Source organism: Arachis hypogaea, chromosome 17 (assembly GCF_003086295.3).
Source record: "Arachis hypogaea cultivar Tifrunner chromosome 17, arahy.Tifrunner.gnm2.J5K5, whole genome shotgun sequence".
Classification (NCBI taxonomy): domain Eukaryota; kingdom Viridiplantae; phylum Streptophyta; class Magnoliopsida; order Fabales; family Fabaceae; genus Arachis; species Arachis hypogaea.
In genome coordinates, this window is record NC_092052.1 from 128038292 (window position 1) to 128110380 (window position 72089).

At 36.1% G+C, this 72089-nt stretch overlaps 5 protein-coding genes across 6 annotated transcripts in view; 3 read left to right on the forward strand and 2 right to left on the reverse strand.

The window, feature by feature from the left end:
* Positions 1-17847: 17847 nt before the first annotated feature.
* LOC112763933 (serine/threonine-protein phosphatase 7 long form homolog) lies at positions 17848-21221 on the forward strand. Its single transcript, XM_025809473.1, has 3 exons — positions 17848-18422; positions 18536-18623; positions 21126-21221. The coding sequence occupies exons 1-3, from the start codon at positions 17848-17850 to the stop codon at positions 21219-21221; spliced, it is 759 nt and encodes a 252-aa protein (XP_025665258.1).
* Positions 21222-25212: 3991 nt separating this feature from the next.
* LOC140180760 (uncharacterized) lies at positions 25213-26417 on the reverse strand. Its single transcript, XM_072222053.1, has 3 exons — positions 26331-26417; positions 25918-26157; positions 25213-25821 (listed from the first exon to the last, which is right to left on the reverse strand). Exons 1-3 carry the CDS (start codon positions 26415-26417, stop codon positions 25213-25215), a joined length of 936 nt encoding a protein of 311 aa, XP_072078154.1.
* Positions 26418-34340: 7923 nt separating this feature from the next.
* On the reverse strand, positions 34341-35693 carry LOC112763934 (uncharacterized). The gene has a single exon (XM_025809474.1). It carries the CDS (start codon positions 35691-35693, stop codon positions 34341-34343), a length of 1353 nt encoding a protein of 450 aa, XP_025665259.1.
* A 7190-nt stretch (positions 35694-42883) lies between these two features.
* On the forward strand, positions 42884-43948 carry LOC140180761 (uncharacterized). Its single transcript, XM_072222054.1, has one exon. It carries the CDS (start codon positions 42884-42886, stop codon positions 43946-43948), a length of 1065 nt encoding a protein of 354 aa, XP_072078155.1.
* A 27776-nt stretch (positions 43949-71724) lies between these two features.
* The window catches only part of LOC112766953 (uncharacterized), a 4943-nt gene continuing 4578 nt past the window's right edge, over positions 71725-72089 (forward strand). The window contains exon 1 of one of the 2 annotated variants that reach the window (XM_025812843.3): positions 71725-72089. This exon is cut by the window's right edge and continues 198 nt beyond it. The gene's annotated coding sequence lies outside the window, so the exon portion shown is untranslated. The other variant, XM_072223582.1, reaches the window with a different exon arrangement.

Consider the following 72089-nt stretch of genomic DNA (forward strand, 5'->3'; position numbering starts at 1 on the left):
GAATAAGAAAGTAAGTTTGGAGGTTATGCTTGGAGTTGAGCTGTGATTAGTGGTAATTAGCTTGGCAGAGGGAGAGGATAGTGATGGATGGAATTTTCGAGGGCAAAAATTTCTGTTAGGAGGGTAGAATGTAATACCTAGTCTAACCGAAATTAATTAAATAATAAGTTAAATAGGAGCGAATATGGTTGGAAGATTTGGCAATTGGAATTTGATAATTTAAATATGATATTTGGATTCAGTGAATTTTTTCGAGTCGGAAAATATAGTTTTCTGCGTAAAAGCGCGCAGTGAAATTTTGACCGGCAGTACCGGCTGAGATCTATCTGGTACTATAGCTGAGAAAATTGATTATGGGTAAATAAGATTAAGAAATGAGGAATTATAATTAGGGAAGGTAGAAATATTTAAAGTGCGATTTAGAGCGCTAATCTTAAAGGTTTTGGCCGAAAATTGGGCCAATGGGCAAAAATAAGTGAACCGGGCCTAAGTGGGCCCAAGACCCAACATATATAAACATTAGTTGTGAGCATTTCAGCTCATTTTACCTTAAAAGGAAGGGTTGGGGCGCTGATTTGAGAAGAGAGAAGAGAAGAGAGAAAACCTAACTCTCTTTGATCTTCAAACCACCATAACTTGAGCTACGGAGCTCCGATTGACGAGCCGTTTGCAGCCACGCGTCGCTCTTCTCATCCTCTACAATTCTATCTAAGTTTGGTGGTGAGTATTCCATTCATCTCTGCCCAGTTTTCGAAATTCCCCATTGTTACACGTTTTTAGGTAGTTAATGTTGAAATCTTGTGATTTTGGATATTTAGGGATACTCCAACATGGATTCTAAGTGGGTTCTATCCCTACTTCATATGGGCTGAGGTAAGAAGTGCTCAAACCCTTGTGATTTGTCATTTTTATGAGCCCTAGGTTGATGTATGTATGTGATATTGGTTATGTTAGTGTATTTGGTGATGTTGGTGCACAATTGGGAGATTGGTATTGCTTGAGGAGCTTTGGTAAGGCTTGGAGCTAAGGTTGGTGAAGAAGTCCAAAGAAGAAGCTCAATTGGTTTGGCTACAAGAGGTACGGTTTAAGTTTCATTTAAGTACCGTGTGTTGTGATGAGAATTCCTAGGCTAGATGCCCCTAGGATTAAGTTTGGATTGTGTAAATGGTTGGTGCTAATATGCATAGTTGATATGTAATGTGAATTAATGATTGGGTTGAGAATTGTGTGACCTTGTATGCTTGGTGTATTGAGAATTTGATGTACTGGGTAATGAGTATTGATTTGTGGTTTATGCATTTAAATTGTGAAAATTGGGCCGGAGGCCGTAAATTTTGGGCAGGAGGCCGAAAAGAGGTAAGAAAGGTAAGTCGATGTGTGCATTGTATGATGGCACAAGTGATTGGATGAATTTCAGATAATGAATATATGAATGATTAGGTTGGTTATTGAATAATAAGGTTTGAGAAGTTGAAGTGTGGAATTTGGTAATTTTGGATGAAATTATGTAGATGAGGTATGTTTGGTTCGGTTGAGATATATTATGTGATTATATATGTGATTATGACTATTGATGCCTTGATGGTATGATGATGCATTAGAGATATGTATGTTGTGATATATGCTTGGGGAATGATTAAGGTTGATCTGTGGGTGAAATCACGTGATAGTGAGTATGATATTGATTATGTATAATGATGGTTGATTGGAAATGGTATTATTGGAAATTGGGATGAGGAAGGATGTATGACATGATATTGTGTTTGTCCTTTAGCCATTTGATTGAGAAGTGTTAAAATGGTTGGATGTGGTTTTGGGAATTTTCGGTAAAGTGTCAATGTGTGAGTTGAGGATGGCTTGATGTGGATTTTGGTACATTTTGATTGATTTCAAAAAGGGTTGAAATTGGCATGTTTTGGTTGATTTTGAAAAGAGTTGAAAATGACTTGTTTTGAAAATGGCACCTTGTGGTTTTGTATGAAAACATGGTTTTTAGGCATACTTTGACGGGACATAACTTGGACTACGGATCTCTGTTTTGTGCTAAATTTGTTTAGAAATGAAATTGGATCCGGGATATCCATGCCGTTCGAAGAACGGGTGAAAAATGATTTAAAATGAGAAAGTTATGTCCGTCGGAAGATTGGGGGTTGAATCTGTAAATTCTGCAGCTTTTAACTTAGAAAATTTTTAGCAGAACGAACCTCCGCGCGTAGGCGCACTTGGCGCGTACGCGCCGTTCTTCAAGAAAGCACCATCCACGCGTGCGCGTAGTGTGCGTGGGCGCGTCGATGCGCTGCACCAAATGCCCAGCCATTTTCCCGAGAGTTGTGCCAGTTTTGTGCCTGGGGCACAAATGTATCCGCGCGTACGCGTCGTTTGGCAAATTTTCAATCCACGCGTCCGCGTGCATGACGCATATGCGTCAATGAGTTTTGTGGCCATCCACGTGTGCGCGTGGAGTACGCGTACGCGTGGCCCTGTTTTCATGCCAAAGTTGATTTTTGAGTTTTAAAAGCCAAATCTCACACTTCTAAGCCTCCGATCTCACCTCTTATGTATTAAATCATTATGATATGCCTAGCAATGAGAAAGGGCTAGGGGATGTGGTAACTTGCGAGTGAAGCAAGGGGAAAAGTTATGATCAATGATGATCAAAGATGATTATATGAGATATGGAGGATGACGGTGGAAGTACCGTGTATGCCATGAGCCGGAGGGCTATATTTATTGATAAATGGCCGGTTCTTGATTGGACCATGAGCCGGATGGCTGAGTTATTGCCGGGTTACGGCAAAGCCATTATTGTTTATAGCTGAGTATAAATGCATATATGATTAATGAATGAATATGTTAAATGGATAATAATGAAAAAATATTGAAATGTGATGTGCGACCCCGGGTAGTAGGCAGTGGCGTTGTCCACTTGCTCCGGGTATGAGACGGGAAAGGAAGATTATGATAAACGAGTTTAATCATGGAGTTTTGAATAAATGTGTATTTGTGATACCTGGGTAGTAGCAAGGGTCGTGGTTCGTCCCGCTTGCTCCGGGTCATTGTCTGAGAATTGATAATAATGAAGGGTGATTATGAATAAATGTTTATTTGTGATACTTGGGTAGTAGTAAGGGTTGTGGTTCGTCCCACTTGCTCCAAGTTAATGTTTGAGATTTGGTAATAATGAATGTTGATAATATGAATTGAGATTGAATGAATATATGTTTGAGATACCTGGGCAGTAGCAAGGGTTGTGGTTCGTCCCACTTGCTCCGGGCCAATGCTTGAGATACCTGGGTAGTAGCAAGGGTTGTGGTTCGTCCCACTTGCTCCAGGTTAGAGATTGTGACGCCTGGGTAGTAGCAGCAGTAGTGGTGAATCCACTCGCTCCAGGTTGAGCTTTTAAACACCCGCCTGGGTAGTAGCCGTAGTAGTGGTTATTCCACTGGCTCTGGGTTGAGCGGGTAGTAGCAAGGGGGTTGTAGCTCAAACCTACTTGCTCCGCAATGGGTGTTTCTGTCCAATGGTTAGCTACCAGGACATGTCGGGTTGGCTATATAACCGAAAGATTATATCATCAGCCACAGGGTAGGTATTCATCATTTGCATATGTTTGAATTGTTTGGGTTTGCCATTTGTCTTGGATTTCTACATCATATATACCATGTTACCTGACTATATGCTACTTGTTCTACTTGTACCATGTTTGTGTATTACTTGCCTGTATTGCTTGTGTTTGTACAACTGAGAGGCCCCTCATGCTGGTGTCGGTGGGTGTGAGGGCTGTTCTTGATGGGATGGATTGATGATGCGATTGCATGATGATGATGATTATTGAATGAGATAAGTGGGGCTCCCTGGGTAGACGCAGTGATGTGGTTTCACTAACTCCAGGCGAGGGTATGATGTATTGATATAGAACTGCTGAGGCAGAACAACTGGTGATGGTTTTGCTTATGATTCTGAGTCTGATTCGTGGAAGAGTCAGCGAGTTGGGAAACATGTGAAACATGAATTGAATTTAGCACTCCCTTATGACAGTTGCCTATTCATGGATTAGCGAGAACCTAGGATGAATAATTGGTGAAGAAGTTTAGGATGCTTAGTGAGTTTTTATTGCAGTACATTGAATTTATTTGGCACTTTTACCGTACTGGGAACCCATGGGCCCGGGGTTCTCATTCTGTATATATCTCTTGTTTTTCAGATACAGGTCCAGGTGCTCAGAAGTGAGTTGTGGGTCGTCTGAGAGACGACGAATTTCTTTATTTCCTCTACTTTGTGTTTTGATTAGAATCTCTCCACCTTTGTTTTGGAAAGTTTATATTAGGTATTGAACTCTTTGAATTTGCCTATAGAGGCTCTCATGTTTCCTTCGAGAGAGATTAGGATATACTATTGTCAACTACTTTCATACTGTACCCTAGCCGACCTAAACTTCGCGGGTCGCGACTAGTGGCTATTTACTTATGTTATATATATCTATCTATTATCTATCTCTTAATCTCCTCTACGCCTTGTCCGTATATCGTTTTCGGCTTCACAGTTTATCTTTCGTTGTCGAAACGTGAGAGATACGTCTTCGCGATTTTATTTTCTACTCTTTTCAGGCTTCTCGATTAATACTCCTTTCGAAATTACCTATATTTATTTATTAAAAATCCACCTGAGAGTCGTACCACCGTAATATCATTGACTTATGACTCGAGCATAAGGATTTGAATATTAGGGTGTTACAACGTGGACTGTAAGTGACACGTGTCACTTCATGATTTGGCCACGTGTAATGGTATGATGATGTGGTGACTAGTGACACGTGGCATGCTGACATGGATGGTTGTGCCACGTATCACAATGTTATTTGGCCACGTGTCTGTTTGTGCCACGTGTCGCAACAGTATTCGTCCACGTGTCGTCTATTATGTCATCGTTGTATATGCACCAAATTAGTCCCTCACTTTGCATTAAGTGACTCATTTTAGTCCCTGAAATTGAATGCCGTGCATCAAACTAGTCCCATCACCAATTTTTTTTCATTTTTTTAAATTTAAAATTTTAATATCTTGGATGCACTAATTTCATTTCTATTTTTTCATATATCGTTTAAATACAAGTGCTTTCATAAAAATTTTTAAGATTTTAGTTTTAATTATATAATTTTTTTAATAATTTAATATTGATAAATTTTTTAATATATAAGTATGTTATTATAAAAAAAATAATTATATGATTAATTAGACACATTTTTTTCATAAAAAAAATTTGTTTTTAACAAGAAATTAATAATTAAAATAAACATTTTTTTCTTATGAAATACACGTTTTCGTTATGTGTAAATGAGCTAGATTGAAGGCACTTCAAGCACCCTAACTACCATCTTTGACCTCTGCAGTCTAGACGAAAGAGGTCGGAGATGGTAATGAAGGAAGCTTGAAATGCCTTCACGTCAACTCCAAGACGGCAGTTATTAGGGGTATCCGCAAAAAAAAATATTTTATAAAAGTACTGAAAGATGTCGGAGATGGTAGTAAAGGTGCTTGAAAAGCTTTCACATCAACTCCAGGTTGGCGGTTAGGGTATTTGTAAGAGAAAAAATATTTTATAAAAAAACTTTTATTTGAAGAACATGTGAAAAAATAGAATTGAAATTAATGCATTCAAAAATAATGAGAATTTTGAATTTATAGAAAAAAAATGAGAAAAAACTGGTGAAAGGACTAGTTTGGTGCATGACATTCAATTTCAGGGACTAAAATGAGTCACTTAATGCAAAGTGAGGGACTAATTTGGTGCATATAAGACGATGATATAATGGATGACACGTGGACGAATACTATTGCGACACGTGGCACAACCATCCACGTCAGCATGACACGTGTCACTAGTCACCACATCATCATACCATTACACGTGGTCAAATCATGAAGTGACACGTGTCACTTACAGTCCACGTCATCATGCCATGTCATCACGTCGTTAATGGAAAATGGGTTAGGGACTAATATGGTGCACTTTTTTCAATCTCAGAGACGTAATTAGTGCAATTAGAATCTCAGAGACGATTTTAGTGCACGACGCCAATCTCATGGACCATTTTAAGGTTTAACTCTACAAAATACTAGCTAAAATAATTTTTTTTTTAATTTCTTAGATATAATTTAACTTTACTTACCTAGAATATTTTATTAAAACAAATCATGAATACCAAATTAAATAATAAATTTTAAAGTAATTAATTTTAATTAAAGAAACGAACTCCTAAGGTTTAAGGGATATATGTTTAGTATTATTAGTAAAAATTATAAAAAAAAGTAGTGATGTATATTGTTTAGTGTTATTAGTAAGAGTTTAGGATTTAGTGACGTGTATTAACTTTTTTTAAAAAAATAGTTTGCAAACCGTATAAAACAGTTTAAAATGCTAAACATCCATCAGAACTTGTTAATTAATTAATTTTAAAACCCTAAACATTGATCAGAACTTGTTAATTAATTAATTTGAAAATCTTAAACGTCCATCATAACTTCTTGCTTATTATTTTAGTGGCGTAAGACTAGAAATTTAGAATTTTAAAGAAACCATATTTTTCTTTGTGTTGTGATAAGATAGCCTAGGTGGATGCCCATTTTTCTACAAAATTTAGGTTTTTAAGGAGAATCTTATTTAATGTAGTTTGAAAAACTACTATCATATACGCTTATAAATAGAGGCTTTTTCCTCTGAGAAAAACACACAACAATAACAAATCTTCTCTCTCTCTTTTATATTACTAATACAATTCTCTCTCTTTCTTTATTTTACAAGTATTTTTGAATATTCTTCTCTTCACTCTTTACATATAATATTAGTAAATATATTAATCATCTTTATTATATTGAGATAGTAATTGTGGTACTAGAGTCTTCTACTTATATTTCTTTATTTTATATTTATTTTACGACACGTTATCAGCACGAGACTCTGGTAAAAAAATTTTCAATTATGTTGAAGCTCTCTCATCTTGAATTCAATGCTCTTGATATATCTGGAAACAACTATTTATCATGGATACTAGATACTGAAATTCATCTTGATTCAATGGATCTTGGAGATACCATTAAGGCTGAAAATAATGCATCCCAGAAGGATAAAGCCAAAGCCATGATTTTTCTTCATCGTCATCTTGACGAAGGATTGAAAAATGAATATCTCACATTAAAAGATCCTGCAGATCTTTGGAAAGACCTTGAAGAAAGGTACAATCATCAAAAAACGGTGATACTTCCTCAAGTCCGGTACGAATGGACGCACTTGCGTCTACAGGATTTTAAATTCATAAATGAATATAATTCTGCAATGTTTGAAATCACCTCACGAATGAAATTATGTGGGAAAAAGATAACTGATTATGATATGTTGGAGAAAACTTTCTCAACCTTCCATGCCTCGAATGTGCTCCTACAGTAGCAGTATCGAGAAAAAGAGTTTAAAAAATATTCTGAGTTAATTTCTTGCCTTCTTGTTGCTAAACGTAACAATAAGTTGCTTTTAAAGAATCATGAAGCGCGCCCAGCTGGCGCCGCCCCATTTTCTGAAGTAAATGTGGCAAATTACCCCAGAAAAGGTAAATGGCAAGGTTTTAGTAACAAGAAAAATTATGGAAGGAAAAGGAATTATATTCAAAAGAGAGGATCTCACCAGAAGTGGGATAAAGAAAGAAATTCTGGGCAAAATAAATCAACAGAGAATAAGTATTTTCGTTGTGGTGGAAAGGGCCATTGGTCACGTACCTGTTGTACCCCAAGGCACCTAGTCGATCTTTACCAGGCATCTTTGAAAAAGGATGACAAAGAAAAGGAAACAAATTTGTTTCAAATGATGCTGAAAATTCCACCACTCATTATGATGTATCTGATTTCTTTGAAGATCCTGAAAGAAATATTGGTCATTTGATCAATGATGGAATAGTTTAATATGTGAGATTGTTAAGTATCCATGTAAATAAATAATGTAAAGAACTTATTGTTAAGTTTTATTTTCTATGTATTTAAGTTTCAAATGTGATGTATATAAATAATGAAATATTAATGTTTATGAATTTTGAAATCATTAAATGTGTCAAGTTTTAAAATAAAATTTTAGTATATGACATTGTTTTTATGTATATTGTTTCTTAAAAAAATAATTCCGATCAAGTATTCAATTTAACTGTGCATACTACTCATTTTGTTATTATTATTTGTCTTTGAAGAAAATGGCAAGGATATATAATGAAGATGTATGCCTTGCGAATAGTGCAAATTCGCACACTATTATCAAAAGTGATATATATTTTACCCATCTGGTGCCAAAAAAGAATGTGTTAATACTATTCTTGGCTCAGGCAATGTGATAGAAGGCTCCAGAAGAGCTATAATTTTGTTTCCTGGAGGACAAAATTTATAATAAATAATGCACTATTATCTACCAAGTCCCTGAGGAACTTGCTGAGTTTCAAAGATATTCGCCAAAATGGATATCATATTGAGACTATGAATGAGGGAAATCATGAGTATTTATGTATCACAACTCATGATTCAAATAAGAAAGTTATATTAGAAAAATTACCCTCACTTTCATCTCGGTTCTATTATACCAAGATTAGTGTAATTGAATCACATGGCACTGTAAACCAGAAGTTTACTAGCCCAAATGAATTCATAACTTGGCATGACCGATTGGGTCATCCGGGAACAACCATAATGCGGAGAATTATTGAAAAGTCCCATGGACATTCACTAAAGAACCAGAAGATTCTTAAATCTAATGAATTTTGTTGTGCTGCATGTTCTCAAGGGAAGTTAATTTTAAGGCCATCACCAGTAAATATTGGATTTGAGTCCCCTGAATTCCTAGAAAGGATTCAAGGTGATATATGTGGACCTATTCATCCACCATGTAGATCTTTTAGATATTTTATGGTCCTAATAGACGCATCTTCGAGATGGTCACATGTGTGCTTATTGTCTTCTCGCAACCTGGCGTTTGCGAGATTGCTGGCTCAAATTATTCGATTAAAAGCACAATTTTCAGAAAATCCAATCAAAGTAATTCGTTTTAATAATGCTGGTGAATTTACTTCCCAAGCTTTTGATGCTTATTGTATGACCAATGGAATAAGTGTTGAATATCCAGTAGCTTATGTTCACACACAAAATGGGTTAGCAGAATCACTTATTAAACGCCTCCTATTAATTGCTAGACCCTTGCTTATGAGAACAAATCTCCCAACCTCGGTTTGGGGGCATGCTATTTTACACGCCGCAGCACTTATTCGTTTGAGGCCAACGAGCTACCATCAATTCTCCCCTGTGCAATTAACTTTTGGCCAGCAGTCAAATGTTTCCCATTTAAGAATATTTGGATGTGCGATATATGTTCCTATTGCACCACCTAATCGCATCAAAATGGGACCCCAGAGAAAATTGGGGATATATGTTGGATATGATTCTCACTCTATAGTGAGGTATCTTGAGATACAAACTGGAGATGTATTTAATTTTGATGAATCAAAGTTTCCAACATTAGGGGGAGAGAATAAGCTTCCTGAAAAGGAACTTAATTGTAATGCATCATCGTTGATGCATTTAGATCCTCGATCAGGACAATGTGAACTAGAAGTTCAAAAGATTCTACATTTGCAAAGAATAGCAAATGAATTGCCTGATACATTTTCCGATACAAAGAGGATAACCAAATCTTATATACCAGCGAAAAATGCCCCAATTCGAATCGACGTCCCAGTAGGACAAGTAGCCACTGAAGCAAATTCACGCCAGAAGCGTGACAGGCCTGTCGGTTCCAAAGACAAAAATCATCGAAAGAGAAAAGAGGTTAATACTATTCCTGTTGAAAAAGACATAGTAAAGACACCTGCAGTTGTCCAAAATTTTGATATAGTTTTAACGCCAGAAAAGACGTTCAGGTACCTGAAAATTGTGAAAATAACGAGATCTCGATAAATTATGTCTTTACAGGAGAGAAATGAGACTGAAATAAGACAATTGTCAATGAAATATTTGCATATAATGTGGCATTAAATATCATGCATGAAAGTAAGGATCTTGAGCCAAGATCAGTCGAAGAATGTCGACAAAGAAATGATTGGCCAAAATAGAAAGAAGCCACGAAGGCTGAGTTAGACTCACTTGCAAAACGTGAAGTCTTTGGACCTGTAGTCCGTACACCAGAAGATGTAAAACCTGTTGGATACCGATGGGTATTTGTGAGAAAACGAAATGAGAAAAATGAAGTTGTGCGCTACAAAGCCCGACTTGTGGCACAAGATTTTTCACAAAGGTCCGGTATAGATTATGAAGAAACGTGTTCTTCTGTAGTGGATGCGATAACATTGCGTTATTTGGTCAGTTTATTTGCATATTATAAATTGCATATGCATTTAATGGATGTGGTAACAAGCTATTTATACGGCTCATTAGATCGGGATATCTATATGAAAGTCCCTGAAGGACTAAAGATGTCTAAGTCATCCAATGAATATTCGCAAGGGTTATACTCAGTTAAATTGTAAAGATCTTTATATGGTCTAAAGTAATCTGGACGAATGTGGTATAATCGTCTTACTGAGTATCTGGCCAAAAATGGATTCAAGAATGATGATATCTGTCCATGTATTTTCATAAAGAAATCCGCATATGGATTCATTATAATTGCTGTGTACGTTGATGATTTAAATATCATTGGAACTCCTGAAGAGATTCCAACAATTATAAAAACTCTAAAAGAAAAGTTTGAGATGAAAGATCTTGGAAAGACTAAGTTTTGTCTTGGCCTGCAGATCGAGCATACAAAAAATGGGATCTTTATTCATCAAACAACATACACAGAAAAGATCTTGAAGAGATTTTATATGGATAAGTCACATCCATTAAGTACCCCAATGATTGTAAGATCTTTAGATATGGAAAAGGATCAATTCCGTCCTAAAGAAGAAAGTGAAGATATCCTTGGTCCTGAAGTACCATATCTTAGTGCCATTGGAGCAGTAATACGACTCGATATATCATTTGCTGTGAATTTATTAGCAAGGTATAGTTCCTCTCCAACCAGAAGACATTGGAGTGGAGTTAAACAAATCTTTCGATATCTTCATGGAACGATTGATATGGGATTATTTTATCCCTATGGATCCAAGTCACAATTAGTTGACTATGCAGACGCTGGATACTTGTCTGATTCACATAAAGGGAGATCTCAATCAGGATATCTGTTCACATATGGTGGTACAGCTATATCATGGAGGTCCACGAAACAGACGATAGCAGCAACCTCCTCTAATCATGCTGCAATACTAGCGATACATGAAGCAAGTCGCAAGTGTTTTTGGCTCAAGAGTTTGATCCAATATATCATGTCATCATGTGGACTGATTGACCATAAGATAGCTCCAACTGTCCTGTTTGAAGATAATACAACATGTATTGCTCAACTTAAAGACGGATATATCAAAGGTGATAGAACAAAGCATATTTCTCCCAAATTCTTCTTCACTCGTGATCTTCAAAATCAGGGGACAATTGATGTCCAACAGATCCGCTCAAGTGACAATCTGGCAAATTTGTTCACAAAGTCACTCCCAAAATCCTCCTTTAAAAGATTGGTACATGAGATTGGGATACGCCGATTTCGAGACATCAACTGATGTCTACAAGAGGGGGAGACTATACTCTTTTTCCCTTGGTCAGGTTTTTTTTCCATCGGATTTTTCTTGACAAGATTTTTAATGAGGCAGTCCCCATCACTAAAGGATATTGTACTCTTTTTCCTTCACTAAGGTTTTTCTCCACTAGGTTTTTCTTTAGTAAGGTTTTAATGAGGTATAATCCTAAATAGTCATCCAAAGAGGAGTGTTGTGATAAGATAGCCTAGGTGGATGTCCATTTTTCCACAAGGCTCAGGTTTTCAAGGAGAATCTTATTTAATATAGATTGAAAAACTACTATCATATACACTTATAAATAGAGGCTTTTGCCTCTGAGAAAAACACACAGCAATAACAAATTTTCTCTTTCTTTTATATTACTAATACAATTCTCTCTCTTTCTTTATTTTACAAGTATTTTTGAATATTCTTCTTTCTCATTCTTTACATATAATATTAGTAAATATATTAATCATCTTTATTATATTAAGATAGTAATTATGGTACTAGAGTCTTCTACTTATATTTCTTTATTTTATATTTATTTTACGACACTTTGAGTCTTCATTCCTTCTGGCCTTTTTTTTTCTCTTGGTTCCTTCTAGCTTTGACTTTCTCTCACTTAAGATTGCCCATTTCAAACCATAGTATCAGCCTAATTATTTTACCCAATTGTTGTTGGATCATTAAAAAAAGTCCAAGATCATAATCATCTTCATTAATGCATGAATTGAGTATCAACTAATTAATTACTTTATACAGTACTTTCTGAATATTCTATAGAATTGTCCAGAATTTTACCAACAAAATAAATACGTGTTACTTTTCTCCCTATGATACATACTTTAGCATTAATAAAAAATTTTTTCTTTCAGCACTATAGTATAACCCTATATAAATTCCTTCTCTTTGTAGATGAGAGACATGTAGATCTCTATAACGATGGTTTAAATCAAGTAAGGAGGAAGTTATGTGTCTTCTATTTACAAAAATTAATAAATTATTTATAATTAATTTAATAAAAAAATATTTATTTTCAAAATAAAAAATTAAAGATTTATTTTTTTGTTTTAAATCTAATTTTCACCGCCTCATTCCGCAAACTTTATCCTATCCTATGTTGGTTTATTTTATGAAATAGTCGACACTTTCGACAAAAAAAAAAAAAAAAAGACGTGGGTATGATTTCTTTGAAAATTATTTTGCTAAAGAATTTGTGATTATTTAATTATGAATTTTACCCCCTCGCATTTTCAAAAGGAGCCACACATAACCTAACTCTGAAGTGAGATGTCATCAAACAAATGAATAAACTACAAAGTAATCAATATCCGTAGTACAAAATGTGACTTTTAAATTTTAATACCAAATAATGCAATGAAAAAGTGAAAGATAAGAACACCTAATTTGCTCTAGTTGAGTGGATCGTAATTCACATGTTACAACATCACAAAAATGGCACTCTATAAGAAATTATAAATTAATTAAATATATTATTTATTAAAATTCATAATATAAAAAAATAAATACAAATAAATATATTCGTATTATTATACATATTCTAAATATATTAATTTCACTTTTTTATAGAGCATATCTTATGTATTTAGTACCCGTATTTTCTATATTTTTTAAAATGTGTCTTATTCTAGATGTATAGCATTTGTCCTGTGTGATTTATAAAATTCGAAACAGTGTACCCAAAATGTGTAATATTTTCACGTTATAAATTTCGATAAATAATATATTTAATTAATCTAAATAAAAAAATCCGCTGTCTAGTGTTTGGAATGGAAATAATAGGTAGGATCCAATAATAATCAAGGATGCGATCCTACTTAGAAACCGTTGTTGACCATGAAATTATAGGTAAAAAGTAAAAACTACAACAATTAGGATTTTAAATACTTAAAAATATGGCTTAAGAAAGTTCAAGAATCATGTGTAGTTTTTTTTTTTTAAATGAAATAATTTAATTTTCATGAATTGTAATAATTATTTTCAAGACAATAAACTAGTCTCATTCTGCACGAAAATTTAAATTATAATTACAAATTAATATTATTTGGTATAGGGGTGTCAAAAATTTTCAAGAGGCGGGATCCCCGCAAGGACCGCTTCGAATGGGGCTCCGATGGTAGAGAATTTTTTTCATGGGGATGGAGATGGGGAGCAAAATTTTTCCGAGACAGGCGCAGGGACCCGAGGATCCCCGCCCCATCCCCGATAATTTCCCGAATTGTTAAACTTACTTAAATACCCTTACTTTATTTCTAACATAAGGGGTATTTTAGTAATTTCACCCATTAAAAAATCCTAACCCTATCTTCCCTTCTCACCTTTGTTGCTACGCCGTCTCTAACTCTCTATTCCCACCCAAACCCCAACTCTCCAGACTCTAGTCACTCACTCACTCTCCATTTTGTTCAAACTTCAAAACCCTCACAGCTCGCCACCGGCCATTCTTGCGCCGTCACCCTGGCAGCTTCACTGTGTCGTTCTCTCTCTTCAGGTGCGGCGTCCTTTCTCTCTCTACTTCTGCGTCTGCGTGTTTGCTTCCATTCTCGTCACTATATGTTAACATATTTATGTCTCTGTTGTTTTAACAGAGAACATGAAAATGTTTGTTGAAAGTTGTATGCTGACAATGAAAGAATATTTGATGTTAAAGACTTTATTTTATTGTTTTCTTTATAATGAAAGTTATATTTTAAGATTTTATTTTATGGACTATGATTTGCTATATTGTATTTCTGGACTTATAATCTTATATAAGATATGTTTGTTGTTTTTTACTTTTTTTGATATTTTTTACTATAATTTCCATATGATGTTAAACATAGGGAGATGGAGAATGGGGCCTCGCGAAAAACGCGAGAAACGGGGATGGGGACAATTATCCCCCTATGTCGGGGAATGGGGCGGGGACGAGGATTAATTCTGGGGGCGGGGACGGGGAGGAGGCATCCCCCACTACAAGAAAAAGCGTATTTATCGACGCAAAAAATCGACGGCTATCTCTCCCGTCAATATTTTTCGACGGCTTGCTGTCGATATTTAAAAAAAATAAAATAAAAAAATCGACGGCCTGTTCGTCGATTTTTTTATGATGAATTAAATCCCTATTAAATATCGTCATATTCTCAACGAACCGGTAGGCGAAAATACTTTTATTTTAAAATTGACGGACACGGCGTCGATTTTTATATTTAAAATATCGACTACCTTTCCGTCGATAAATTTAAACAGTTCAGATTAAACGGTGTGGATTTAAGGTATAAAATAGACGCTAAAGGCGTTGCTTTTTTTCAAATTAAAATCGACATAAATGGCGTCGATTTTAGTAACAATCTAAAATTCTCAAATTAATATTATAGACAGAAACAGTGTCGATCTAACTACAAAAAATTATTAAAAATAAAATATTAAAATAGACAACAATGCTGTCTATTATTTTAGCAAAAGATAATTGTTTTTCTTTAAAATCGACGAATCTACTGTCTATTTTAATAATTAAAATATCGACAATTTTTGCCGTCGATAAATTTTAACGATGGAGATCTTCTTTTACAATAGGATAAAAGGTTTAATTTTATTATATAAAATTGACGGTTAATATGTTAATTTTTGTTTTAACTAAAATCGACCAACTTGCCGTCGATTTTTATCAACAAAAAATTATGCCCGCGTTTATTACCCGCATCCTTCGTTTCAATCAATTTCCCAAACATTAACCCCAAACCTCCAGAGACTCAAAGTTCGGAGTAAAGCTGCTGCTGCTTCTTTTTCTCCAATGCTTGAGAGTAGAGACCAGAGACGAAGTCACCGTCACAGAGATATGTTGTGGTTTCTTGTTGTAAAAAAAATTAAAAAGTGAATATTATCCCTTTGATATGTAGGAAATTAAATTCATTAATAATGGACAACCACAAAGTTCTCAAAGGGAGGATGATTCTGATGATCTTGATTACTCGGATGATTATTTAGATGAGTATGAGTAGGTTATTTACTTTAATTTGAATATTTTGTATTATTGGTGGATTGCAATTTAAACAAACATAAGTCTAAGTTTAGTTATTTATCTTGTCTTGGGTCTTTATGTTAGAGGATTATTTATTATTTTGATAAGTTTGTAAACTCATTATCTAATATTTAGTATAAATTTTATTTTTATATTTAAAAGTTTATTTGTCTTGTTATCTAATATTCTGTATAAATTTTATTTCTATATTTAAAAGTTTATCTGCATTAATTGTTTACTAATTTTCAAATAAAAAAATAATTAAAAAATATGGCTATTAAAATCGACGACTCTGTTGCCGCTTTTTAAATTTAAAATAGACAAAATATAGACAAAGAATTTGTCGGTATCTAAATAATTAAATCGACGGCCATTGTGTCGATTTTATTGAATCAAATATCGACAGAAACGCCGTCGATTTTATATAATAATATCGACGGAAAAATTGTCAATTTTATTGAATCAAATATTGACACAAATGGCGTCGATTTTAAATAATAATATCGACGGCTATGTTATCGATTTTAGTAAGTAGACAAAATTTCCAAACTCATATTATAGACGAAAATGCTCTCGATTTTATTAAATTATTATCGACGGCTACGTGAGCCATCGATTTTATTAAAATTTGGAAAAATCAACAAGCTTAATAGCAACCATCTCCGCCGTCCATTTTGCCATCGATTTTTAATATTATCGACGACTTAGCCGTCGATTTGGACGTCGATTTTAACGATGTTTCTTGTAGTGTCCCGCCCCCGTCCCATTGACATCCCTAATTTGGTAATAATATAAATTGGTTTAATTTAAAATAATTAATAATATATTATTGGTACATGAATAGTATTTGATGTATAATTTATTGAATATGGATTATTGATTTATTGATTAAATTTTTCAAATAAAATTTGTAGTATTTGAAAATAATAACTTAATTTTTTATTATTTAAAAATTGAGCAATTTTCTTAAATAAATAAAACGGAGATCAATTTTACCTGATTACACATTTTTTAAAAACGAAGACGCAAATGCATTTTTTCATGAATCTATAGAAACCGCTACTGGCAGTAGCGGATTAGGGGAGAACGTAAACCGCTGCTGGCAGCTGCAGTTTACGTGCATTGGAAGGTGAACAGAAACGCTATAGGTAGCAGCGGTTTCTGTAGAACATGGTTTCGCCATAAACCACTCCAGGCAGTAGCGGTTTATGCATTAGGGGCGTTGAACGTAAACTGCTAGAGGCAGTAGCGGTTTACGTGGATTGTGCGTCTATATAAACCGTGGCATGCAGCCGCGAATTTTATTTGTGTGGCTTTTAGGTTTGGTTAGAGAGAGAAAATTTTAGAGAGAAGGAGGAGCACTTGGAGAGGGGGTTTGGGATTTGTTGAGTGCTTACCTTCAATTAGAGATCATGACAGACGAAGAGAGCTTGTACCGACTGAACGGTGTTGTCCATATTGCCAGTGCCATTGCCGACGAGGTTAGCTTTGTTTTATTTATCTGAGCATTAACATTTATTAGATAGGTTATGGAATGTAGGGTATAGGAGCTAGAATATTAATCTAAACCTTATACTTGAATGTTAGATGTTACTTAGGATGTGGAATGTAGTATCGGTTTATGTTAGGTTAAATGACACTAGAATAAAGGTTAAATAAAATTTTATTTTAGGATTCCAATTTTAATTATTTGGTTTAAAATATAGCTAAGAAACCAGTATTTAGCCAGAAATCGATTTTTATTGAAAACGTGTTTATTTTTTATGTTCCCTTGAAAACTGGGTTTTGAAGTTTATAACCGGTTTTTGAAGTATGCAATGAATCAAAGATTTAACAATTTGATTTTATAATTGAATAATAATTTAATTAATTAATTGTTTAATTGTGTCGTTGTGTGATAATATTTATTTATTTATTCGGCCTAAGTAGTTAAGATTTTTCCATGTTGCATGTAAATTTTAACGTCATGTGTGTCTTTCGTGTATGGCGCAGCCAAGTAGGTGTATCTACAAAGTGAGACGGCAACAAAATATGCCAATGCATGACAGAATCATACCTTATTTAGAGAGAGTTGGTTTGTACCACTTGGCCAGGCTAAACAATCGTTGGTTTTGGTTGGATGAGCCTATGGTTTTGGTTGGATGAGCCTATGGTTAGTGCGTTCATTGAGAGGTGGCGTCCCGAGACGCATACCTTTCATATGCCTTTTGGAGAGTACACAGTGACACTGCAAGATGTGGCGTTTCAGCTTGGGTTGCCTATTGATGGGAGGAATGTTAGTGGTTGCCTTGCAAAGTTTGAAAATTTCATGGAGGGTGGCCGACCATCCTGGAAATGGTTTCAGGAGTTATTCGGTGAGCTGCCACCACCGAATAAGGTCAAGCAGATGACCGTCCACTTCACATGGTTTCATGAGAGGTTTCGAGTATTGCCACAAGATGCGATCGAGGATACTGTTCGCATATGCGCACGTGCCTACATCATGATGTTGTTATCCACTCAGTTATTTGGGGACAAGAGTGCGAATTGGGTTCATATTTGGTGGTTGTCCTTTGTGGCAAATCTTGATGACATTGGGAGTTATAGTTGGGGGTCTGCCGCATTGGCATGGTTGTATCGATGCATGTGTCGGGTGGCAAATAGAAATGTTACCAACTTGGCGGGTCCTCTTCAGTTGCTACAGAGTTGGATATTCTGGCGGTTTCTCTCGTTGCGGCCCTCTGGGTTTGATGATTTTCATTTCTATTAGTATCCAAATATTATTTATTTGATGAAATTTTGTAAAATGTTATATGTGGTTTGACGCATTCAGTTTGTAACGGTTGATTATCATTCAGGTGGGTTGCCTACTTACCTCCAAATGATGGGAAAGAGCAAAGGGTTATAAACTATCGCCTTGCATTAGATCAATTGACCGCTCGAGATGTAAGTATCATATCTGTGAAATTTTTCTCTAGTATTCAAAACTGATAGCACAGTACATTAAATTGATTGTCTTGACATTAAGTTCAACCTTCTTCCTTTTTTCCTTTATCCACTCATTGTCTTCCTTTGACATCACATCTCCATCAACATTTTGCTTTATTGGAATGTCAGGTCCATTGACAATAATTTTCTAGATGTTGTAACCGATTGACTGCACGAAAATTCTCATTCTCTCTTTTCAGTATGAGTAGTTGCTGCCATTAAAGTAGGGAGGTCTATTTTTTGAATGTGGCTCATTGAAACCATTGGGCTGAGGCCTTATATCTATGCATTTGAAGTGTGCTGTATAACACCCTAACTTTTAGCACGTCATGATCGTACCAAAAGTAAGGAATTACTAACCTGTTTTCCTTATTTGCCATTTAATATTGAACCTTTAGTTCGATATCGTGTTTCAGTTTTATAGAAAATCTCGGAAAATTTTTTTGTTTTTGTTTTTTAAAAAAAATCACAAATAAAAAATCATCAAGTAATAACAATCACATAATTATTGATAATAATATATGTGATACAAAAGAATTCAAATGAAACGCAGATACAATTCCTATCCCTCTGTATAAAATAAAATCTTAAATAACAAAGACAAGGGAATTCTATGAAAATAACTCAACACATAAACTTAACTTAAATAAAACTCATAATCGCCCGCAGCTTCAAACTGAGTCTCCGAACATGTGTCACTGAAAGGGTGGAAGATTTTGGGGTGAGAACAAACTACTAGTTCTCAGTAGGGAATAGGAATGCCGTAAAAGTAATGAAATAAAATGCAAATAACTAACTTTACTCAATAAAACTATTTTGTTAAACCTTTGGAAATACTTTTTATTTTTATTTTTACTTCATTAACTTATTACCTTCTTTAAATTTTCGAACTTAAACTAATCTCAATCACAACCTTAGTTCCCAATCATAGAGAAACAATAGCACAAGAGACAGATCAACACACAAACAAATTGCAATAAGACAAACAAGTCAAGCAGCACAATCACAGAGAAAATATAACAAGCAAAACAAGACCAAATGCCAATGCGCAATCAATATGATACATGTTTGTCCTAAGCAGGCCATGAGCTCATGCGTCGGTTGTCTACCCGCAACTCGACGTTATTCAGAGTGAACCCCGAATATGGTTCCTTTACTGTGTCAATTAGACACATTGGCATCACAGTTACTCGTGTCAATTAGGCCTCATTATAATAACATTTTAATGTGTATCACAGTAAGGAACAGTGCTATCAATTAGGCGAACATTCCCGCATTAGTAATCTCAGGCTATCCGTTAGGCGGGCCCTTTCACATTAGCAATTTGGCACAAGGCCCACTCACATTTCATTTTCATGAATCATAATCTACTTCAGTTATTTATTTCATTCATGACTTTTCATTATTCCTCCACATCACCGCTTAACAAAACATACCTCCGCATCACCTTATTATTATTCACACCTCCGCATCACCACATATTCCTTCACTTATCATACCTCAAAACATTAGTTTCTAGGCAGCCAAACTTCTTTAACATTTAATAACAATTCCTTTCCTTAATAAATCGGACTAAGTTATTACTTAAACAAGAAATTTTTCTCAGTAGAATAAACTTAAAACATAACTCTTTTCCTGATAAATTGAAAGCCAAATAGAATGAGTTTTAAATCAAATTCTCTTTTGATTAACACTTTAAGCAAAGCCTCAAAGTTTTATAAAAATTTCTACAGTATTTCCTCTAAAATTCAGGCTTTGTCACCCTTCAAGGGTCCCAACAAATCATTTTCAATTCTCAAAGATCATTCCTAATAAACCAGACAATCCAAATTAAACCGAGAAATTAACATGACTAGAAATTCTAGTAACAATCACTACGTCAATCTAAACTCAATTCATAAAACTTAATTCATATTTCAGTTTAACAAATAACACCAAATTAAACACCGTCCACAACCAGAATTCAACCAATCCTCATCAACTAGTCATACTAAACACTTATAAATCATTTGCAATTATTCAATCAGCCTTTTGGGCATTCTTAAATTGAAAACGGTTAACTTTAAAATAAAACCCCTACCTTAATTAGTCAAAGCCGCAGAATTTAAACGCCACAAACCCTCTTATTCTAAATTCACAGCAGCAGCGGCTTAGAACCAACAGTAGCAATAGCAGTAACATTATCAATAATCATAGCTATAGGGGCTGAAATGAAATAAAACGAGAATAGGGTAACAAATGAAATAGAAGCAGAGCAAGAATGGAAACAGAGCAAATTAGAGGAAGGGATCTAGACCATATCAGAGGTACTTCGACGGCATCCCCTTTTTTTTTTGAAACTGCAATGGTGATCATGGCAGCAGCGGTGGCGGCTGAACAGCCCTCTGCCTCTCGGCACAAACCTCACATGACTCCTTTCCTTGTTCTCAAGACCCCTCTCTCCTTTCGCACATGCAACAGATGATGGCAGCTATAGAAGTAGCGGTAGTGCTAGAGCCTTCGGTGGTGACGACGGGGTCACGACGTGGCGGCGGTGACGGAACACAACAGCAGTGACGGTTCTAATGGCGACTGGTCCCTCAGCGGTGGCAGAACTTGACGGCTCTTCTCCTCCGACGCGGGCTCTCTCCTTCTCGCGACAACGCCGGCGACGACTCCCTACGGATGGCGACTGGGCGGCGCGATTCCTTCTTCCATCGCGGTCCTCTCTCTCGCCTCAGTTTTGATCCGTGATGAGGATGACTTCGCGGACAGCAACGGCAGCAAGGCGCGGCTTCCCCTCCTCTCCTCTTCTCCCTTTGGTTATCACTCTCAGATCTCTTTCTCCCCCTCTATGTATGTTTATGTGTCTGTGTGCATGTTTGTTTATTTGTTGTGTGTGCTGTGAGTGAGTGGCGGTGAGAAAGGGTGTAGTGGAGAATGAACAGGTGGTAGGGGGAGGGGGTTACATGTGTGTGTGGGTTGGGTAGAAGGGGGTTAGGGTTAGTGAATTAGGAGTTAGGGTTTAGAATTGAGAATTTAAGATTTGAGTAGAGTTCTAATTTAAAACCCAATTTAATCAATTTAATCAATATAATTAATTTTAAGAATACTATTTTATTTTATAAATTACAAATTATTTGTAATTAAATACTTTAATTTAAAATTATAGATAAATAAATAATTTTTTTTAGTTCATAATATTAATCAAAATTTTAAATTATTTCAATTTAAATTATATACAAAACTCTCTTTCATCTCTAATTACTAAAACTCTGAATTCTAATTAAGCAAAAAAATTAATTTTAGTAAATCAAAAATATCTAATTATAATTGAAACTTATATAAAATCAAATTAATTTAAAACATGAAGTCTCATAACCTTTCAAAAATAAAATCATATATAAAAATATAAAGGGTAAAGTATACTTTTTGTCCCTGAAGTTTCACAAAAATTTTTAAAATATCCCTAAATTTTATTTTATTTCAATTTTATCCCAAAAGTTTTCGATTTGCATCAAATATGCCCCTAACGGCTAATTTTTCAAAAAATTTAAGACCAATTCAACAACAATTTCATAAGAACAACCCTCAACACAAGCGAATCAAGCATAATTTTTATGCATTATTGTTAGATTGGTCTTAATTTTTTTGAAAATTTAGCCGGTAGGGTATATTTGATGCAAATCGAAAACTTTTGGGACAAAATTGAAATAAAATAAAACTTAGGGATATTTTTGAAACTTTTGTTAAACTTCAAGGACAAAAAATATACTTTACCCAAATATAAATAATTTATTATTTATTTTTTAAGAATCTGGGGTCTTACATGCTGCAACAACATGAATTTGAGCTAAAAATTGAATCATGGACCTGCATCACTAACACATATTAAATTAATGGGAAAATGACAAATTAGTCTCTGAGCTTTTAAATCGGGGACAAATTCATCCCTGAAGATCTAAAAATACTAAAATGCCCCTTACTATTCAAAACGTGTGACGGATCGATCCTTCCATGCAAAATGCTCTCCCAGACATAACGGAAAGGGGTGATCTGTTGCTTATTTGGTGTGTGTTGGGCCTAGACTACCGTAACGGTACACATGTAAGCAAGGTGGATTGAGGTTAGGGACGAATTGGTCCCTGGATGGAAAGACGACGTCGCTTTTCTATTTCCCCTATTTGTTCAAATGGAACTCGTTCGCCATTACCGTTGTTCATTTCTGTGAGTGGTTGAGTGTGGGGGTATTGTGCAAGCTTAAATGGCCAGTGACGGAGCCTCATTCAACTCACGACGCGTTCGACTGCCGCCAACCGTGAAATGCGTGGAAGCTTCAGAGGAGAAGGACGAGATTGCTCCGACGTGTAAATGCGGTGTGTACGCCATATTGTACAAATCGAGGACGACGACGAACCCCAACAGATTGTTCTTTGGGTGTCCATTCTTTAAGGTATGTTGGTGATTTGATTTGGTCAGTTTGATTATAGGGGAGTTGATTATGTTCTATTTGTTTTGGAACGATGAACATGCAGTTGAAAAATCACAGTCACTGCAAGTTCTTCTTATGGCTGGATGATCATGTTTCAACAATAAGAGTCCTTGAAAAGTTTATTACGGAGAACGAGGTTGATGATCTAAAAGTGTATCTTGGAAAGAAGGTAGTGGAACAGAAGCTGATTGATTTGGAGAAGAAGGTGTTGTATCTAGAGAGGAAGAAGAATGTTAATCTGTATTTGGTTATTCTAGCAGTGGTTTGTGTAATTTTTGCTTCTGCCATTGTCAATCTTGGCTGAAAAGTAGGTAAAAAATGATGTAATGTAGTATGGGATGAGTTTCCATTTTGTTGTATGCTATTCGAACAAAAAATGTTGTAAGCTAAATTATGATGTATTCAGCAAAGTGATTGCCCTAAGCAAGTGAGTGGCATAATTATTTAGAGATATGATTATATATGTAAAGCATAATTTAATCTCATGAAAGAGTTGTTAATATTAACAAAAGAAGTCAACTACATGTCTATTGCCAAAGTAAGGCATAACTTAAGCCTGCTAGCTATAGATAATCACATTGTTTTCAAAAAGAGTTGCTTAGTAAAATAACAGTGTTTCTCAAAAAGGTGTTGATGTCATGACTAAAGTCTAAACATGTAGCATTAACTACTTGGCTTGTGTAGTCCTGGAGTGGGGATGAACTTAAACAGCCGTTGAGTTGCTTTGCCTGCTGCTGCCAAAGTCTGTGGAGATGCTCCTGATGTAGTTGGTTGTTGTGGAGAGGGGAGATGCTGCTCACTCTGGGCAGGTGGCACAGGCTGCGAGGGTTTATTTGTCACAGGCTTCCTCCTAACTGGTTGCTTAGGCCTAAATGTCCCTCGTGCAGGGCGTGATGTAGACTGGGCTGGGGGCTTGAATGGTGCTTTTGGAGGCATTGATTGTGTCTCAACCGCTGCTACTGAGGAACTAGATTCTTGCTCATTCATCGGTGCAGCGTTTGCATTGGAATTACCCTGCATGAAGGTCGAAACAAGTGTGAAATGCAATGAAACCAGCAAGCAAAAACAATGAAATGTCACCAAAATTGTTACCTCATTAGCAACTGATTGATTAGCAGAATTTTGTTCAACATGAGGAGGGTTCGTAGCAGCAGGGGGACTCTGTTCCACACTCTGAGATGAGGCATTGTGTAAAATGTATCCAGTTAGTTTAAATAGTCCCAATGAAGCACATTATATTATAAGACATTTAAAACAATGAAGTATTAAAATATAGACAAATAGCACCTAACTAAAACTAAAATAGACACTTAAATCCCTAAGTTTATTATCGGGGGGACAATTACATCCCTGGGAGAGTAAGAATTACCTCTTTCTCGGGGGCTGACTGTGACAAAAATAGAACCACAAGTGATTGAGAGTCCTTGGCCTTTGTTTTTGATTTTTTCATCTTTGGCTTCCAGTTTAGGTTGGATGGGGTCCCTTTGCACGTCTTGTAGTTGTGTCCCCTCTCACCACTCTTGCTACATGTGACATAGAAACTCCTCTTCAATTTGTCACCATCAATAACAGCCTCAGCTGGGTCTTTCTGTCTGTTATGCACCTTGGGACGTCCAATTGGCCTTTTTAACACAGGTGGAGCAGGCTTAGTAAACTCAGACCTTATCCAGTATTCCTCACTCGTTACTGGCCGGATGAAGTGCTCGTATGTCTTTCTAATGGACTCCATACATAGCCATGGATGAACATAATCATCGGGATTATCATGCCATTTTCTGATTGCTGCTATAGCATGAATGCACGACATCCCTTTACAGCAGGACAGCAGTTTCACAACAACAGAATGGCATAAACATGACTAATAGTTGAATGAATAATATAAATTCACAGCATAGCTAACAGATTCACAGCTTAGTTAATATCAACAGATTCACAGCATGTTAATTAGATTCACACCAAGCATGTCCAAATTCACAACATGGTTAACATCATCTATGAGTAAAATTGAAATTCACATCAACTATGAATTCACAGCAGGCTTAAATTAAAAAATACACAGCATGGTAATATTGAAATTCAGGAACCTGACTGACCAGTGAGTTGCCATTTGTTACACGAGCAGCTGTGTTTGATCAGATCCACATCAACTTTGGATCCCTTTTGAGTGACTTCAAACCGTTTGTGCTCGTTATCACCAATCCACTCCGCTGCCCATTTGTTGCTTGGTTTGATAAGCCTCTGTAGCCTTTTCTCTTGCACTGGCGCCTGTTTTCCTTCATGAGTCCCCAGAAGTTTCTTGTGTTGAACCATTCGCCGCATCATATAGCACCGTAACTCCTCGCACATTGTAAGTATGGGCTTGCTTCTGTACTTCACCACCTTTGCGTTAAACGACTCGCACATGTTGTTTCTTAGGTTGTCGACCTTGGGACCATGGCTAAAGTATGCTCTAACCCGGGTAGCAGGTTCAAATTTCATAAAATAGGCCCAAGTATCCTTGTTCACTACTTTCAGTCTTTCCATGGTTATCTTGAACTCTGAGATGGTTATGCATCTAGCACAGTCCCACACAATTTCTCTTATATACAGATCCTTGAATCGGTTTATGAAATTCTTCCACATATGCATGACGCAGTTTCTAACATGTGCACCAGGCATTACCTCTTTCAGTGCAGGTAGCAGTCCCTAACAACAATGAAGGCATGAAGCCATGTTTACAACAATATATAATCCAGTAAATGACTAAGACAACAAACACAAAATGACAAAAATGGAACTAACCTTCTGTTGATCCGACATAAAATTCCAACCGTAGTTGCCTACATCACCAATATCCTCCTGTAAGCATGTTAGGAACCACTTCCAAGATTCTTTGTTCTCGGATCTTGCAACTGCGTATGCAACGACGTAAAATCGGTTGTTGGCATCCTGTGCAATAGCAGAAAGTAGTTGTCCCCCATGGTATGTTTTAAGAAATGCTCCATCTAGGTAGATCAATGGTCTGCAGCCACTCTTGAATCCCTACTTGCAGGCCTTAAAACAAACATATAACTTGTCAAACATAGGGGCTGCTTGAGACTGAGGAATCAGGTCTAGCAATGCAGAAGACCCAGGGTTACTTCTATGTATCTCTAATAAGTAATCCCTCAATTTGCTGTACTATTGCCTTTCTTACCCATCATCCTCTCCCTTGCCTCCTTCACAGCTCTATACACCATCTTTGGGTGTGCAGTAAGGTCAAAGTCCTCCCTTAGAAAATCAATAGCTTCATGGGTTGTCATATGTGGGTGCGTTGCCATCCTCTTCTCCACCTTTTTACTAATCCAGTGTTAATCAGTGGTATTGCTTCCAAGGTCCCTTGCACAAGTGTGCTCGTTTCTATAAGTCTTGACTTGGAAGCATTGTAGTTTCCGATTGTAAGACAAGTGGGCAATCCAACCACAGTCTTCGTCCTTGCATCCAACCCTAACTCTTTCCTTATCATTCTTTATCCACACCAACTCCCGGCCTTCAGAAATAAAGGTGTCCTTTACCACCTCTTTGAACCTCTCAATTGTTGAAAACCTTGTTCCAAGCTTAAATCTTCCCTCTCCGAAACTATATTGGTCATTGAACTCAGGCCAATGATGTTTGTTTCCCTCATCATCAGAAGAGACAGGTGTATGCAGCTCCTCAGATTCATACTCCCATACAATATCATTACCATCCATGTCTACATCACTCACGTAGTCTACTAGTGCTGGCCTTGCTCCTTTGGCCCTATTGGGCTCCATTGCAGGCCTAGATATATTAGGCTCCCCTGCAGGCCTACTTCGACTGGGCTGTCCACCAGGCCCACCTGCCTCGGGCTCATGGGCAGGCCCTTTCTTTCTTGTAGCAGACCTTGTTCTTTGAGACACACGTCGCGCTTGCTTCCTGGGTTGCTTACTTGGCTGAGGGGTTCTCTTAGAGGAATGAGGCACTTGTTTCCTCTTCCATCTGCCAGACACAGACCCACTGACAACATCTTCCCCACTATCACTGTTACTTTCATCACCGGGAGGTGGAGGTGCATATGGCTCATCCTCTGCGCTCTTGTAACTATCGTGCTCCGTCGACGACTCACCCAATTCATCCACCTTGACACCAACATCATCTTCCTCTGCCTCAACGTTTTCCTTACCAGCACAATCTACAGGATCTGGGTCATCAATAGGATGATAAAAAATATATAGAACTCATCAGTATCTTTGTTTGTCATCTTTGCTTGGCGCATCTGGTTGATGTCTGCATCTCCCCTCAGAACATGCAGCCCTGACTCTATATCCTTACTCTTTGGATCATACCAGTATGCCTCCTTGTATGATTGATATCCCAGTCCTTTGAACAGTGTTATCAAATCACCGAAATTTACAAAATCCATGTCCATGGGGGGGGGGACCTCTCAACCTTACCATCGAGATAAACTAACTCACCAGTCGGAGCCCGTTGAAAGTAGCCCCGTGATGGAAAACAGGAATCACAAAAATATCTACCATCTGCATTATTGTTTGATTCAACGATTACCACTAAGCATTAGCAAATACACAACTACCTAAGCCATAAACCACACACAACTCATCTTCCATGCCCCTCCCAACACTACATTACACCTAAACCCCAACCCACGACATGCACAGCAGATAACGTTCGAAAGTAACAGTCGCATTCAATTTCGCATTAAGGGTACTTACCACTACCGATGACACCCGCAACTCAACCGACGAAGCTTCACTAGCGCAACGTTACACGAAGACGACGACGGGAAGAAGATCAATCGTTTTTTTTTTAGGGAAAAGATCATACATATGTGTGTTAGGGCTTCTTTGGAATTGTGTGTGATTGACATGGGCTTCTTTGGAATTGTGACGAAACTCAAGGACTACAGCCAACGTTCTCAAAACGTTGCCGTTTTCAATCATAAGGACCTATTTGTCCAAGACTTTTTTCAAACGGGCACACCAAGCTTCCTCAACGGTCTCGTCTTGCCACCTAGGCCCAACACACGCCAAATAAGCGACAGATCACCCCCTCTCCGTTACGTCTAGGAGAGCATTTTGCATGGAAGGATCGATCCGTCACACGTTTTGAATAGTAAGGGCGTTTTAGTATTTTTTAGATATTCAGGGATGGATTTGTCCCCGATTTAAAAGCTTAGGGACTAATTTGTCCTTTTCCTTAAATTAATTTTAAACTTTTAACCAATGAATATTTGTCATCGTATCTTATAACCCAAAATCAATCTTATTTCAACTGTCTTTAAAAAAAAATATCTTTAATAATATATTTAATATATTTTTTTATGAAATACATTTAATAATTTACTAACAAAAATGTGATTATGGCAAGTAATTAAATATTATAAATTTTACTTAGATAATTACTTTAATAATTTATCTTTAATAATAGGTTTAATAATTTGACAATTCTCTCATATGTGTAAAATTTTTAATTATAGTAAAAGTTTAAAATATGTTAAAAAAACACTAAAGTGACTGATAAACTTTTTACTTAAAGGAATAATGTATTTTCTTGTTTAATTTTATCTTTTTTTTTCACACGTGTTTAATTTAGTCTCTTTATATATTATTTTTTAATTTATTATAATTGGTTTCACAACATTTATTCTATTATATTTATAGCTTTATTATTCATCTTACAAATTAATCTAATTTGTTAACCGATATAATTAATTATAGGTAATTTTTTTAGATAAAATAATTATAATTGATATAATTCATATCGCTATCTTCTTTAAATAAATAATTGAAAAAAATAGGTTTTAAGCCTCTGTGTAAAGTAGAATAAAATACATAAACTAAACATGTATAAATCTAGGTATTGTAAAATTTTATTAACAATTGTTTGTACAAAGTTATTAATTTATAAGACAATATTAACAATTGAAATAAATTAATACCGTAAAACTCAATTTATAATTAGTGCCTATTTTAAAATAATTAATGAATTTTTATTTTTTTAATTATTAATAATTTAAATAATAAAATAATATCCTATAACTTATTTTATTGTCTATTTTAAGTAATTACTAACATTTAATTGTTAAATTATTTTTTTGTCTTATTTATTATTCATATATTTCACCAATTATATTAATAACCAAATAAATTAAATTAACCACGGTAATTATATATAACTTTTTCAACATAACTTTGACTAATCACCATAACCTTTTTAATTTGGGATTAACTTATATTTAATTTAGTATTATTTTTGTCAAAAAAAATTTATTTCACCCTATTTTAAATTATATATAATAATTTATGTTTCAAAACTTTTGATAGAATCTTTCTTTTTTTGTTTTATTTATATTTTTCTCTTAAAAGAATATGATTTACATCATTATACATATTTAATATATATCACTGAATTTACAGTATGCATGCTTTAATTGATTTAATGTTATGATAAATTATAATTCCAATTAGTAAATAAATTAGAAGATATATGCCTAGAAAAATTGATTAAAAATAAAACATCATATAATATTTAAGATGAAGGATCATTTTCTGAGCTGCACCGCGTAGAAAAGAGGAACAAAAGCAGTGGTTGAGGTGTTTGTGTACGATCATTTGAAACATTTAGATGAAAATGAATAAGAGGATCTTTTAGGATAAAAGTAAAGGTGTTGAAGAGATCATCAACATGACCATGCTTAGCTTACGACGAATGAAGAGGTGTGAATCTTTTGTGTTGTTGATGGCTATGTCAGAAATTACATGAGGTTTTTTTTTATTTTTGTGTTACTTTCTTAAATTATCTGTTTTATGGTTGTGTGATACTTTGTTCCATTTTAATGTGTTGAGTTTTTTGTTTAAAAAAAAATATATTTAAGATGAATTGGTGATGATCATACACCAAAACAAAATGCCGTATTATTAATAATACAAATGAAGATAGCATTTTGATATGCTTAGAATACTACAATATGCAAAAGTCTAAAAGATAAATATCTAACTTTATTGCTAAAAAATTTGGATTATACCACGTAAACTTTATCTTTATATCACTAAGTCTTTTCAAATTAATTATCTATATTATTAATGGTCAATAACATGAAAATAAATAATAAAAATAAATAAATTTTAATCACAATAGCACCTAAAAAATTAGTTTTAAATTTAATTCAGACAAAAGAAAATAAAAATTTTATATATATTAGGATAAAAGTAAATATTTTATAAATTGCATGAAAAATATGAAGAACAACAAAAATATAAAAAAAATAAAAAAATACAAAATATAAAAAAAGAAAAAGATTATTATTACCTTTTAATAAAAAAGAACGAAAGACCTATAAAATTTACCAAATGAAAGTATTAAATATAGTTTAGTAGAACGAATAAAAAATTAAAATTAGGATAGAAAATTGAATGAAATACTTCAAATAACTTTATATATATGGAATTCTTTTTTTTGGCCTTGATTCTTTTTAGGAGTAAAATATTAAAAATTGATTGAAAAATTAAAATAATATAAAGTCTTAAAGAATAATATTAGAAGATAAAAAAAATTATAATAGACAAATAGATTAAGAAAAATAAAACACAAATATTATTTGAACATTCTAAAGAACGAAACAAAACAAAAGAATTATCCAAAAAATGAAAGACATGAAAAATATTAAATAAAAAAACATAAAATTATATGTAAGCAAATTAAAATAATGTATTTAATATAATTTATAGGAAAAAAATCTATGTTATTCATTTAAATATTAATCATATCGTATAATTGAAAAATTAAATTTAATATATTAGTAACAAAATTTTAAAGCTAACGTAAAACATTATTATTTTTATGGAAAAAAACTTATTAATGAACTAGATTAACATTAGCATATTAATATAATTATGTTTATTATGTTAAGTGTTTCCTTAACTTGCATCACATTTGTAGGGATAACACACATTCGCCCTACTCCAACGGCGAAATCCCAAAAGAATAATGTTTTCTTACCTTGCATCACCTTTGTAGGGATAACACACCTTCGCCCTACTCCAACGGCGAAATTTCAAAGGCATAATGTTTCCTTATGAATTTTCAGTATGGTCCGAAGGGGGATCATCATGGCGACAGAGTTGTCATAGGTGAGGCAGCGGATGGCAGAGGTTTGGAACTTGGTGTTAAAGGAGGTGACCTCGCGGGTTTGTAGGAAGAGCTTGAAGAGTTCAAAAGAAGAAGCAACCACGGTGGGCATGGAGCCAAAATAGAGGGAGAAGATAGGGCCATGGCGCTCGGAGAGACGGATGAGGGAGTGGTGAATGAGAGGGTCCAAGAGGTGGAGGTGTCCCACTAAAGGGAGGCTAGACTTTGGGCTCGGAGGATTTGGAATTTCACCGTTGGAGTAGGGCGAGGGTGCATAAAGAGTGTTATCACTAAGAAGGTGATTGCAAGTCGAAGAAACATTATTCCTTTGGGATTTTGCCGTTGGAGTAGGGTGAAGGTGTGTTATCGCTGCAAAGGTGATGCAAGTTAAGGAAACATTATTCCTTTGGGATTTTGCCGTTGGAGTACAAGATGTCTCTGGTACGGGTTGAGAGATGGATTGAGAACTTGCGGGTTGAGGCAGATGCCAGATCACTTGACTGGAGCAATGGGGAGGTACCTGCAAAGCCACTCCGACGCTCAAGTCAGAATGGATCTGAGAGGTATAAGGTGTGAGGAATGAATGAATACCTGGAGGGACCTGGGTCCTCTATTTATAGGTGATGGTGAATATCTTATCTTATCTTATTTGGCTAAGATAAGGGAGACGTTTGAATTATCTTATCTTATCTTACTTGACTAAGATAAGGGAGACGTTTGAATTCGAAAGTTGGTTAGGAGCTCTAGTGGGTCGGTTCCGGGCATTATGGAAGGGCGAAGCGGGTCGGACCCGGGTAACCGGGTTCGGGGACCGTTCCTGGTATAGGATCCGTGGGCCGGATCCGTAACAGTTGCCCCCAGAGCGAGAGAGTGAGGGTGCTCGGTCTCATCGCTGGAGGAACTTTTTCCTTGCCGTTGTGGTTTGGTAAGGAGATCGTTGTTTTGGTTTTTCCGGTCGAGGTCTACGATTTGGGGAGTTCCTGGCCGTTTCATGGTCAGGCGAGGAGCGCGTTGTTTGGGCGTTTCATCACATACCGGGTTTGATGACCGTTCCAAGGAAGGGCCCGGAGATCGGGTCTGTAACAGTTGCCCCCGGAGCATGAGAGTATGCTTTCTTGGTCTCAATGCTAAGTTGTTGGAGAGTCCGATCCTCTATAGTTTGGGAGACTGTGAGGGGCCTGAAAACGGCGTGACATCATTCTGCACCAATTGCTAGGATAATGTTGGTCAGTCTGGCTTTCTGCAAGTTGGAAGACCGTCCTCATGCTTGTTTTGTGTGGCCTTTTTTTTTGGGCCGTTATTGTGAACTTATTTTAGACCTCTTAGTGGGCCAATTTCAAGACTTTGTTTATTTAGCTTATTTGGATTTCCATTTTGTTGGCTTTGCGGGTGATCGATTCATGAGTCACTATTTTTTTATTTGGATATCTGTTTTGTTATTTGGATATCTGTTATGTTGGTCTCAGGGTGATCGATCCCCGGGCTAACATTTTTTATTTGGATACCCGTTTTGTTATTTGGATATCCGTTTAGTTGGCCTAGGGGTGATCGATTCCCGAGTAGCCGTTTACTTATTTGGATATCCGTTCTGTTGACCTCGGGGTGATCGATCCCCGGGCCGCCATTTTTTTTATTTGGATACCCGTTTTGTTATTTGGATATCTGTTCTATTGGCCTAGGCGTGATCGATTCCCGAGTAGCCGTTTACTTATTTGGATATCCGTTCTGTTGGCCTCGGGGTGATCGATCTCCGGGCCGCCATTTTTTGTTATTTGGATATCCGTTCTGTTGGCCTCAGGGTGATTGATCCCTGGGTAGCCGTTTACTTATTTGGATATCCGTTCTGTTATTTGGATATCCGTTCTGTTGGCCTCGGGGTGATTGATCCCCAGGCCGCCATTTTTTGTTATTTAGATAACCGTTCTGTTATTTGGATATCTGTTCTGTTGGTCTTGGGGTGATCGATCCCTGAGTAGCCGTTTACTTATTTGGATATCCATTCTGTTATTTGGATATCCGTTCTGTTGGCCTCAGGGTGATCGATCCCCGGGTGTAGCCACGTTTAGTTCGTGTCGTCGGACGGGGCAATGCATTTGAAATAATGAATTTTATTTGCAGTTTTGGGCCTCGTTAAAACCTCCCGATGTGGGTAGGAAAGAGTGCCCAGTAAGAAAATATACGATTGAATAACTTAAGCAATAAATGAAAGTGAAGAAGGCAAAATATAAAAGGTAAAGAGATAGTCTTAAACGACCTCAATCTTGTTGCTTTGGAAGGATGTTTCTACATATAGTAGCACCGTAAGTTGGTGGAATTTCAGGATCTTGGGAGCTTGGTCCCATCTAGTCTTTCGAGCCTCTAGGCTCCTTTTCCGATTACCGTCTTGATTTGGTAGGGACCCTCCTAGTTGGGCGTGAGCTATCCTTTTCTGGGAGTGGGTAGACCGATGTTGTTTTGTCGTAAGACGAGGTCTCCTGGTCCGAAGTCTCGTCATACCGTGCTGCCATTGTACCTTAGGCTTATTCTCTATTTTAGGGCTAGCTCCCGTAGGTGTGCTATACTGCTGACCTTGTCTGCAAGGCCCTACTTTGCTTCTTTGTCGTTTCCTCCCATGGTTCTGCGTGGACTTTGGTGTGCATCGAGGTCGGAAAGGAAGATGCATGCCGCGTCTCGGGATCTCTTGCGTAGGGCTAGGCTGGTGTTGTCGTATTCTACTGCGGTTTCCCAGTCTCCGTGGATGGTTCCGACAGAGCCATCTTCTGCCGTGAACTTCATTAGAAGGTATTTGGTAAAGATGACGGCGGAGAGGTCGTTGATTGTTTTTCTTCCGAGGATGACGTTATAAGCGGTGGAGTTCTTGAGGACCACAAACTCGGACAGGATTGTCTTCCTCTGGCTTCCCGTCCCTATGATAAGGGGAAGAATGATGGAACCGTCTGGCTTGAGGAAGTTGTCTCCGAGTCCGGTTACTCCGTTGCGGTGTGTCTGGAGGTTGTCATTGCGGAGTCCGAGCTTGTCGAATGCTCCTCTGAAGAGGATGTTAGAATCTGCTCCCGTGTCCACCAGTATTCTTCTTACTAGCCCAGTTCCAATCTTTGTCGAGATGACGAAGGGGGCGTCTTCTGCCGAGGTGCCATGCTGGCAATCCTCGGGGGAGATGTTATCGCTCTATTGTTGGTGGCGGTTGGGGTTTGGTCTCTAACTGCCAGGATCTTGAGATCCTTCTTCAATGCTGATTTTGATTTTTCTGGGGTGTCTTTCCCTGTGATGACGTTCACGATAATGGTCGGATCTGTTTTAGGGCTTTTCCTAGAGGCTTGTCTCTGTGTCCTTGGGTTACGTCCTTCTTTTTCTGGTGATCTGTCTTTTTCCGTGCGTCTTGGTTCCCTGATGATTTTGGCAAACTCGGAGAGTTTGCCGTCTCGTATGGCTTGCTCGAGGGCGTCTTTTAGGTCGAAACAATATTGTGTCCTGTGTCCGCATCCTTGGTGGTAGTCGCAGTACAGGGTCTTGTTGCCGCCCATTCTTTCCTTGAGTTGTCGGGCCCTCGGGAGAATATCTCGATCGGCTATTTGGTGGTATATCTCGATGATCGGGGCCGTCAGAGGTGTGTTGTTAGAGAATTTTCCGATTCTGGGGGGTTGGTTTACGTTTGCTGGTTTGGGATGTTCTTTATGGTTTTCTCTTGGTGGGGGGTTATGTCGAGGTGTCGTGCTGCCGTGTCGTGTGCTGCCGTGCTGCCGTTTATTAGCGGCTACGACTTGGCTTACTTCCTCATCGTTTATGTACTCCTTTGTGACGCTCTGGATCTCATGCATGGTCCACACCGGTCTGGTAGTGAGGTGTTTTCGGAAGTCTTCATTCATGAGCCCGTTAGTTAGGCAAAGGCTTGCGACTAAGTCCGTGAGTCCGTCGACCGTTAAACATTCATCGTTGAAGCGATCGAGGTATTTTCTCGTGGACTCGTCTTGTCTCTGGGTGACTCTCAATAAGCTGATGGGGTGTTTAGCTTTGGTGATTCTGGTGGTGAATTGGGCCATGAACTTCCGTGAGATATTGTGGAAGCCAGTTATGGATCTGTTGGGGAGGGCGTTGAACCATTTAATCGTTGGCCCAGCTAGGGTTACCGGGAAAGCCCTACCTCGGACCGCGCCAGCGGCCCCTTCCAGGTTCATCCTGGCCTTGAAGGCCGTTAGGTGCTCCTGGGGGTCTTTGGTTCCGTCGTACTTCATATCCGTAGGTTTGTCGAAGCCTTTAAGGAGTTTTTCTTTCAGGATTCTTTCAGTGAAGGGAGTGGCTCTCATTATCACGTGGTCACTTCTTGTGCGTTTCGCCTCTTGATGTCGTCGGTCGTCGTCCGTGTCATGTTGATGAGCCGAATTGCGTGAGACGCTGCGATCATACCTTTTGCCGTGTCGTCGTTCAGGCATCCTGTCGTTTCCGTGGTCACGGGAGATGCTAAGATTGTATCTCTTGGCATGTCGCCATTCTGGCGATCCGCCGTGCCTGGTTTCATGGCGAGATCTTGATCTGGAGGTTGCGTGACTTCCATTTTTGGCGTTGTGCTTTTCTTTGGGTGTAACTCGGCCTTTGAGTTCTTGCACCCGGAGGCACAGCTCTTGGATTATCTGGACTGCCTTCTCTCCTAGGCCATCGGGTGGTCAGGCTTCAGTGGGAGGACAGTTGTCCTCTCTTGGTTGTTGCTGGGTTGGGGTTGGTTGGCGATGTGCCGCGTTTATTATCCTCCCATGGGTGGGAGGAGTGTTATCTTGGAGTTCGGAAGTTGGGGTGTTGGGTGGAGGATTGCTCCTTGAGGTTCTCCGTTATGCCAACACGATTTGGCTGTCCCCCACATCTGTGCAAGAACCTTGAGAACTTTCTTGATCTCTTGGCTCCTAAGAGGTCTGAGCTTGGCCACGGTGGTAGCGTTTAAGGAGGTCGTTCATGATGAGCTTCCTTATGAATTTTCAGTAAGGTCCGAAGGGGGATCATGGCGACAGAGTTGTCATAGGTGAGGCAGCGGATGGCAGAGGTTTGGAACCTGGTGTTGAAGGAGGTGACCTCGCGGGTTTGGAGGAAGAGCTTGAAGAGTTCAAAAGAAGAAGCAACCACGATGGGCATGGAGCCAAAATAGAGGGAGAAGATGGGGCCATGGCGCTCGGAGAGACGGATGAGGGAGTGGTGAATGAGAGGGTCCAAGAGGTGGAGGTGTCCCACTAAAGGGAGGCTAGACTTTGGGCTCGGAGGATTTGGAATTTCACCGTTGGAGTAGGGCGAGGGTGCATAAAGAGTGTTATCACTAAGAAGGTGATTGCAAGTCGAAGAAACATTGTTCCTTTGGGATTTTGCCGTTGGAGTAGGGTGAAGGTGTGTTATCGCTGCAAAGGTGATGCAAGTTAAGGAAACATTATTCCTTTGGGATTTTGCCGTTGGAGTAGGGCGAAGGTGTGTTATCCCTGCAAAGGTGATGCAAGTTAAGGAAACATTATTCCTTTGGAATTTCGCCGTTGGAGTAGGGGCGAAGGTGTGTTTTCCCTGCAAAGGTGATGCAAGTTAAGGAAACATTATGCCTTTGGGATTTCGCCGTTGGAGTAGGGCGAAGGTGTGTTATCCCTACAAAGGTGATGCAAGTTAAGGAAACATTATTCCTTTGGGATTTCACCGTTGGAGTAGGGCGAAGCTGTGTTATCCCTACAAAGGTGATGCAAGTTAAGGAAACATTATTCCTTTGGGATTTGCCGTTGGAGTAGGGCGAAGGTGTGTTATCGCTGCAAAGGTGATGCAAGTTAAGGAAACATTATTCCTTTGGGATTTCGCCGTTGGAGTAGGGCGAAGGTGTGTTATCCCTGCAAAGGTGATGCAAATTAAGGAAACATTATTCCTTTTTGCTCTCAGTTACACGCAAGAAATCTGAGTTTGATAATTGCTCTTCTGGGTTATCCGCCATGCCGCCACAACGTTGCAAAGTTCCCACAGACGGCGCCAATGTACAAGATGTCTCTGGTACGGGTTGAGAGATGGATCGAGAACTTGCGGGTTGAGGCAGATGCCGGATCACTTGACTGGAGCAATGGGGGAGGTACCTGCAAAGACACTCCAATGCTCAAGTCAGAATGGATCTGAGAGGTATAAGGTGTGAGGAATGAATGAATACCTGGAGGGACCTGGGTCCTCTATTTATAGGTGATGGTGAATATCTTATCTTATCTTATTTGGCTAAGATAAGGGAGACGTTTGAATTATCTTATCTTATCTTACTTGACTAAGATAAGGGAGACGTTTGAATTCGAAAGTTGGTTAGGAGCTCTAGTGGGTCGGTTCCGGGCATTCTGGAAGGGCGAAGCGGGTCGTGCCCGGGTAACCAGGTTCAGGGACCGTTCCGGGTATAGGATCCGTGGGCCGGATCCGTAACATTAAGCTAAATGAATTCAAAAAACAAATGTTGTATGTTATGTTATTAATTCCATCTAAAATTTGATATAATAATAGATAATAGATTATAACCAACTTGGGTTGGTCGAGTGATCAGCTCACTCGTCCGCTTAAGTAAGTGTCGGGGGTTCGAATCCCGCCTTATGCATGCAGCAACCCATTGGCCAGCGGCAGACCCTTAAATGGAGCTCAGATTCGCGACGGATTAGTTCTTGACCTGTTGGGTTGGGGAATACCGTGGAAACCAAAAAAATAGATAATAGATTATTTATAGTTGATTTAGTTTAATCAATCAAACAAAATAAGATTAAAAAATATCTTTAAGAAAAAGCTATGTCAGTTTATAAATAAATGATTGAAATTCAATTTGGTATATGTGAATCAATTAAATAAATTAGTATGATATATGAATTAATCAAATCAATTAGTTATATAATTTATTTGTTATAATTAATGTAATTTAATTATTAAAAAATAAATTGAAAAATATTTTCAAAAAACATATCGTGTTAATTCTATCATTAAATGCAAAAATTTAATTTTAATAATATATAATAAATAATAAATAATAAATAGATAATAGATAACAGACGGATAAATAATAGATATGTTCAAACTAAACTCTTGAAGAGCAAAAATAGTAAATTTAAATTAGTTTAATACATTCTAAAACTTTATTGATTTTCCTTTTGATTCCTTAACAACAAAATACCCAAAACATTACACATAAATGGTATGACGTAAACCCTTATCAACCAAATTAAAATAAGATAGGTTTGTAACTTTGTTTATAGAATTTACGTGTGTGGAAGAAACATTTTCTAATCCTACTCAGCCACACCCTTGAATATTAAATAAATAGCCAATTCAGGTCGAAGAAATCAACAATTCATGGAATTGTTTTTCATTAATTACTTGACTCCCAAGTCAACATTTCTTGCAACACACGCAAACCTACTAAGCTACTACTTCTTATATATAAATATATATTTCCACCATCTTATCTTCATAATTCGTTCTCAACAAAAACTTAAATAATCTCTTGCTTTGATTTACCTTGTTTTGTTTTCCTAGCTAGACACAGACATGTCTATGGCAGGGTTTGATCTCACCCAAGCTTACGTGATGCGCAAGTTACATAAGGAGAAGAAAGAAGACAAAGAAAAAGAAGGTACCAAGAATATCGCTTCCCATGCCGAATCGTTGTTGTTCGGATGTGGTTGTTTCTCCATTAAGCATGACGGCCGAGGGCGAAAACATGGTGCTGTAATAGATTTTAACATAGATCATTCGTAAGAATACACATAATTTAAAGTTGAGAAATGCTATTTGTACACCAAAATCAGTCACTAAAATCAGCCACCAATATATTTGTGTATAAATACATGTGTGATTTAATTTATTTTCATTGTGTATTTGTATTCTAGCATGTATTTTATATTAGTGGCTGACTTTGGTGACTGATTTTGGTGTACACGTAGTATAACCCTTTAAAGTTTTGGGTTGGTTTATGTGTGGCTATGACTCCTCTCTTCTATAGTGTTTTGATTAAATTTTAGTGTATGAATCACTAAATATATTATGCATTGTTTCTATTTCTTTGTAAATTGTAAGGTTTAAAGAAGAGTATATTCTTAAATGCTGGGGTATTATGTATAAATTGCTCAAGAAAAAGTGCGTAAGAGTAGGAAACGAGGGCTCGTAGCAATTAGCAAAGGTGTTAGGTATGAAGAGAGCAAAATGCAAACAAAAATAATATATTTCTTCTAAGTGATATTTAATTTAATCTTTCAAATCTTCAACAAATCTTCAGCCTTGTTATTATTGTTAGTCGTTTAATAGGCACTTTAATCTTCTAAACATGCTTATTAATCTGTTATTTTTCATATTAATTTATGAGTTTAATTTTGATGCATTCACCGTGTAAAATATTTTACACAATTTTATAATCATAATTGTTTTTTTGATAAATGTAATGTTATGTGATTGAATGTACGTGTAAAATACAGTACATCAAAATTAAGTTCATTAGTTTATTATTTGTAAAATGATAATAAAAATAAGTATATAACATTAATTAAGATGACAAGGTTTTTTTTTTTTTTGTAATACATTATCTTAAGTTCAGGTATATATTAAAAAACATATTTTATGGTATTTAATTGAAAAAGAATTAGACATACACCAAACTTGCTATTTCATTTGTTTATATATTAGTAGAACTAGTAGTGTATCTCTGTGCGATGCGCGGATGGTGCTATATAGTATATTTTATTTTTTTCTACATATATACAGCTATGTTTAATAAAATTAATATTAAATTATAGTGCAAAACTTAATAATTTTTTTGGAATATAATAATATTAAATAAATTTTATGATTTATCTGTGTAAAAAAATGTGTGACGTGATATTACACATAATAATCTAATTAAACATAAAAATTTATTAATGATTAATTATTTTTACTTATATACATGTTTATTATTACTAAAGATTTAGTTACATTTTAATGACTATTTATTTATTAATTTCGTATGCGATTTGTTTCGTAAGAATCTTGTTTGAATAATAATATGCTTAAAATAAATATTCATTTTAAAATCTTTGTTCCTAAAATGTTGTTGGAAGAATATAATTAATGGATATGGATATTAAAATATTAATGCTTGCTTAGTTGTTTAAGATGGATATAAATTTTGTATAGAAGGTAAAAAACGTTTCCCTATAAAAAAGTTTAACTTTTTAGCTAGCAAAAAAAGAGTAACACTGGATCCATTAAATGTGAATTTATGGAGATAGTATTATATATTAATTTTGAATTGGCTGAACCCACCTACTTCACTTATAATTGTTGGCTCATAAAAAGGTTCATCTTCCTTCGTTTAAGTGGCAAGGAGAAACGCCAAAAAAATCCTAAACCCTTTGCTAGTGATCAAGTCTATGGGATCTTCCTTACCAACAACCTCTCCGATCAAATCTACACTTGTTAATAATGGTATTAGCTTCTGTGGAATAAACTCAAACTTTTTTAAATGCATAATCTACCCTATAAGTATATATGACACTCACCAAACATTTCGAATCTGGTAATTTGTCAGCAGTTAGAAGATCCACATAGGACTTAAGACAGAAAGCCTCAAGGAAAAAGCTTGGCTTCTTAAGATGATTGTGTTGAGATTTCTTATGCTTAATTATAGGAATTCTGTAACTTATTTTTAGGGATCTCTTTTTGTAAATATGGAAGCTATAAATTAGGATACTAAATTATAGGGTCAGTAGCTAACCGATAGGGTCTAGAATAGTAAACATTTTTTCTATATATGTGTACATATACGTTGAAATAGCAAAAGAGAATACAATTGGTTTTCTTCTCACAAATTAAACTTGGTATCAGAGCCCAGGTTACGTTTAGTACAATGGGCAAGTCAGAGTCTGACCCCTCTGAACCCTCTGGCACTAAGACTGCTCCAATCATTATTCAATCTGAAAATTTATCTTTCAATGCTGGAATTGTCCTCAATGAAACGAACTATGATGTTTGGTGCCAGATGATGGAGATGCATATTACTGAGAAGGAGAAACTCTCCTTTATTCGTGGTATAACAGCACCACCGACTGAAAGATGCAAGTTACGACAAGTGGTACACAGACAACCAAAGAGTCAAGAGATGGCTATTGATGTCCATGTCTCCCGAAATCATGAAGCGATATATCCGTCTTCCTACTACTCGTGAAATTTGGAAGGCTTTATCAAAAGCTTTCTATGATGGGCTGATGAACTGCAAGTTTTCACCTTGAATCAGAGGGCTTTCTCTGCCAAACAAGATGGCAGAACACTTTCTATCTATTATGGTGAATTAATCGAAATTTTTTGGTGAGTTGGATCATCACAATAAAGTGAGTATAGAATGTGAGAAAGATGTAGAACTGTATCGCAAATCCATTGAGAGACAAAGGGTGCATATCTTTCTTGTTGGTTTGGATTGTGAGTTCGATCAGATTCGTGGTGATATTTTGAGAAAAGATCCAATCCCTAAGTTAGAAGAATGCTACTCACTGGTTCGTTGTGAGTCTGTGCGGCTTGCAACAATGAAAGGAGAATCTGAGAAGCCTGAAGCTTCAGCCCTTGTTAGCCGGAACCGATCCACTCAACACAAATCCAATCCCAACCAGCAAGATCGAATAGGTTCCAATCATTATAAATCTACTGCTAGTGCTAACAAATCCACTTATAGATGCGCCCATTGTGATCAATCTGGCCATACCAAAAGTCGCTATTTTGAACTTGTGGGATATCCGGACTGGTGGGATCATAATCGTGATCCACGAAAGAAGAATTCACACAAGAACTCCACTTCTGCAGTTGTAAAATTAAAGGCAGAACAAGATATTGAGGAAAAAGGCCCGGCTTTGGTAGCAACAGCAAGTAATAGAGGTAAAATTTTAAATATTTGCGCACCTGTTTCTAATAGTACATGGATAATTGACTCTGGTGCTTCGGATCACATGACCTTTGATTCTAGACAGGTTCCATCCCTTAAACCTTTCTCACAAAAATTTGTCTCTACTGCTAATGGTACCTCAACTCCTGTTATAGGAGAAGGATCCTTGTCTCTTACTGATACTTTGAATTTGGATTCTGTTTTAGTTGTTCCATCCTTGGATTATAACCTTTTGTCAGTATCTTAAATCACCTCTGCTTTATTTTGTGTTGTAATTTTTTGGCCTGAATTTTGTGTGTTTAAGGACATCCAAACAAGGTAGACGATTGGTTGTGGTGTTAAGAGAGGGAATCTATATTACTTAGACATGGAGTCAAAGAGTTTGAATCAACTGTGTCAAGCATTGACAATGGACAACGATGAAGCAACAAAAAGAAAATCTGATATCTGGTTATGGCATCAACGTTTGGGACATGCCTCATTTGGTTATCTTAAAAAATTATTTCCTAGCTTATTTGTAAAATTTGATATTTCTAGTTTCCGTTGTGATACTTGTGAATATGCAAAAAGCCATCGTGCTTCATTTCCTTTGAGTTTGAATAAAAGTTTAATTCCTTTTATGGTTATACCTTGGGTGGAGCACGCTGGTATGTCACTTTTATTGATGATTGTACAAGGATGACTTGGGTGTGTTTGATGAAATCCAAAAGTGAGGTAAATATGTTGTTCCAAAAATTTCACAAAATGATTTGTACTCAATACAATGCAAAGGTTAAGGTTCTACGAAGTGACAATGGAGGTGAATATTTGAGTTCTAGTTTTCAACAATATTTGGAAGCACAAGGAATCATTCATCAAACTACTTGTCCTGAAACACCCCAACAAAATGTGGTGGCTGAGAGAAAAAACTGTCACTTATTGGAAGTTGTTCGTGCATTATTGATAGAGGCTCATATGCCATTGTGTTATTGGGGTGAAGCACTTACATCTGCAGCATATTTAATTAATCGAATTCCCTCCAGTACCATTGATTTCAAGACACCATACCAAGCTCTTACTGAAGCTCCTACCACAACAAACTTACCTCCTCATGTCTTTGGTTGTGTAGCATTTGTACATCTTCATAAACACCAGCGCAACAAATTGAGTCCTTGTGCATTGCGATGTATTTTTGTGGGATATGCTACTTATCAGAAAGAGTATCGATGTTATCACTCTCCAATACAAAGAATGTTTATTACATTGGATGTCGTCTTTCATGAAGACACAATGTATTTTTCCCTTCAGCCTGAACTTCAGGGGGAGTACCAAGAAGAAGTTCTGACTTTAGATCTTCAAATACCAAAAGAAGTAGAACTCTCTACTAGAGATGAGGTTGCTGAACTTAATGCCCAAGATATGGATGAGTTGAACTTGGGTAATGGTGAGCACGTAGAAAGGGAAGTATCAAGTCCATCATCGGCATCCGAATCCCTCGAACCACAAGAAACTAATACACCAAACAACCATTCGTCAGCTGAGGATGCTCCTGATATGGCTGAACCATCTAGAAAACAACTACCACCACATCACACCACAGGTATCCCTAAACCCACATATGAACCTGAGATTTCTAGTAAGGTCAAATATTCTATGAGTCATTATGTGTCTAACCACCGCTTGTCTGAATCAAATCGATCATTTGTAAATCAATTATCTACTGTATCTATTCCTAACAGTGTGCAGGAAGCCTTAGCCGGCCCGAGATGGAAGGCAGCTATGAATGAGGAGATGAAATCTTTGAAAAAAAATGAGACTATGGAGCTTTGATGTGTGGAAAACGATCCAACACAAAACTCACCGGCAAGTGTACTGGGTCGCATCAAGTAATAATAACTCACGTGAGTGAGGTCGATCCCACAGAGATTGAAGGATTGAGCAATTTTAGTTTAGTGGTTGATTTAGTCAAGCGAACGAGAGTTGATTTGAGTGATTTGTATCCAACAGAAGCCAAATTGCATGAAATTTAAAGGGAGAGGGATAATCGACAAGAATTTAAAGTGCAGAAGAATTAAAAGAGCTGAATCTTAAAGTGCAAGTAATGTAAATTGCAGAAACTTAAATTGCAAGAAATGTAAATGGCTGAAGCTTAAAGTGCAAGAAATGTAAATTGCTTGAATTATAAAGGGAATTGGGATTGCAGAAATTAAACAGGGAAAAGTAAATTGCAACAAGCAGGAACGTAAAAGATGAAATTAATTGCAGTAGATCTCAAACAGAAAATGTAAATTCTCTTGAAGAAGCATTCAACAGAAGGATTAAAAGGAAATTTCAGATCTCAGGGGTCAAGAGACTAGAAAACCAAGTCTAGATCTCACTACCTTCCTTGATCCAATTCAGAAATCAATTGCAACAAATTAAAGATCAAAACAGTAAGAAAACTTGAATTCAAATCTCAATTCTCCAATGGTACAATGAAAGAAACAAAAAGAGATCTCAAGGTGAGATTGAGACAGAATTTCCTCAATTCTCAACACCCAAGACTCAAACAAGAATTGCAGTAAAGAAAACGAGAAAACCAAAGAGGAAGAGAATTGAATTCTCCTCCCAGATCTAAGTTACAGTAAGTAAAAATCCTCCAAGAGGTGCAAATTCAAAAGTAAAAATTGACGTCCTTTCTAAATCAAATTAACTCCTATTTATACACTTTCTTCTAATGGTCTTGGAGCCTTGAATGTGGGCCTTGGCCTTGATGGACTTGGATTGAAGATAGCCTTGATTGGTTGCTCCTGAGCTTGTGAGAAAAACCCTTTTGCAATTTGGACTCTGAGCCTTTAAGTTTGAGTTGAAGTTTGAGGAAAACTTCAACTCAAACGTTGGCTTTGAAATTATGCAGAAAGGTTTTTCATCTGTCATTCACGTTTGAGTTCAAGTTTGGGGTCAAACTTGAACTCAAACGTTGCCCTTCCAGGATCACATTTAGTGCCAACGTTTGCCTCCAAGTTTGAGGCAAACTTGGACGCAAACTTGGCTTCCCCTGGGTGCAAGTTATATGCCAACATTTGCCTCCAAGTTTGAGGCAAACTTGGATGCAAACTTGGCTTCCCCTGGGTGCATATATTTCACCAACGTTTGCTTCCAAGTTTGCGGCAAACTTGGGCGCAAACTTGGGCTCCTCCAGGGTATAATTTTGAACTCTTCCCAGGGTGGTTTTGCTGTCTTCTGCCATCCCTTTTCTTCAACTTTCCTCCAAGCCTTTTGGTCACCTGTCATCAATCAACAAATGCATCAAAGCTTTGCTAAAATCATGAGACTTATTATCATTGTTGACATATAAGCAATTATGGCACAAAATCTCATGAAAATGCATCAAATTACTCTTGGTTGATTGAATCTAAATACACATAAATTTTCACCCAAATGACTTACTTGTAACTCAAGAAAGTGTATAAAACCTATTAAAAACAGTGAAAAATTGCTTAAAAAACTAGGATAAGATGACTTGTCATCAAGCTTGTTGATTGTCCTCCCGGGAAGAAAACAGTCGGATGCAGATGGGTTTATACAGTGAAGTACAAAGCAGATGGTACAGTCGAATGCTTTAAAGCGAGACTAGTGGCTAAAGGGCACACTCAGGTCTATAGAATTGATTATACAGAAACATTTGCACCTGTAGCCAAAATCAACACAATTCGAGTCTTGTTGTCTTTAGCTTTGAATTTGAACTGGCCATTACAACAGTTTGATGTGAAGAATACCTTTCTACATGGAGAGTTGTCTGAAGAAGTCTACATGGACCTTCCACCAGGATGCATGATACCAGAAAAACACACTCAAAAGGTGTGCAGATTAAAAAAGTCATTGTATGGGCTTAAGCAATCTCCAAGGACATGGTTTGGAAGATTCACCAAATCCATGAAGGCTTTCGGCTACAATCAAAGCAATACAGATAATACTTTGTTCTTGAAGAAACAACATGGTAAGATAACTGCACTTATTGTTTACGTAGATGACATGGTGGTAACGGGAAATGATCCTGAAGAAAGAAAGGCATTACAAAGTTACTTGTTTAAAGAATTTGAAATGAAAGACCTCGACCCTTTAAAATTCTTCCTTGGCATCGAAGTGTCTAGATCCATCAAATGTATTTTTCTATCTCAAAGAAAATATACTTTAGACTTGTTACAAGAAACTGGCATGTCAGCCTGTCAGCCAGCTGATACACCAATGGAAGAAGGATTGAAGTTATCAGTTGAATCAAATCAAGTGCCAGTTAATAAAGGGTGATACCAGAGATTGGTTGGAAGGTTAATGTACTTGGCACACACAAGGCCAGATCTTGCATATGCATTGAGTGTTGTGAGCTAGTTTATGCATAGTCCTGGAGAACAACATATGAATGCAGTGGTACGTATTCTGAGATATCTGAAATCTTCTCCAGGAAAAGGAATCTTGTTCACTAAAAATGCAGATTGTCAAAATGTGGATGCATATACAGATGCTGATTGGGCTGGGACAATAGATGATCGACGTTCAACTTCTGGTCATTTCACCTTTGTAGGAGGTAATCTTGTTTCCTGGAGAAGCAAGAAGCAGAATGTTGTAGCACGTTCAAGTGCAGAGGCTGAATTTAGAGGAATGACACTTGGACTATGCGAAACACTATGGTTAAGACTCCTCTTGATGGATTTGGGTTTTCCCCCCAAGCAACCAATTCAATTATATTGTGACAACAAGGCTGCATGTGATATTGCTCATAATCCAGTCCAACATGATCGTACGAAACATGTGGAAGTAGATAGATTTTTCATTAAGGAGAAACTAGATGCGAAGATTCTGGAGTTACCTAAGATTCGATCAGAAGATCAACTGGTAGATATCCTCACAAAAGCAGTTTGAAGTCAAGTTTTTTCAAAATTTTTAAGCAAGTTGGGCATGTGTGATATCTATGCACCAACTTAAGGGGAAGTGTTGAGATTTCTTATGCTTAATTATAGAAATTCTATAACTTATTTTTAGGGATCTCTTTTTGTAAATATGGAAGCTATAAATTAGGATACTAAATTATAGGGTCAGTAGCTAAATGATAGGGCCTAGAATAGTAAACATTTTTTCTATATATGTGTACATATACGTTGAAATAGCAAGAGAAAATACAATTGATTTTCTTCTCACAAATTAAACTAATTGACCAAAGTCCTCTGGGAGAATGTCAATACCATCCTACTCACACCATTCTTCTCCTTATACTTGTGGTCGAACACAATAAAATTAGTCATTGTGTACATCTGAAACTTAAGAATGGCACCACGCCATTTTTTTATCAACTCCCGGAAAATAGTGCAATGGATTCTACCACCCTGTTTTAACATTACAAACAGATTTGGAAATAAGTAATGTATTTTGTCTATTTCATGTATCACACTACTATAAAAATATCAACAGTAAATTGAAAGAATACATATTTTAGTGTGAGAATAATACATTTGCATCTTGGAGAATCTTTTCAATCGACCCAATCTCTTTCTCATTGTATTTGCTTGGAACCTCCCATATCCTAATAACATACACTTTAAAATGCCATTGAAGTTTTTTTTGGATTCACATCAGTTACTAAATTAAATTTCTCTTCCATTTTTTTCAGGTTCTACATGAAGTTGATGGGGAGAAAGTGATAAAGAGAGATAACTTTCATAAAATACGTATTACCTAGGATGTAGGACTGACTATTTAAATAGTATCCTAAAAAAGTTGATGTGCCATTTTTTTTCTTTTATAAAATATTTACTTTGAATAATTTAAATAGGTTATACTCATTTTGCTTTTAAAGTATTTACTGTCCAAACACATGACTCTATTACTTGTTTTCTCTTGTCATTTGGCAACTAAATAACTATACACTTGTCATGTACAGAAGTTATACACTTTTCAAATAAAAAAGCATGCACTAGTTGCTTATTATATATTAATAGATATTTCTCAGTACAATTTGCCCTATATATATAGAGTAATGTTACATGTACATCAAAATCAGCCACTAAAGTCAGCTATTAGTATAAAATATATGTTGGAATACAAATACACATTAAAAATAAATTAAACCAGACATGTATTTATACACAAATACATTAGTGGCTGATTTTAGTGTACAAATAGCATTTTTGTACAATCTTTTAAACATTTTTTTCCTAATCTTGAGGAAGCATGTTCTGAGCTTTGGTTTCTGCAATCATATGAGCCAATTTGTTTAGATCTCTTGGAGTTCAGGTAAATTCACTTTGGTTCGGCTCTATTTTAATTTTTCTAATGTCTTTCAGGATAGAATTTATTTTTCAAAGGTCTCCTCTAGATTTTAAAGCCTCAAACCAGAATTAAATCTAGGATTATTCTGTTGATATCCAGTTTTTTGGCTAATATCATTACTTCTCTTTTAATGTTCTTGCTTCTGCCACTAAACAGGATTCTAATTTGAATTTTGAGGCAATACCTCCCCTAAAGTTACCTAAACTGTCCCTGATGATGGCTGCTGCTTGTTTTAGCTATACACTGTAGTCTGGACTATTGGCATTAATGAGATTTATAGAATTCTACTTCCTGTAATGTTACATTAAGCTGCGCTTGTTTAAAGAGACAGAACACTGAGACAGGGATACTGAGACACAAAGTCGTGTTTGAGGAGATATGGACAGAGAATATGCTCAGAGACATTAAATTAGTTGTATTTTGTTTCCATCCTAACAAGAAGAATACAGAGATACTAACAAAAGATACAACTTATTTTTTATTTTTTCTTTCATTCTTCTTGTTAATTTTTTATAATTATATTTTTTATTATTATATTTTCATTTCAAATTTTTTGAACGAAAAAAAAAGAGAATACATTGAATTTTTATAATTTGTTTTAGTTTATTACCAAATAGAATACAAAAACACACAATTTTATGTATCTGTCCTTTATGTCTTGTTCTCCCAGTGTCTTGTTTTGTCCTGTTCTAAAAAACAAATACAGCCTTAGTGATTTTTTTTGTGTCTAAACAAGGAAAGAAACAAAGCAAAAACTATCCTAAATCCGAGCGGATGATTCGTTGGAGATCAACACCAGGCTCAGACCAAATAACATGATTAGAGTTACTCTTGGCACCATATTTAGCCATCCAATCCGTAGCTCTATTTGCTTCTCGGGACACCCATTCAACGTGAACAAGCCAAGGACGAGATAAAAGCTCTTGAATCTTGTGAACCAAATCTGTTACTTCAGATGAATACCCACTTGTAAGCTCATGCATGATGGGTAGAATGTCAAGGCAATCCGTTTCACATATAATATCCCACAAACCGCAATCCCAAGCTAAAACCAGCCCCCTCCAAGCAGCAAATAATTCACATCTGATTATAGACCAAGGGGAATGCTTCCAGAGCAGCCCGAGATCCAATCTCCCTTAGAATCTCTAATAATACACCCAAATCCCACTAAATTTGAATCCATATGCAAGCTTGCATCACAATTAACTTTAAAACTATTGCCTACCGGTGGTTCCCAACACAGGCAATTTCGGAGAGACCTAAAGGCATTGCTTCGATTCCTGTAAACCTGTAAGTCCTTGGCGGTAATTCTGGCCAAGGCAACAACCTTATGGTCTGTCCAAGGGTTGTCAGTGTTGAATATGTCATTGCACCTATGTCTCCATACCCACCAAAGCCCTGCACCAAAGGACGCCTCATTGTTAGCCAAGGCCTTCCGAAACCACTCTTCAAGAGCAGTACCAGCCGTCGAGTCCAGGATACTAGGATCCAACATATACCAGATTGCCTTTGATCGTTCACAGTCTCTAAGGCAATGCTCCATAGTCTCCTGCGCCTTGTTACATCTCTTACACATATCTGAAGAAGCTAAATGCCGCTTGAATCGAAAGGTCTCAGTTGGTAGAGCATCATGTAAGCTAAGTCACATAGTAAATTTAAACTTCTCTGGAATGTTTGTGTTCCACAACCAGTTCCAATTACTGTTAGCATTCCAATTACAGCCTTAGTGATTGTTGAGAGAGGATTTGGTTGTATTTGTTGGAATATTATTGTATTTCTTTCAAATTGCCCATGTTACTCCACCTCTCCTCCCTTTCTTCTCTTGGATCTTTCTTGACGCTTTGGAGAATGTCTAGAAGCCATTTTCATAGAAATGTAACATTTTCTTTTGTTGGGGTGCATTGCATTTGAGAATCAATCCAAACTGTTTTAGTCTATTTTTTTTGTTCATGGTATTTTCTAACTTAATAGGCAAAAGACTAATTTTTTGCAGATTCGTAGTTCCATTTAAAGATTTATCGCTGACCAATAAATTGTTGCATGCACAAGGCGAGAATCGACCTAAACTACTTTAGTCCATCTAGAAAGATAAGTTATAACTACTTTTTTTTTTTTTCACTTTTTGGACAAATTGTTTTGTTTCCATTTGGACAATTTTTTAATATTTCAAACAATAAACAATTTTGGTCCAAACAAATATGGTTGGTCTCAATTATAAGCCTAATATTGAGGCCAAATTTATATTAATGTATAACCCAATCAGCTAGTTGACCAAAAGAGAGAACAGTAAGGACCTCCCAAACCAAAAACATTTAACAACGGTATAAATCTCGACCAAAAATAAATAACGGAACTTCAGAGAGTGATTCTCTGAGAAATGAACATACCACAGGACTAAAAAAAAAAAAAAAAACAAACAAAAATATCACTGAGAAATGTCAACCAACTTTTAATCCTTTATTATTCTCTATAGTTAATTAATTTTTTTTGGTATCTTATAGTTAATTAATTTACATAATAACTTTACTAGCACAGAAATTTAATTTATACGTAGACATATGGATATTTAATTCCTTTTAGTCTCTCAACAATCCTTTAATGTACACGAGACAGTAAACTTTTTATTTTAATTTCATTAAATTTTTATCTATATCATATGATATTTAGTTAATTCTCTTTTAACAAAAAAAAAAAAAAAAGAAGAAGAAAAAGCCTAAAAAGAAATGCTATGTAGTAGTACATGAAAATCAACCATGGTAGATAGAGGGATATAATGACAAAATCACCATTCACTCGAATACGTACTTAGGAAATTTTATATTTTGCTTTCTAGATTGTCAAATATTAAAATTGGATGCAGTATCACGATTAATAAAATGCGGTATGCTGACGTCAAGACTAAATCTTCTTTGAATACTATTGGTGCACGAAATTGTGATGTCCAGGCTCAAACAATCCCTGGCAACGTGAGCAACTTGGTGCGCGGATCTCAATACATAATTGTCACAACTTCGATACAACTAACCAGCAAGTGCACTGGGTCGTCCAAGTAATACCTTACGTGAGTAAGGGTCGAATCCCACGGAGATTGTTGGTATGAAGCAAGCTATGTTCACCTTGTAAATCTCAGTCAGGCAGATATAAAGTGATAATGGTGTTTTCAAATATGATATAATAAAATAGGGATAGAGATACTTATGTAATTCATTGGTAGGAATTTCAGATAAGCGAATGGAGATGCTTTTTGTTCCTCTGAACCTCTGCTTTCCTGCTATCTTCATCCAATCTGTCTTACTCCTTTCCATGGCTGGCTGTATGCAAGGGCATCACCGTTGTCAGTGGCTACATCCCCTCCTCTCAGTGAATAATATGCTCACGCACCCTGTCACGGCACGGCTATTCATCTGTCGGTTCTCGATCATGCTGGAATAGGATTCACCCTCCTTTTGCGTCTGTCACTAACGCCCAGCACTCGCGAGTTTGAAGCTCGTCACAGTCATTCAATCATTGAATCCTACTCGGAATACCACAGACAAGGTTTAGACTTTCCGGATTCTCTTGAATGCCGCCATCATTCTAGCTTACGCCACGAAGATTCTGGTTAGGAGATCTAAGAGATACTCATTCTAGCTTAATTCATGTAGAACAGAAGTGTTTGTCAGGCACGCGTTCATAAGGGAGAAGGATGATGAGCGTCACACATAATCATCACCTTCATCACGTTCTTGGGTGCGAATGGATATCTTAGAAGAGAAATAAGAAGAATTGAATAGAAAACAGTAGTACTTTGCATTAATCTTTGAGGAACAGCAGAGCTCCACACCTTAATCTATGGAGTGTAGAAACTCTACCGTATGAAAATACATAAGTGAAGGTCCAGGCATGGCCGAGATGGCCAGCCCCCTAAACGTGATCACAGGATCAACATACAATCCAGGATCCAAAGATGGTCAAAAAGACGTCTAATACAATAGTAAGAGGTCCTATTTATAATAAACTAGTCACTAGGGTTTACATGAGTGAGTAATTGATGCATAAATCCACTTCCTGGGCCCACTTGGTGTGTGTTTGGGCTGAGCTTAAGTGTAGCACGTGCAGAGGCCATTTGTGGAGTTGAACGCCAGTTTTTGTGCCAGTTTGGGCGTTCAACTCTGGTTTTGGATCCTTTTCTGGCGCTGGACGCCAGATTTGGGCAGAAGGCTGGCGTTGAACGTCAGTTTACGTCGTCAATTCTTGGCCAAAGTATGGACTATTATATATTTCTGAAAAGCCCTGGATGTCTACTTTCCAACGCAATTGGAAGCGCGCCATTTCGAGTTCTGTAGCTCCAGAAAATCCACTTTGAGTGTAGGGAGGTCAGAATCCAACAGCATCAGCAGTCCTTCTTCAACCTCTGAATCTGATTTCTGCTCAAGTCCCTCAATTTCAGCCAGAAAATACCTGAAATCACAGAAAAATACACAAACTCATAGTAAAGTCCAGAAATGTGAATTTAACATAAAAACTAATGAAAACATCCCTAAAAGTAACTAGATCCTACTAAAAACATACTAAAAACAATGTCAAAAAGCGTATAAATTATCCGCTCATCAACTATCAAATTTATTGATTTAGATATATTATTGACTCGTAAATATATTAGTATTATTAAGGGTAAAGCTGAGAAAAAATATGAGAAAAGAAAAATGGTTAAGTTAGTTTGGATTTCTGTTATAACAGATATATTATTTTAAAAAAAGTTGTTAGGATTCTGTTATTCTCTCGCTCTCACGATATAAATATATGATAGTGCTTTGTACAATTACAATATTTTCCATTACTCGAGTATTCTTCTCTTACTCTTTTACTTTTAACCTCTTACCTTCATTCTTGATCTATGATAAAAAAATTTAATTTTTTCTTCTACCTCAAACCATAATATGATATCCAAAACCTAAAGTCCATTGACATGACAATTATTCTAGCGAATTCATTATCGACAAAGTATCTACTACCATCAATTATAGATAAACTTGATGGTAGCAGATACTTTGTTGACATGAAAGTGTTAATGTTGCAAGTGTGAGGAGTGTTGAAATTAGTTTTACATCAAAAAAAGTAAGAAAGTGTGAGAAGTTTATAAGATGAGAGACCCATTAACTTATTACTTTAAGGTTTTGAGTTGAATGTGGTGCCTTCTCATCTTATTGTTATTATAGATATGAACAACAATAACAGAATGCACAACAATCTCACAATCATCCACCACCTCCTCCATCCTCTTTTCATCAACCAAGGGCTTATCTAGCTGCTCTCTCTACCAATAGTAAGTCTCAATGATTTCCAAATTCGAGAGCAAGTCAGCATGTCAGTGCAGACCCTACAAATCTTCTCTAATCCTTAACATCACAAACTGGCTCAGATCATTTGTATATAGGTAATGGGGAAGGTATGCCTATTACTTAATCTAGTTCCTCTTAAAAGATTCAAAAACTAATATGTGTTTCAAACTGATTAATCTTTTGATTGTGTCAGAAATTATTCACAATTTGTTAAGTGTGTCTAAATTTGCTGAGGACAATTGTGTTTTCTTTGAATTCTACCCTAAAGAATACTTTGTGCATGATCAGGTCACCAAGAATCTTCGTCTCCAAGGAATAACTATATATATCTTATCTACTCTTTCAATTCCCAAATCTGTGTGTTTAAATTCTGCACCATCTAAAATTTCTATTAGTAATACTATCTTAGCTAAATGTAGTTCAAAGAATAATGATTTAATTGAGCTATGACATAGGAGACTTGACCATCCAACTCTAAAAAATGCACTCAATGTTCTAAATAAATGTAATATTATAGTTTCTACTTCTACTAGTTCTAATTCCATTTGTGAATGCTATGCTATGGCTAAATCTCATTCCTTGAACTTGTCTATATTAATATTTGGGGGGTCCTCTCTTGTTATTTTAAGAAATGGCTTTAGGTGTTACATAAGCTTTGTAGATACTTATACAAAATACACATGTTTGTCACTTTTAGTTAACAAATCTGAAGCTCTTAATGCCTTTCAAAATTATAAAGCTCTCATGAAAACACAGACAGGTTGCAAACTATAATCTATTCAAATGGATCATGGGATGAAATTTCTATCAAAAGCATTTGAGAAATTTCTATCACAACATGGTATTTTGCAGAGGATGTCATGTCCTTACAAAGATTCTGGTTTTCTAACATCTAACAAAACTGATTTAGCACATAATGATACTGATTTCTCTTCCAAGTTGCTATCTCCTCTCATTTCAAAACCGGATAAGCCTCCTCCCACCAATTTAAATCAACCTACTTCCATTCATGATTTTGATTCCACCTCTACTGCACAAACAGAAAATACTACTATTACTTTCTCTTTTATAATACCATCACCAACGCAATCACTACCTGAAATTCTTTTTCAAATGAAAGGCTTAGTTAAACTATGTATATGGAACAAGCTCTGGGATTCATTAATCAAAATCCAGGTTTGGTGTGCAAACTGAATAAGACCATCTATGGCCTTAAACAAGCACCTTGTGCTTGGTATAATACATTGTCCTCTACTCTCTTAAGCTATGATTTTAAGAGTACATGATTTGATCCCACTCTATTTATTAGAAGAAATTCTCAATCTATATTTTTCTAATTACCTATGTAGTTGACATTTTAATTATAGGTAGCATTTCACAAGATATTTCCAAACTTTCAGATTTGAACTCTGTGATCTCTCTCAAAGACCTGGGACAATTTAACTCTTTTTTTCTTGGGCTTGAGGCATCTTATCCTGATTCAAATCAAATACTGGTGTCACAGGCTAAGTATGCTAGAGATTTGCTCTCAAGAACTAACATGCTTCATGCCAATCCTACTCCCACACCTATGGTATCATCTAATAAATTATACTGTAACAGTTCCACACTATTTGAGGACCCAACTCTATACATATCAGTCACTGGTGCCTTATAATATCTCACCCTAACCATAATAGATTTCATCTATGTAGTAAATAAAGTATGTCAGTTCATACATAGCCCAACGATCAATCATTGGAAGGCCCATTAAAAGGATCCTCAGATATATATACAAGGTACACAAAACCAAGGATTATTGTTTACAAAGAATACTAACACTAGAATTATTGCTTTTTCTGAGGGAAAAGCTGAGAAAGAAATATCAGAAAAGAAAAATAATTTAGTTTGAATTGTCGTTATAATAGAATTATTATTTAAAAAAAATTATTAAGATTCTGTTATAACTATTCTCTCACTCTCACTATGTAAATACATGGCAGTGCTTGGTACAATTACAAGTGAATAAATCACATTTTATTTTCCATTACTTCAGTATTTTTTAGGTTTTGCTAGGTAGACAATGACTTTTGTGAACAATGTGAACAATAGGCTCTAAAATTGGTCCAATAAAATAAAAAAACACTCAACTCTCAAATTATCTCCTAAATCCTAACATTAGGATAACCATCCGCACACCTAATGAATTGAGCATCCACACTGATAAGAATAAAACACACAATTCCCTATTTGCAAGAATCAGAGGAGAAACAATATCCACTCACAACAAGTATTAACACCAGCACAATAATACCCAATAGCAGCGGAAAAATCACATAAACCAGAAATTAGAAACAAGCTAACACACCAAGATTTTTAACGTGGAAAACCTCCTCAATGAGAGAAGTAAAAACCATAAGTCACCAAGACCAGAAAATAGCTTCACTATGATGAAAAATAAGGTACAAGAGAGTCACAAATTACTGCACAAAATGTGTGCATACAACAAGCCAAACAACCCAAGCTTTAAAGCTTTCAAAACAAGAACAAGAAGATGAAAATACCACAAAAATAGAGTTACTATGCATGGCCAATATCTCCAGCTACAGATATCGAATTAAAGATCCGAATAGTGAAATTAAAGAACCAGATGTGTAGAACACACTGTCCAAATTTGAGCTCGATCCAACGGTTAACGAATCTGCAGCAACCAATTTACAGAGATAGCTTTGTGTATGTGCGAAAATGACTTTCTCTCTTCTCTTCTCTCTAGTGTTTGGTGTTCACCTTTCCAAAATGACCTCTCTCTCTCAACCCTAACTCACCTCAGCCACTTCAACTATTCATGGGTTTGGATACTAGCATTTGGACTTTTTCTCCACATAGGAAGGGAGCCCAAAAACCCAACAAATCTCCCCCTCACGACTATGTGGAGGTAACCGCCAATCCGGCGATTAAGCAACAAACTTCAAACTTCCATCTTGGTAATGCCTTGGTCATCATATCAGAACCATTCTCATCAGTATGAACCTTTTCAAGTTCCAACAACTCAGCATCTAAAACATCACGTATCCAATGATACCTCACATCAATATGTTTGGATCGAGAATGAAAAGTAGAATTTTTACCAAGATGTATAGCACTTTGACTATCACAAAACAACACATAGCTCTCTTGACTAGATCCGAGTTCCTTCAAGAATTTCTTCATCCAAAGCATCTTCTTGCATGCTTCAGTAATGGCAATAAACTCGGCCTCCGTAGTAGACAAAGCAACACATTTTTGTAATCTTGATTGCCAGGACACAGCTCCACCCGCAAAGTTGATCAAGAAGCCTGAAATGGACCTTCTAGAGTCAATATCTCCTGCCATGTCTGAGTCAGTGTAACCAACTAGAATAGGCTTATCACTTCCATAACACAACTTCATGTTAGAAGTACCACGAAGATATCTCATTATCCATTTTACAGCATTCTAATACTCTCATCCTGGGTTTGAAACAAAACGGTTAGCACAACCAACAGCATGAGCTATATCCGGTCTTGTGCACACCATAACATACATTAAACTACCCACGGCTGATACATATGGAACTTTTTCCATATCTTTCTTCTCTTCATCACTTGATGGACTTTGCTTACAACTCAATTTGAAGTGCGTAGCAAGAGGAGTACTGACGGCCTTTGCTTTCTCCATTTGAAACATGTGCAACATTGTCTCTATATATTTCTCCTGTGACAACCAAAGTTTCTTCTCTTTTCTATCACACTCGATTCTTATACCAAGAATCTCCTTTGCCGGCCCAAGGTCCTTCATTGCAAATGACATTGCAAGTTGCTTCTTCAACATATCAATCTTAGAAGCATTCTGACCAACAATAAGCATGTCATCAACATATATCAAAAGGATAATAAAATCATTACTAGCAAACTGTTTAACAAATACACAATGATCAGAAGTAGTCTTCTTGTAGCCTTGTTCTGCCATAACAGACTCGAACTTCTTGTACCATTGTCTTGGAGCTTGCTTCAAGCCATATAAGCTCTTCTTCAGTTTGCAAACATGATCCTCTTTGCCTTTTACCATGAAACCTTCAGGTTGTTCCATGTAAATTTCATCCTTAAGATCACCATGAAGGAAAGCAGTTTTCACATCCATCTGCTCTATCTCTAAATCAAGACTTGCAGCCAAACTCAAAACAGTCCTAATAGAAGATCTTCTCACAACCGGTGAAAAAATTTCATTATAGTCAACTCCCTTTTTCTGCCTGTAATCCTTGACCACCAATCTAGCCTTGTATCTTGGACACTGAGAATTTTCTTCATGTTTCAACCTATAAACCCACCTGTTCTACAAAGCTTTCTTTCCTTTTGGCAACTTCACAAGCTCAAATGTTTGATTATCATACAAAGATTTCATTTCATCTTGCATTGCATCAAACCATTTCTTATTGTCGTCACCTTCCATATCTTCCACATAACATTCAGGTTCTCCCCCATTAGTCAAGGTCACATATCCATCAGTAAATGTTACATACTCACTAGAAGGATACCTCGTTGAAGGTCGTCGCTCTCTAGTAGACCTCCTAGGATAAAAACCTGGTGGATCTTCAGGTAGCTCAGGTTGATTATCAGCATCATCATCAACTGGAGCATCAATTAGATCTCCCATCTCCTGGTCATCAGGAACCAAAGGCTCATTTTGCTGCATATGCTCCTGATCTTGATTCTCTGCTAGTTCTGACAAAGGAGGCGGCTGAACTGGATCTACATCAGTCAAGTCACTGCTCTTTTGTGATTGACTCTTCTCTGCTTTATCAATGTCTTTAATGGTTTGGTCTTCAACAAACTCTACATCACGACTTCTTACAAGCTTCTTTTCAACTGGATCATAAAGCCTGTAGCCAAACTCATCTTGACCATATCCAATAAAAATGCATTGTCTTGTCTTCACATCCAACTTGGACCTCTCATCTTTTGGAACATGAACAAATACTTTGCATCCAAAGACTCTCAAGTGATCATACGAGACATCTTTGTCCAACCAAACATGATCCAAAACATCATTGTCCAAAGCAATTGTAGGACTCAGATTAATCACATGAGCCGCTGTAAGTAGCGCTTCACCCCAAAAGACTTTAGGTAACTTAGCTTCAGTAAGCATACACCTAACTCTTTCAATCAGTGTTCTATTCATCCTTTCTGCCAAACCATTCAGCTGAGGTGTTTTAGGAGGTGTCTTTTCATGCCTAATGCCTTGCTGCTTGTAATACACATCAAATGGTCCACAATACTCACCACCATTATCAGTGCGAATACATTTAAGCTTTTTACTTGTTTGCCTCTCAACCAAATCTTGGAATTGTTTGAACTTTTCCAAAGCTTGGTTCTTTGTTTTCAAAGCATAAGTCCAAAGCTTTCTTGAATGATCATCAATAAAAGTAATAAAGTAAATAGCTCCGCTAAAAGGACCGTACCTTCAAAGGACCACAAATATCGGAGTGCACTAATTCCAAGAAGTCTGATTTTCTTGAAGGTTGATGCTTCTTGAAAGATAATCTTCTTTGTTTGCCAGCCATGCAATGAGAACATTTCTCCAACTCTGCATTCTTCAAACCTAAAAGAGCATCCTTTCGATCCAAATAACTAAGTCCTTTTTCACTAATATGACCAAGTCGTCTGTGCCACAAGCTACAAATTTCTTTACTTTCAATCGCATTCACACTACCTTTTGCAATCATGGCATGCATCACATACAAACTTGAAGTACCTTTTTCTCGAGCCACCACTAAGTTGCCTTTAGTAAGCTTCCATTGTCCAAAGCCGAAAGTGTTTACAAAGCCTTCATTATCAAGCCTTTTAACTGAAACTAAATTCAAGCGAACATGTGGAGCGTGTCTAACATCTTTGAGTAGCAGCTTCATTCCCATATTAGTCTCAAGACAAACATCTCCTACACCAATAACCTTGGCCAAGCCATCATTACCCATCTTAAACACTCCAAAATTACCTGGAGTATAAGAAGTGAAGAACTCCTTCTTCGGTGTAACATGTATTGAGGCGCCACTATCAATTACCCAGCTGAACTCATCATCAGAAACAAGATTGACCTTGTACTCATAATAAGCAATATCAATAGTAAGAAGATCATCTGACATAGAAGATACACGATCATTACCACTATCATCCTTCTTTTCTTGCTTACCTTTGTTTTTCTTTTTCCAAAGATAGCAATACTTTTGAACGTGACCCATTTTGTGACAATAGTGACACTCAACATTCTTGTATCTTCCCTTGGATTTGCTCCTGCTTTTACCTCTACCCTTTTGAACTCTATTCTGATTTCTCCCCCTGGTTTCAGTGACTAACATTTCAGAGTGTGACGAAAAATTCTGCGTCTTCCTTCTCATCTCTTCATTTAAAATGCCACCTTTAATAAGTTGCATGCTCACTTTATCATTCGGAGCAGAATTAATAAGAGAGATACGAAATGTCTCCCAAGAATCTGGTAGAGTATTTAGCAACCACAATCCTTGAACCTCATCTTCAAACTTGATTCCCATGCTTGAAAACTGATCCATAACCCCTTGAAATTCATTCAAGTGATCTAATACTTGTGACCCCTCCTTGTATCTCAAATTCATCAACATATTCAATAAGTACAATTTATTATTGCCAGACTTGGAAGCATACAAGGATTCAATTTGATTCCACAAAGCTCTAGCATGAGTCTCATTAGTAATGAGATTATAAACATTATCATCCACCCATTTCCTAATAAAACCACAAACTTGTTGGTGTTCAAACTCCCATTCTTCATCTGTTTTAGATTCTGGTTTTTGTGTAGAAAATACGGGTAAATGTAGATTTTTGACAAACAACAAATCTTTCATTTTGCCCTTCCATAGATGGTAATTAGTGCCATTCAAACTTATCATCCTAGTAGAATTATTTGCCTCCATCTTTCAAACAAGTTATAACCAAATACCCAAAACTGAGCTCTGATACCAATTGATAGGAATAAAACACACAATTTCCTTCTTGCAAGAATCAGAGGAGCAACAATATCCACTCACAACAAGTATTAACACCAGCACAATAATATCCAATAGCAGCGGAAAAATCACATAAACCAGAAATTAGAAACAAGCTAACACACCAAGATTTTTAGCGTAGAAAACCTCCTCAATGAGAGAAGTAAAAATCACGAGTCACCAAGACCAGGAAATAGCTTCAATATGATGAAAAATAGGGTACAAGAGAGTCACAAATTACTGCACAAAACGTGCATACAACAAGCCAAACAACCCAAGCTTTAAAGCTTTCAAAACAAGAACAAGAAGATGAAAATACCACAAAAACAGAGTTACTGTGCGTGGCCAATATCTCCATCTACAGATATCGAATTAAAGATCCAAACGGTAAAATTAAAGAACCAGATGTGTAGAACACACTATTCAAATTTGAGCTCAATCCAACGGTTAACGAATCTGCAGCAACTAATTTACAGAGACAGCTTTGTGTATGTGCGAAAATGACTTTCTCTCTTCTCTTCTCTCTAGTGTTTGGTGTTCACCTTTCCAAAATGACCTCTCTCTCTCAACCCTAACTCACCTCAGCCACTTCAACTATTCATGGGATTGGATACTAGTATTTGAACTTTTTCTCCACATAGGTAGGGAGCCAAAAACTCAACACACACATTATTAACTATACATGAGTAAATCGAATCAAAAGAAATAACTATCCAATTAAAAATAATGAATATAATCCTAACATATCTATTATTCATATTATTTAGTATTCTCATTATCTACTTATATTTTTATGTATTTTTTTATTCTCTTACTTTCAATCGATCTCTTGTATTCATCTTGACATATGAATCAAGAATTCAATTTTCTCTTCTACCTCAAACCTTAATAAGTATGTTGTGTTAGTGTCACACTCCTATATCTATAATCATAAAGTGTCCCACAATATTGATTAGAATTGGGATTAAAGATATTATTAAGTGGTTTTAAAGTATTGATTGTATCATATGAATTTGACTTAGCTTTGATGATAAGATGTGACTTAGTATTTAATATCTAAAATTAAATTAGATTCATTTAGTTATATTAATATTTAGAGAAAATCATAATTTCTTTCTCTATGAGATATTTAAATGATATTTTTTATTTTATTTATAAAATTTGTATTTTTTTTCTTTTATATTAAAATAACCTACTATTTAATTTTTTCCCCAAAAAATCTTTTAATAATCATTATAATTATATATACAAATTAGTGATAACTAATTGATTAATTTAAATAATAACGATATAAAAATATTTTAACTTGTTACGAAAAATATTTAATTATAAGAGTATAATTTTGATGTACTGACAATGTAAAACGCTTTAAACTGTTATTCAATTATATCCATTCTTTTGGATGATTATTTACGCGTTCAATATGAAAGGTAATTATTTTTATTGATGTAGCGTTACGTAATTGGATGCACGTGTAAAACTACTTTACACTGACAGTGCATCAAAATTAATTAAAGTTATTTTATAATTAATGATAAAATATTAAAATAAATACATTTTATTACATTAATAATAAATATAAGTTGTTCTTCTTCTTCTTATTATTATTGTTGTTGTTGTTTGAATTTATCAGATAATTATCACTAATAATAATAATAATAATTGAATGATATTTTGGTAAAAAAAGACTAAAGATAAGTTACTTTTATTTTCATAAGCTAAGAAACTCTATATTTTATAGATAGAAGAGAGGATAATGTCCTTTAAACAACTTAAAAAAAAGAAGATTGTCATTTTTTTTTAAATATTTTATTATTTAATTCTCTTGACCAAAATATTTTTCGATATATATATATATATATTAGAGATAATTATTTGATCAATTCAAATATAATAATAATACAGAATATATTTACTATTTAACACAATAAAGTTTATTTATTTTTAATATTTTATCATTAATCATGAAATATATAAAAGTTTTTTTTACACCAAAAAAATATATAAAAGTTTTTAATTAAATATTTTTGTAACAAATTAAAATATTTTATATTATTATCAACCAAATAAATATTACTAATTATATATATATAATGATTATCAAAGGATATTTTGGTTATACTTTAAAAATATATTATTTTAATCTTAAAAAATATTGTTGGTTTTCCAAGAACCTCTGCCACCACGAGAATTCCTGCCACCACGACCTTTTCTTTCAAATGGGGCTCTTCTAAGGTTATTGTATGCTCTTCGAGCAGGATTAGAATATGAATTTGTCGGAAGAGTCCGTTGCAGTAGTAGTAGTAGTAGTAGTAGTAGTAGTAGTTTGTGACAGGTGAATTTGAACCATAGATAATTCAGGTTTCTTGAACCTGTCAGTTATTTCTTCTTGTGCCATTAATAATGCCTCAAGATTCGGGATAGAGTATGGAGGATCTTTGGCAGTGATCATTGTGATAAACGGATGATATTCTTCGTTGAGGCCATCTAGGATGATATTGGTGTATTCTTCATTAGAAAGTGGTGAGCCGATTGCAACCGATGAGTCTGGAAGCTTTTTTATTTTAAGAAGATAATCTGACATTGAGGCTTGTTTCTTGACTGATCATAGTTGCAATTGCAATTGTCGAGCACGAGCTTTAGTTTTGGGAAGCAAAAAATGTGTAAATTCTGCTCTATATCTCATGAGCAAAGTGACACCCGATTACTCTATGTTTGAACGAGTCGTCCATTGAAGCAAATAACCAAGAAGTGACATTGTAGTCATCAATTTTCCATGTTTTGTATTTCTTGGATTCTTTTTTATTGGCTTCATCTGCAGGATTATCATATCATGGAAGAATTTTACCTTGATCCAGGTGATCTTCAAGTTCTTGCCTGCAGATTGAAAGGGTTGCAAGATGTCTCCAAGTCAAGAAGTTGGTTTCACACAATTTCTAAGCTAGTGAAATGTTGAATGGTTTATTTTTGGAATTTGATGAAGTAGAAGCTGCTGGTGTTTGATTCAGCATCATCATCATTGGTTTGAATACTTTCAGGTTGAGCCATGGATCTTGTGCGCTCTTGATACCATAGGAATATAAGTGTGAGCAGAGAGCAGAGAGAAGAGAGGAAAATGAAAACCGATATGAGTGTGTTGAATGATTATTAAAAAACAGAAATATTTAGTAACCAAAATAAATTAACGAAAAACAGTAAGAATTTGTTGTGATAAGAATAACAGATGGATGCCCATTTATGATACGAGCGGCTGAAATTTTCAAGAGAGAAAGTTGAGTTTATTATGTAGACCAACTTTAATGAAAGTTGAATTTGTGAAGCTATAAATAAGGCTTCATAACCTTACGTACAGAACACAAGCAAGTAATAATAAAATCACTTCTCTCTTTATGTTACAATCAAATACTCTTCTCTTTATATTTCTACTACAATTCTTTCTCTTCTTTTATTTTATAAGTATTTTAAATTCTATTTTCTATTACTCCTTACATATAATATTAATAGCAATATTAATCATCTTTATTATATTGAGATTGTAACAATAAACAAATGCGATTCTCTCTCTCTTTATTTTTAATACTTCTTTCTATCTTTGTATATATATACACATTACAACATATAATATTATTATATATATATATAAATTATTATTGAGCTAATTATTTTAATACTAGAGTCTTCTATTTATACATCTCTATTATATATATCTTTTATTTCACAACACGTTATCAGCACGAGACTCTGATCAAATTTTGAGGAAGACTCGGGTAACAAATTTTCATTATGTCGAAGCTCTCTCATCTTGAATTCAATGCTCTTGATATATCTGAAAATAATTATTTATCATGGATACTAGATGCTGAAATCCATCTTGATTCAATGGATCTTGGAGATACCATTAAGGCTGAAAATAATGCATCCCAGAAGGATAAAGCTAAAGCCATGATTTTTCTCCGTCGTCATCTTGACGAAGGATTGAAAAATGAATATCTTACATTAAAAGATCCTGCAGATCTTTGGAAAGACCTTGAAGAAAGGTATAATCATCAGAAAACGGTGATACTTCCTCAGGCCCGATATGAATGGACGCATTTGCGTTTACAAGATTTTAAATCTATAAATGAATATAATTCTGCAATGTTTCGAATCACCTCACGAATGAAATTGTATGGGGAAAAAATAACTGATCATGATATGTTGGAGAAAATTTTCTCAACCTTCCATGCCTCGAATGTGCTCCTGCAGCAGCAGTATCGAGAGAAAGGGTTTAAGAAATATTCTGAGTTAATTTCTTGCCTTCTTGTTGCCGAACGCAACAATGAGTTGTTATTGAAAAATCATGAAGCGCGCCCAGCTGGCGCCGCCCCATTTCCTGAAGTAAATGCGGCAAATCATTACCCCAGAAGAGGTAAATGGCAAGCTTTTAATAACAAGAAAAATTATGGAAGAAAAAAGAATTATGTTCAAAAGAGAGGATCTCATCAGAAGTGGGACAAAGAAAAGAATATCGGGCAGAATAAATCAACCGAGGAGAAGTGTTTCCGCTGTGGTGGAAAGGGCCATTGGTCACGTACCTGTCGTACCCCAAGGCACCTAGTCGATCTTTACCAGGCATCTTTGAAAAAGAACGACAAAGGAAAGGAAACAAATTTTGTTTCAAATGATGCTGAGAACTCCACCACTCATTATGATGTATCTGATTTCTTTGAGGACCCTAAAGGAAATATTGGCCATTTGATCAATGATGGAATAGTTTAATATGTGAAATTGTGAAGTATCTATGTAAATAAATAATGTAAAAAATTTATTAAGTTTTATTTTCTATGTATTTAAGTTTCAAATGTGATGTACATAAATAATGAAATATTAATATGAATTTTAAAATTATTAAATGTGTCAAATTTTAAAATAAAATTTTAGTATATGACATTATTTTATGTACAGTATTTCTTAGAAAAATAATTCTGATCAAGTATTCAATTTATCTGTGCATACTACTCATTTTATTATTATTTGTTTTTGAAGAGAATGGCAAGGATATGTAATGAAGATGTATGCCTTGCGGATAGTGCAAGTTCGCACACTATTCTCAAAAGTGATATATATTTTACCCATCTTGTGCCAAAAGAGGAATATGTTAATACTATTATTGGCTCAGGCAATGTGATTGAAGGCTCCGGAAGAGCTATAATTTTGTTTCCTGGAGGAACAAAATTTATAATAAATAATGCACTATTATCTACCAAGTCTCTGAGGAACTTGTTGAGTTTCAAAGATATTCGCCGAAATGGATATCATGTTGAGACGATGAATGAGGGAAATCATGAGTATTTATGTATCACAACTCATGATTCAAATAAGAAAGTTATATTAGAAAAATTACCCTCACTTTCATCTGGGTTGTATTATACCAAGATTAGTGCAATTGAATCACATGCCACTGTAAACCAGAAGTTTATTAGCCCAAATAAATTCATAACTTGGCACGACCGATTGGGTCATCCGGGAACAACCATGATGAGAAGAATTATTGAAAACTCTCATGGACATTCACTAAAGAACCAGAAGATTCTTAAAACTAGTGAATTTTGTTGTGCTGCATGTTCTCAAGGAAAGTTAATTTTAAGGCCATCACCAGTAAAGATTGGATTTGAGTCTCCTGAATTCCTGGAAAGGATTCAAGGTGATATATGTGGACCTATTCATCCACCATGTGGATCTTTTAGATATTTTATGGTCCTGATAGACGCATCTTCGAGATGGTCACATGTGTGCTTATTATCTTCTCGCAACCTGGCGTTTGCGAGATTACTGGCTCAAATTATTCGATTAAAAGCACAATTTCCAGAAAATCCAATTAAAGCAATTCGTCTTGATAATGCTGGTGAATTTACTTCCCAAGCTTTTGATGCTTATTGTATTGCTAATGAAATAAGTGTTGAACATCCAGTAGCTTATGTTCACACACAAAATGGGTTAGCAGAATCACTTATTAAGCGCCTCCAATTAATTGCTAGACCCTTGCTTATGAGAACAAATCTCCCAACCTCGGTTTGGGGGCATGCTATTTTACATGCTGCAGCACTTATTCGTTTGAGGCCAACGAGCTATCATCAATTCTCTCCTATACAATTAGCTTTTGGCCAGCAGCCAAATGTTTCCCATTTAAGAATATTTGGGTGTGCGATATATGTTCCCATTGCACCACCTAATCGCACCAAAATGGGACCCCAAAGAAAATTGGGGATATATGTTGGATATGATTCTCCCTCTATAGTGAGGTATCTTGAGATACAAACTGGTGATGTGTTTAAAGCCCGGTTTGCGGATTGTCATTTTGAGGAATCAAAATTTCCAACATTAGGGGGAGAGAATAAGCTTCCTGAAAAGGAACTTAATTGGAATGCATCATCGTTGATGCATTTAGATCCTCGATCAGGGCAATGTGAACTAGAAGTTCAAAAGATTATACATTTGCAAAGAATAGCAAATGAATTGCCTGATGCATTTTTCGATACAAAGAGGATAACCAAATCTTACATACCAGTGGAAAATGCCTCAATTCGAATTGACGTCCCAGTAGGACAAGTAGCCACTGAAGCAAATTCACGCCAGAAGCGTGGCAGGGCGAAAAATGCCCCAATTCGAATTGATGTCCCAGTAGGGCAAATAGCCACGGAAGCAAATACACGCCAGAAGCGTGGTAGGCCTGTCGGTTCCAAAGATAAAAATCCTCGAAAGAGAAAAGAGGTAAATACGATTCCTGTTGAAAAAGACATAGTAAAGACACCGGCAGTTGTCCAAAATTCTGATATAACGCCAGAAGACGTTCAGGTACCTAAAAATTGTGAAAATAACGAGATCTCGATAAATTATGTCTTTACAGGAGAGAAATGGGACCGAAATAAGACAATTGTCAATGAAATATTTGCATATAATGTGGCATTAGATATCATGCATGAAAGTAAGGATCTTGAGCCAAGATCAGTTGAAGAATGTCGACAAAGAAATGATTGGCCAAAATGGGAAGCAGCCATGAAGGCTGAATTAGACTCACTTGCAAAACGTGAAGTCTTTGGACCTGTAGTCCGTACACCTGAAGATGTAAAACCTGTTGGATATAAGTGGGTATTTGTGAGAAAAGGAAATGAGAAAAATGAAGTTGTGCGCTATAAAGCCCGACTTGTGGCACAAGGTTTTTCACAAAGGCCCGGTATAGATTATGAAGAAACGTATCCCCCTGTAGTGGATGCGATAACATTGCGTTATTTGGTCAGTTTATCTGCATATCATAAACTGCATATGCATTTAATGGATGTAGTAACAGCCTATTTGTACGGCTCATTAGATCGGGATATCTATATGAAAGTCCCTGAAGGACTAAAGATATCCAAACCATCCAATGAATATTCGCAAGGGTTATACTCAGTCAAATTGCAAAGATCTTTATATGGTCTAAAGCAATCTGGACAAATGTGGTATAATCGTCTTACTGAGTATCTGGCCAAAAACGGATTCAAGAATGATGATATCTGCCCGTGTGTTTTCATAAAGAAATCTGCATCTGGATTCATTATAATTGCTGTGTACATTGATGATTTAAATATCATTGGGACTCCTGAAGAGATTTCAACAATTATAAAAACTCTAAAAGAAGAGTTTGAGATGAAAGATCTTGGAAAGACTAAGTTTTGTCTCGGCCTGCAGATCGAGCATATAAAAGGTGGGATCTTTATTCATCAAACAACATACACAGAAAAGATCTTGAAAAGATTTTATATGGATAAGTCACATCCATTAAGTACCCCAATGATCGTAAGATCTTTGGATGTGAAAAAGGATCAATTCCGTCCTAAAGAAGAAAATGAAGATATCCTTGGTCCTGAAGTACCATATCTTAGTGCCATTGGAGCGCTAATGTATCTTGCTAATAATACGCGACCCGATATATCATTTGCTGTGAATTTACTAGCAAGATATAGTTCCTCTCCAACCAGAAAACATTGGAGTGGAATCAAACAAATCTTTCGATATCTTCATGGGACAGTTGATATGGGATTGTTTTATCCCTATGGATCCATGTCACAACTAGTTGGCTATGCAGATGCCGGATACCTGCCTGATCCACATAAAGGGAGGTCTCAAACAGGATACCTATTCACATATGGTGGTACAGCTATATCATGGAGGTCCACGAAACAGACGATAGCAGCAACCTCCTCTAATCATGCTGAAATACTGGCGATTCATGAAGCTAGTCGCGAGTGTTTTTGGCTGAGGAGTCTGATTCAATATATTCTGTCATCATGTGGACTAATTGATCATAAGATAGCTCCAACTGTCCTGTTTGAAGATAATACAGCATGCATTGCTCAACTTAAGGGTGGATACATCAAAGGTGATAGAACAAAGCATATTTCTCCCAAATTCTTCTTCACTCATGACCTTCAAAATCAAGGGACAATTGATGTCCAACAGATCCGTTCAAGTGACAATCTGGCAGATTTATTTACAAAGTCACTCCCAAAATCCTCCTTTGAAAGATTGATACATGAGATTGGGATGCGCCGATTTCGTGACGTTAAATGATGTCGGCAAGAGGGAGAGACTGTACTCTTTTTTCCTTGGTCAGGTTTTTTCCCATTGGGTTTTTCTTGACAAGGTTTTTAATGAGGCAGTCCCCATCACAAAGGATATTGTACTCTTTTTCCTTCACTAAGGTTTTTCCCACGGGGTTTTCTTTAGTAAGGTTTTAATGAGGCAATAATCCTAAATGGTCATCCAAGGGGGAGTGTTGTGATAAGAATAACAGATGGATGCCCATTTATGATACGGGCGGCTGAAATTTTCAAGAGAGAAAGTTGAGTTTATTATGTAGACCAACTTTAATGAAAGTTGAATTTGTGAAGCTATAAATAAGGCTTCATAACCTTACGTACAGAACACAAGCAAGTAATAATAAAATCACTTCTCTCTTTATGTTACAATCAAATACTCTTCTCTTTATATTTCTACTACAATTCTTTCTCTTCTTTTATTTTATAAGTATTTTAAATTCTATTTTCTATTACTCTTTACATATAATATTAATAGCAATATTAATCATCTTTATTATATTGAGATTGTAACAATAAACAAATGCGATTCTCTCTCTCTTTATTTTTAATACTTCTTTCTATCTTTGTATATATATACACATTACAACATATAATATTATTATATATATATAAATTATTATTGAGCTAATTATTTTAATACTAGAGTCTTCTATTTATACATCTCTATTATATATATCTTTTATTTCACAATAGAATTTACTTTATTTAGTATTTATTAATTATTATCACAGTTAATTAATACTAAATAAGATAAGTTTTGGCTTATTTTTTCATCTCTGTAGAATAACCGTATTAAAAAATGAGTACTATTGTCTTTCTTGACATTGATGTTGCCAAATATATATCCTATACTTGTATGCAAGACTTTACATAACAGACTCTTGATAACTAACTTCTGATCTGGTACAACTAACTTTTATATGCTCTAATAGGCTTCAACCAATAGATAGTGTGAGGTATCAGATTTCTTACGAAGAAGAAAACGAAGTAAGTAAAATAAGGAGAAGAAGAAGATAGAAGTAGAGAGAAATTGAAAGATAGAAGATGCTAGAAGATTTTAAAAAGAGGTTATGAATGAATTCAACTTCTAAAAGTTGTTATGGCAGGGACTGGTATATATACACAGACAAAGGCTTAACTTTCTAACAACTTTGCTAATTTGGCTTGATAGTTCTAACTAACTGCACGTGTTTTTGTGTGTGCAGGGTCGTTGCTATTAACATCAACTTTGCCGCTGGACTTTACTCTTTCATTGCTACTAACACCAACTCTACTGCTGTTAACATCAACTTTGCTGCTGGACTCTATTCTTTTGTTGCTGCCAACATCAACCCTGCTACTGAAATCTCTGCTTTCTTTTCCTAGTTCTCGATCAATAATTCTAAGTTGTGGTTTGAATTTTAAGAAGGATGCACTTGACAGTTGTTTTGTAAGGCAATCAGCTATTTGATCATGGGAAGGAATATGAAGAACATGAATCTTTTTGTTGGTCACAAAATCTCTAACAAAATGGAGGTTTAGCTCAAAGTGTTTGCTTTTATTGTGAAGTACATGATTGGCTGCAAGGAGCACAGCATTGTGACTATCACAGTAGAGGCTTGGCTTGGTATAGCATGTCACTTTCATCTCACTCAGCAGGTTTTGAACCCAGATAATTTTAGTGAGGCACAGTGCCACTCCTCTGTACTCAGCTTTTGTGAAACTTCGGGATACAACTATCTGCTTTCTGCTTGACCAAGAGACCAAGTTGGGTCCAAGGTAAACACAAAAGCCACTGGTGGACTTTCTATCATCAATATCACTCTCCCAATCTGAGTCAATAAAGCCATAAATTTTGCAGTCATTCGACTTTTGAAACCTTAAGCCATGTTAGGTTGTGCCAGCTAAGTACCTGAGTATTCTTTTGACAGCTCTCCAATGAGTTTCTAGAGGTTGGTGCATAAATTGTGAGGCTTTATTGACAGCAAAGGTGATGTCTGATCTTGTGATTGTTGCATATTGGAGACCTCCTACAATGGATTTGTACAATGCTGGTTTCTGAAATGCTTCACCATCAAACACAGAGAGTTTCAAGCTGGATGATATTGGGGTAGGCATCGCTTTTGCATCGTGCATTCCCGCTCTTACAAGCAGTAGCTCCTTGATGTACTTGTTCTGGCAGAGGAGTATTTCATTGTCATTTTTCCTAATAGCTTCAATACCCAAGAAATAATTCATTTCTCCCAAGTCCTTTAAAGAAAAATTGAGTTAAGCTGACTGATTAGTGTGGTAATTTTAGAATTTGAGCTTCTTGTGACTAGGATATCGTCAACATAGACAAGCATATATGTTGCTGAGGATGCTGTAACTCTTGTGAAGAGAGATGTGTCTGAGACAGTGTTGTGGAATCTAAATCCGTTGAGGGTTGTCTTGAGCTTGGTGAACCACGCACGAGGCGCTTGCTTTAACCCATATAGTGACCTCTGAAGTTTGTACACATGAATCAGATGGTGGGGTGAGAGAAAACCCTCTGGTTAAGTCCTGTATACTGTTTCTTTAAGATCCCCATTTAAGAATGCATTGTTGAAGTCAAATTGCCTTATCCTCCATCCTTTTGCCAATGCCAAGGTCAGCATGATTCTCATAGTGGGTGGCCTCACTACGGGACTGGAGATCTGGTCAAAATTCACGCCTTCCTTCTGGTGAAAACCCTTTGCCATTAGTCTAGCTTTGTACTT

Coding starts and splice junctions, on each gene's coding strand:
- LOC112763933 (XM_025809473.1), top strand. CDS start 17,848: ATGGTTAGTGCGTTCATTGAGAGGTGGCGTCCCGAGACGCATACCTTT. Junction 18,423..18,535: donor CTCTCGTTGCGGCCCTCTGG/GTTTGATGATTT, acceptor ATTATCATTCAG/GTGGGTTGCCTACTTACCTC. Junction 18,624..21,125: donor ATCAATTGACCGCTCGAGAT/GTAAGTATCATA, acceptor CACATGCAACAG/ATGATGGCAGCTATAGAAGT.
- LOC140180760 (XM_072222053.1), bottom strand. CDS start 26,417: ATGACAACCCATGAAGCTATTGATTTTCTAAGGGAGGACTTTGACCTT. Junction 26,158..26,330: donor TGTATAGAGCTGTGAAGGAG/GCAAGGGAGAGG, acceptor GCCTGCAAGTAG/GGATTCAAGAGTGGCTGCAG. Junction 25,822..25,917: donor TTATGTCGGATCAACAGAAG/GTTAGTTCCATT, acceptor CATTGTTGTTAG/GGACTGCTACCTGCACTGAA.
- LOC112763934 (XM_025809474.1), bottom strand. CDS start 35,693: ATGCCTGAACGACGACACGGCAAAAGGTATGATCGCAGCGTCTCACGC.
- LOC140180761 (XM_072222054.1), top strand. CDS start 42,884: ATGATTTGTACTCAATACAATGCAAAGGTTAAGGTTCTACGAAGTGAC.